The sequence below is a fragment of the Plectropomus leopardus genome, chromosome 13, assembly GCF_008729295.1.
Source record: "Plectropomus leopardus isolate mb chromosome 13, YSFRI_Pleo_2.0, whole genome shotgun sequence".
Taxonomy (NCBI): domain Eukaryota; kingdom Metazoa; phylum Chordata; class Actinopteri; order Perciformes; family Serranidae; genus Plectropomus; species Plectropomus leopardus.
The window spans coordinates 11,324,780-11,395,586 of NC_056475.1; the positions used below are offsets into that span (position 1 = coordinate 11,324,780).

The 70,807-nt window shown below is 38.6% G+C and overlaps 5 protein-coding genes across 5 annotated transcripts; 2 read left to right on the plus strand and 3 right to left on the minus strand.

The window, feature by feature from the left end:
- Positions 1-7,776: 7,776 nt before the first annotated feature.
- Positions 7,777-11,270, minus strand: mrpl22 (mitochondrial ribosomal protein L22). The gene is made up of 7 exons (XM_042499669.1): positions 11,214-11,270; positions 11,076-11,118; positions 9,976-10,111; positions 9,653-9,718; positions 9,311-9,388; positions 8,973-9,042; positions 7,777-8,078 (listed from the first exon to the last, which is right to left on the minus strand). The coding sequence occupies exons 1-7, from the start codon at positions 11,236-11,238 to the stop codon at positions 7,870-7,872; spliced, it is 627 nt and encodes a 208-aa protein (XP_042355603.1). The 5' UTR covers positions 11,239-11,270; the 3' UTR covers positions 7,777-7,869.
- Positions 11,271-11,528: 258 nt separating this feature from the next.
- Positions 11,529-27,693, plus strand: gemin5 (gem (nuclear organelle) associated protein 5). Its single transcript, XM_042498894.1, has 28 exons — positions 11,529-11,757; positions 12,842-12,996; positions 13,840-14,021; positions 14,223-14,374; positions 14,534-14,632; positions 15,010-15,142; positions 15,814-15,979; positions 16,690-16,902; positions 17,560-17,645; positions 17,949-18,031; positions 19,137-19,273; positions 19,929-20,002; positions 20,670-20,851; positions 21,011-21,150; positions 21,314-21,485; positions 21,571-21,783; positions 21,866-21,922; positions 22,019-22,144; positions 22,248-22,343; positions 22,632-22,769; positions 23,235-23,382; positions 23,698-23,817; positions 23,960-24,170; positions 24,575-24,841; positions 25,014-25,176; positions 25,700-26,183; positions 27,080-27,167; positions 27,492-27,693. Exons 1-28 carry the CDS (start codon positions 11,616-11,618, stop codon positions 27,654-27,656), a joined length of 4,392 nt encoding a protein of 1,463 aa, XP_042354828.1. The 5' UTR covers positions 11,529-11,615; the 3' UTR covers positions 27,657-27,693.
- Positions 27,694-33,455: 5,762 nt separating this feature from the next.
- Positions 33,456-39,989, minus strand: cnot8 (CCR4-NOT transcription complex, subunit 8). Its single transcript, XM_042498895.1, has 7 exons — positions 39,903-39,989; positions 37,964-38,175; positions 37,128-37,321; positions 36,850-37,011; positions 36,382-36,526; positions 36,067-36,177; positions 33,456-34,272 (listed from the first exon to the last, which is right to left on the minus strand). Exons 2-7 carry the CDS (start codon positions 38,078-38,080, stop codon positions 34,144-34,146), a joined length of 858 nt encoding a protein of 285 aa, XP_042354829.1. The 5' UTR covers positions 38,081-38,175; positions 39,903-39,989; the 3' UTR covers positions 33,456-34,143.
- A 907-nt stretch (positions 39,990-40,896) lies between these two features.
- On the minus strand, positions 40,897-50,097 carry fam114a2 (family with sequence similarity 114 member A2). The gene is made up of 14 exons (XM_042498967.1): positions 49,864-50,097; positions 48,878-49,116; positions 48,228-48,327; positions 47,838-47,936; positions 47,541-47,644; positions 46,996-47,130; positions 46,558-46,722; positions 46,292-46,415; positions 46,090-46,175; positions 44,998-45,123; positions 44,592-44,716; positions 44,387-44,459; positions 43,641-43,694; positions 40,897-42,512 (listed from the first exon to the last, which is right to left on the minus strand). Exons 2-14 carry the CDS (start codon positions 49,094-49,096, stop codon positions 42,411-42,413), a joined length of 1,512 nt encoding a protein of 503 aa, XP_042354901.1. The 5' UTR covers positions 49,097-49,116; positions 49,864-50,097; the 3' UTR covers positions 40,897-42,410.
- Positions 50,098-51,158: 1,061 nt separating this feature from the next.
- Positions 51,159-55,514, plus strand: LOC121952530 (microfibrillar-associated protein 3-like). The gene is made up of 3 exons (XM_042499275.1): positions 51,159-51,289; positions 51,895-52,189; positions 53,371-55,514. The coding sequence occupies exons 2-3, from the start codon at positions 51,940-51,942 to the stop codon at positions 54,108-54,110; spliced, it is 990 nt and encodes a 329-aa protein (XP_042355209.1). The 5' UTR covers positions 51,159-51,289; positions 51,895-51,939; the 3' UTR covers positions 54,111-55,514.
- Positions 55,515-70,807: the final 15,293 nt, after the last annotated feature.

Here is a 70,807-nt window from a genome sequence, read left to right on the forward strand (position 1 = left end):
GAACATCTTGAAGACGCAGAACGGTTGAGGCGGTTCATCTACCCTGAGGGTGTATTCTGGACAAATTCAACTAGGAGGAGACCACAGGGAAGGGACCCAGAACACACTGAAGAGATTGTATTTGGCCACTGGAGTCCCAAAGTATTACTGCCTGGGCCATTTCTGTCTCTTATCTGACAGAAAGCCCAGATGAGCTATTCCCAGGCAGAGCTCCAGGATGTAGCTGGGAAGAAAGATGTCTTGCTTAAAGCCTCAGTATGCTTTTAAAAAGTGTTTGTTGAAACATCATTTTTAACAACTTTATAAAAACAGTCATTCTGAAATGCAGTGATTGACCATGACTGCTGAGCTGTGAAAGGAGGCCGGGTTTAGATGTCTTTCTCAAGGTCTCTTTTTCCCACTTATTATGTACAACACCATGAAGGCCTTTGAGGAAAAAAACTGTCCAAAAGTGAGTGCTATTATGGTGATTTGTGTGATTCAGTACGTTTCTCTTCTTTGTACTACAGCAGGCTTTTTGGCCCAACTTTGGGTGTGGTCATTCATCACAAGTGTAAATACTACTAAAGTTTGTTTGAAGCATTTTGAAACCTTTGCCAACTGTCAAAGATAAGTGGCAGTAAATGGGCATTGAGAAGTGGACTATGCTGCAGCAGTGGTTTAAGAAGTGTATATATTTCTGCTGTCAAAACCATTGACTTCCATGACCACAGATGCTATAAACAACAGGCAAACTGCAAGCCTTTTACAGCCACCTTTCAAGCCTACAGGGCATGTTCAATGCTCAAAAGATCTAAAAGCATGGATGAATTACTGAATGGACCCAGGGCCCTGAAGTGTGCAGGGACCCCAGTCTTCACCTGCAAAATGTCACTGAAATTAACACATACTGAGAAGGCCAAAAACAACAACAAAGAGTTAAGAAACAACTACAAATAGTCAGGAAATTACTAAAACAGACACAAATGTACCTCAAAGAGGCACTAAATAACCCTTCACGGAGAACAAATGACTACAAGACATGCAAGATAACAACAAAGAGACCCAAGAAGACACAAATATAACTCAAAGAGACACATAATGACTTAAAAGAAGCACAAAATAATTACAAAGAGAAACAAAACAAAACAAAAAAAAGACAGATACACCCCTAGGAAACACAAAATGACCTTAATGAGAAACAAAACATTTATAAAGACACTTAAAACAACCACAAGGACACAATGAATGACACAAACCCTCAAAAATATGCTGTCAACTACAGAGAGACACCAAACAACATCAACAAAAACAGGCAAAGCCAGCACCAAGTCTGTTTTGTTCCTATGTAGGCGAGGTGGTGGGGCCTTTTGCATGTCTGTGTTCAGGGGCCTATTGTCACATAAGATGTCTCAAAGATCAAAAAAGTTTATTGTCATTTAAGTATGTGTCACAGCGTGTGATGAGGCAACTGAATATTAAAAAAGCCTTGCAGTTGTTATTTCCAAAAACAAATCAACTGAAATATTGAACTGCAACAGGAACAGACAGGCGGTTAAGTACTTTTGTTTCTGGTACTTTCCTTCTTTCTTTTAAAAACAGATGCGCCCCTGTCAGGGAGATAAAGACTGTGGAATTTTTTTCAGGGGAAAACAGAGGTGAATGTGGCTTTATTGGAGGCTGTCCAGAGAGCTAACAAAGTGTTTTGTGTCTAGATTTGTTTCTCAAGGGCAAAGCATCCAGCAGCGGCCAGCAGGCAGTCTGCTCTGTGGTGTTTGTGCCGAAGATTTCATTTGGGAGCTAACACCATTTTGCGGCTGTCGTTCTCTGCACACCACCCCAGAGAGACAGGGAGAGTGAGAGGGAAAAAAATGGAAAAGTTAAAAGGAAATGAATAACACCCCGAGGCGCTCCCCACACAACTGGCTTCTGATTTCTATTTGTTTCTCAATCTGAGCCTCTGCTGGGCTGCCCCCGCACGTTGACCGACAACCAACATTAAAAACAAATTAAAGGAAGCATCATGACATCGCAGTCTTTCATCCAGGTGTGTGTATGTGTGTAAGTTTGCAGTGGCCCGGCAGTGGAGCGCAGACGCTTGTATACAGAATGTTTTCACTGCACAATTTCACCCGTCATGAATAATAAAGTCCAGACTATTTGAATCTTTCCTCCAGTTAATTCCCAAAGCTGGTAGCACGTTTTCTTGTCTTGCTGCTTGATGAGCTCATGCTTGGAATGAGATGATACATAATTCACTTCATGTAACCACTGAACTCCACCATGGCTCCCTTGCGGAGTGGCGGTGGAGGGCAGTAGAGAGGATAGAAGCTCAGTTTCTCATTTTTGATCAATTATTTATGTGACTTCTCATGAAATCCACAATAAGGAAAATAAATGTTTCACTACTCAGGTGACTCTTGACAAAGGAGATTTGGATTTAGGAAACAGTGTGCATGTACTTGCAGTGTAGGTTATGTGTTTGTGGGGGTTATACAAGTTTTTTGTTTTGTTTTTTTTCTGTTCTATTGTCTTTTTGCTATTTTAGTATTCATCTTAGTATTGATTGTGGAGAGACAGGCAGGATGCAGGGACAACAAAGGTCCCCAGGCAGAACTGAACCAGGATGTTGCTGCTATTTGGTATACATTGTAACCAAGAAACTCTGGGGCAAAGAAAAGTCAAAAACTGCAGTTCCTTGAATGGCCACTTGAGGCTGGCTCCAAAAGTGAGTCAGTCGTTATAGATCTCCATGTTAAAAAAATGCCCAACTTTGCAGCCGAAATAAAATGCTTAGTACAAAAGAACTTTTTTGGTTTCTATAACTACAAACCCATACTCTCAGTCTGCATGCACCGTGTTCCTCCGTCAATTGTTGTACTTTCCAAACATCTGACTCGCTTCCAATGTCATAATGCTACTGACTTATATATCCCCATGTTCTGGTCATGTTAACCATCCCATGACTAAAATGCCAGTGAGATTGTGAGTTTTTGCTCCTAAAGCACAAACCATAGAGGCCTAATATACATTTATGCTGTCCATTTGCAAATGCATTCTGTGCACATTTGATTTTTTAAAGTATTTTTCCTACCATTCCTGAGCAATCTCTAAGTAGACGTGAAACTTTCTAGATTTGTGCAATTCACCAAGGTGGTTTCATGAAGTCACCAATAAACTATAGGGCATGAGCTGAGCGATAACCTACACATCCTCTCAAGGGGTTGTTCACCCTCTCAGGCACACAGACACACACACCACTCTATATCCACACATCCATTAATCAGCAGTATTGCCGCTTCACCGGCACGATTCACAGAAACATGCTCTTATCTGACGGAAAGCCCAGATGGACCACGAGCCTCTCAGGTTTATTGGCCGAAGCTTTGCCAAACATTTTTCACTTCAATCCCAGCGTGTATCTGTGCATCTATACCCGCCGGGCGGAGGCAGTCATCTGTACAATGCCGACTAATTGGTATGGACATTACACAAGACGAAAATGTGTGTGTCTGTGTGTGTGTGTGTGTTTTTGCAGTCTGTCTTTGCATGATTACAATTAGAGCAAGGGAAAGTGGTTTCTAGAAAACAAAAGTCAAACTTGTTTCCTGTGGTAAGAGCACTTTTCTGAAGGCCATTGAATGCATCAGTGTTCAATTTACTTTCCTCATGGATTCATTCAATCAACCAATTAGTCTTAATGTATTTAAAGGGACATTGTCCGGTATCAGTGGATTTTTGTTGGAGGTTCTTCCTCCAGCCCAACATGAGCTGCACGCTTTGACTGTACTTTTGACTTTAATTATTAATAATTTTGTTTGTTTTAAATAATTTATTTTGCTTTTTGACTATCTAAATGTGGAAATAGTTTTATTTGTTTGTTTGTGTAGAGTTTTGCCCCTGTTTTTGGCAAGAGCGACTTCACCCTCACTGGTTTCCCACTCTGAAATTGGCAGTTTTGTTTGTGAAAACACAAAACCAAAGGCAGCGCTGCTGAGAATTGAACTTAAACTTCTCTTTTGTGGTGTTGGGTAGAGCCCAAATAATCAGCATGGCCAATATCAATAGAAATATATTTGCTCATCAAAAAGGTATTGATATAGGTGTATATTTCAACTGACAAAAACACATTTCAGTACAGAAATGTGACAAGACTGAACTAGGAGCTGAACCCAAATGCACGACACAAGAGATCAAAAGTATCAAAATATAAATTTTATTAAAGGCAAAAGAAAATAGTCTTAGTCAAAGGCAAAATCAAAATCACTCCGAAGAGGCTGCAAAAGTAACAACAAAAAATCACTCTGACGAGGAAGCAAAAGTAACAACAAAAAAATCACTCTGACGAGGTATAAAGAAGACAAGAGTCCAACAAAGTATCAAACAAAACTAGGTACCTGACCTAAACAATACGAAGGAGCGTGCAACAAACAAAACTTGGCTTGAGCATGGATATGGTGCTGGTTCTCTGACTGACAAGACAAGACGAATTGGCACAGCACAAAGGGAGACGCTGACTATATATACACAAGGTAAGGGGAAACAGGTGGAGACAATCAGGGCGGGGCCGACAATCACACTGGCAGGAAAACACACAAAGGGAGGAAGTAAGTGACCTGAAACGAGAGGAAAGTTAGGATTTCAAAATAAAACAGGAAATCACAAGACAACATAGACACAAGACAAAAGGCAAATCAACACAACTTCCTTGTCATGAAAATATGCTAAATATATGCTTTAGATGGTTGACAATGTGTCTACAGAAAGCAATGAAAGTTTTTTTTATTCTATTTTTAATTTTTTTTTGTAATTTAAAAAACAATAATTATGTTGAAATAATAATAAGAATAAGAATAAGAATATTTTATTTGCCTTTAAATTATCAACTTTGGCATCAGCCTTAAAATTTCAGTATCAGTCAGGCTCCAGTGGAGGGCAATAATTTGTGCAGGGAAAGACATTATTTTAATAAACAGTACATAAAAAAATTCTACCAAATGTTTTTTTGTTTGTTTGTATTTGTGTTCAGAGAGGTTTTCGGGAGTTTGGGACTAAAAAGAGACAGTCAGGCAGTGAAGGTTTAGGCAAGAGAAAGAAGATGAAGCTTTTTGCTCTTTTCAAAAGTCACTGCTGCTTTGTGCTGTGGGACCGATCCGGCCTCTAACCTGAGATTGAGGGCACTTGTCTGCTGAAATTGGGGCCAACAGATGGCATTTTATTTGGAAATACACTCAAAGCATCTCAGAGCTGACAAGGGCTTTGGAGAGACGTGGTGACAGGCAAATACTGGCAGGATCACTCACATCAGGAACAGGAAACTAAAGGCCAATTAGGAACAGCAGAAACCAAAAATCTGGGCCTCAACAGCACTGAGACACTGTGACCTTTAGAAAATACAAATTCAGAGTACATTTTTTTCATACCACTGTTGCCTCTGAATATAATTTAGAATTACAGACAATAATAAGGAATTCAAAAGAGAATGCAAATAAAGAGATGAGGACATGAAAGACAGCACATTTAGCAGACATAATTACATCCAGCAGGAGTTTTAGAAAAGAAAGCATGGACAACAAAAAGGCATAGGACAAAAACAACAAACTAAATGACTAAATGTCTATCAAACCTTGACAAACATTAAAAGGTTATGTGATGCGTAGTTAAAAAGTTTACTTTCACATACACAAAAAACGTGTTTTTTAAAAAGCCTGCTGTTGCTGATAAAATCTCATTTTAAAAACATAACGTTCTCCCTTTTTTTGTCTGACTGAAGCCTTCTAGCAAAGCCAGTCACTTCCAGCTTATCGTTTTTGTGTTTTGTAAAGGCACTGAGGCAGTTCTGAAGACGTCTGCAGGCCAAGTCCTCACAAAGCAGTGGATGAAGTGAAGACCCATCAGAGTGGAGCTGTGGCAGTGTGGCAGACACACACTTAAGGGTCTATATTTGTGGCACAAAAACACAGATATTTTCCTGAGGTGCATTGGGATGTTTTGCTCGCCTGGGCCTGCTCGGTGTTTTAATGGCTTGCTGTGTGTTGCCATGGGAAGAGGAAGCCAGTGGCAAACTCCAATTTATATGTCAGATTTTACAGTGGTTTGCACCAACCATCACTCATCTAACTGCTAAAAAAGAAATCTTGGAATAAAAATAACGACTTCTTTTTTTTTTTTTTTTTTTTTTTTTTAATCTCCCCCCTCCTCAGAGCTACAAATGTTTTTCACTGGGCCTCCCTGAGTGACTGGGGGGACTTTTTTTTTTTTTTTTTTTTGGTGAAATTTTAAATAAGACGTGAAATGAAGCAAATTAAATGAAGTATTATTATTTTAAGCTTAGATTTGGTTATGCTTTCCAGACAGAAGCAATGATCTGTTCAAAGACTGTTGGAAATTTTAAAATCTAACGATAATTTCTGCTTTACAGTTTCTTGGTATGGTAAAGAGTGTAATATTAGCAATTAAAAAACAAAACAACACAACATCAAAAACCTTATTAAGTTATATGTTCCTCTTTGGAGCCAACATAAAAACCATAAGTGCCTCCCCAGGGCTTACAAATATTTGATATTTTTACCCCATTTTGCACCACCTCCTCCCTTTCATAAATTAACAGCCTCTAAGAGTGCTGCAGAGCTGGTTATAAGCAGCCTGCTGGGGTCCTGCCATATAGAAGCAGCGGTGAGCACACACAATTTAAGACATATTCAGGAGTGACTGCAAATACATTTGTCCTTACAACCAATATATTATCTGAGGCAATATAATTCAGAATTGGGGAGGTTTAGCTCACCATTCACAGCTTTATTCTAAGCTGTTATCTCCAAATGCAGATTGGCAGTGGTGCAAAAAAAAGAATAAAGCTGGCATTGATTGTCTGCACTCATCGATGTGGTATTAAACTCCCCTTATTATCCATTTTCTGTCATGTACTGTACCTATCTACCAGCAGCAGGCTTTCCTCCCTGCTCTAGCTTGCATGGTTTTCATTTTGTTTCAGCCAATTTTCTCATATTTTGCCCCCAATCTTTATATATTTGAATATATAATTGAATAATTAATTGCTATGCGATATTTACAGTTATTACTTTATAAAAGTCATATTAAGTAATGCATGCCTTTGCTTAATACATTGACACTTTTTGGCCCCTGGGCCAAACCCCCATTAGCCTATTTACACTCTTCAGATTGATACTGGTGACCAGATTTTAGCATTGATATATTTTGGATTTGCACATTACTGCTAAGCCTTTTTACTTTTACATTTGCACTCTTCTCATTTCATTTTGTGACTGCTGCAAAGCAATTTCCCTCAGGATAAATAAAGTTTTTTCTGATCTAGTTGATCAAAGATAAATAAAACTGTGTTTGGATGAATTTATAATTGTTCTCCTTTTTTTAATTTAGCCTTCAGGTTATTTTTCTTTACATTCTTTAATATTTAAATACCATATTTCAGAATCCATTCAACTTCAGAGAACCAGCACAGACAGACCTATCCTTCTGTTGCTGACCAAGACAAGGAAAAAAAACCTATTAACCTGATTAGACAAGATTCTGTTAAATGTTTCCCAGGTCTTGAAAAACTAAAGAATTGAAGCTGCATATTTTATTAGCATTTTATTAAATTTGAAAATTTGAAAATCTTCCAATGACTGTGCTGAACACATTGTGGACATGAGGCTAAAGCCAACTGTGTTACTGAATGTGGAGCATAGATTTTACTTGTTAAAAACCAGCGGAGGTTAATTTTGATTCAATGTTATTTCAAAATAAAATAATTGACAATGACATTACCCTATCTCATTGGCAAGTTGTCTTTTTTTTATTTACAAATGTCAATACACAGAGACAAATAGTAGAAGGTACATGTGAAACATTGTCCTATCAGATGGTCTACAGACTGTGGATGATAGTTCGGTTCTTGAGGCTCTGGACATACTCTTTGGCCTGATCAAAGCTCGTCTTCTCCTCTGTTTTGGGCGGCGAGCCCTCAACCAGCTTGACAAAGTAGTGACAGTAGACTTTGTCCATGATGCCAAACATCCCTCGGCCATGGTAACGGATCCGCTTCAAGTACTTCCCTTTGCCCGAGTAGGACTCAGCTGCAGGAGGGAAGCAGGAGGGGACGGTGTGTGATTAAAGAGCGGGTGAGATAAACAGAGAGAGAAAGATAAGGTACATAGTAACTCATTCAATTTGTAGAGGTGCCTTTGAGTGAAAACAGGTCAAAATAACAGCAATTGTCCTGAGTTTAGGCTTATCTGTAATAACGTCTGTAACTCCACATAATTTACTCACTCTGCATTTGACCTCAAAACAAATCCACTGCTTTTTTAAAGTATTCATTACTGGTTCCCCCTCCTACTGAAGGTCATTTTCCCCACTCTTGGATTAATGTTTTTTTTTGAAAATTGCTTTTGGCAGCATGCGATGACAGCATGTGACAACTAATGAGATTTTTGGGAAGTTTGGGAAGCAAAAGCATTTAATTTGCAAGGCTAAATCTTTGGCCTGCACTAGAGTGGCGTTGCTGCTGGCCAGTCTTATCTTTCTACACTGAGTTTTCCTTTAATAATGGCCATCAATGTTTACATTAAAATCCTTGTGTTAAAGGGATTTTGTCCACAGAAACCAAAGAGGGCTTTGAATTTGAAACAAAATACAAATATTGAGTTGTGAATAAATACGTATATATTTTACAAGATATTGACTGTTGTAAAACTGTCATGAAAGGTATAATACTGCTAATTGCTCATTTGATGTCAGTATGACTATCAACAGATCATCATTTTCACTGTCTCTGTTGCATGCGTCCTGCTGAAAAAAAATGCAAGCTGTGTGGCTGCTAACACGATAGCTGAAATGAAAAGCAAGAGGTTCTGAGACACACAGTCATTGTGGTCCGGCCGTTAGCCATTCAGCTACCTGAGGTTATGTTTTGTTAATAACGTGAGATAGTGCACACGGTGAAACCCATCAGTGCTGCACACACTTACCTACATACAAGTTGGATTTGTACTCTACATTGTAAATTTTGACCGCCATATCCTGAGCTTCCTCTAGAACCTGAACAAACAAACAAACAAAGAGATGTAACCATATCCATCAATAAATGCACTTCTAGTGCACATGTGTGATGTCAAAACAATGCATGAATATACAACAACTCAGTGAACAAAACATAAACAGTGATGAAAACATTTAAATTACACAGGAATTTAATAACATTTATTTGTGACTGCTGTGTCTAATTAATTAAACACACACACACAGACACATAGAGACACACACACACAGGCCAACAGTAAGGATGGGTGAACATGCAGCTTCAAACCTCTTTCATGATCTTCGCCCCTTTCTTGTCACTGAACTCCAGCTGTGCAATGGCCTGATCAATGCTCATCCCTCGGATCTATGAAGAAAAACAAACAGTGAGATGAAACAACACAATCAACGTTTCTTCTACGGCAGTGGAAGAGCAGCAGGACAGGAGGGTGTTGCAGTGCTGCTGCACTAATCTTGAAATTTTCTCTCAGTTGACTGTCATCAACAGGCACCTCTGTCAATGCCTGTTTGAAACGACTGGTCAACTGGTGCACAATAACAAAAAAAGGAAAGTTAATATTTACTTTACTTGAAGATGCAATATTGCAATATTTCTTGCTATGGGTCTCACCATTTTGGCCAGGTACCACATCTTGTCTTTGCTGTATTTAATCTGCCTTCTGCTGTGGTGGATCTCCTGAAGAAAAAACAAACAAAAAAAACACAACAAAGTATTTGGATATTAGTAGAGACAAGAGCGAACTTTTGTACTCTTTAAGGGATATGGAAATGATCGCTCAGTTTACTCAAACATATATATATATATATAACTCTGAGAACAGCAATCTAAAGAAACTCCATAACTGTTCATTTATTTTATAGACTCGGCTTCCTGCAGGTGACAACTGACTGGGAAATCCCCTTAGTCTGCACTTCATTGACATAAAGACTTACTGCTGGTCTGCGAGGCTCATCTGGGAGCTGAGGTGGAAACATCCTCTTGTTCCTTCTCTCCCAGTCCTGTGCTTCCAGTGCACTGCTGGTGTGGAGACATGAGAGCTGCTGAGGACCGCCACCCAAAACCTGTAACCTTGGGAGACAATTAGAAAAGGGGAAAATCATTCTTAATTGCATGTGTGTGCTGCAGAAACGACACACACACTCAAACAAAAAAACTAGGCTTACTGTCGACAGATCATCCAAAATAGACATTCCCTTCCATCATATGATCAGCAGGTACAATACTGGACCCATCTCTCCTCGCTCATTATCCGTTCTAATTTCTGCCCTGTGGGGTGATGCTACAGGTTTTTGTCTACTAAAACATTCTGCTTTAAGAACATAATCCTCCTTTGAAATAAGGGCTCTGAACTCTGCCTCCTGGTTTACAATATACATCCGCATTTATGCATCATGCAGTGAACATTCAGCTAAAATACGAAATCTATCATTAATTCCCCATTGATAAGGCTTTTATTGTATTACATATTTGCCCAATAACAGCATATCACTTGCCACTTTTTGTGAATTTCAAATTCAACTTAAAATAGTGTGTATGCACACTTAAAATTAACAACACACCCACACACACAAACATATATATGTATATATATTATTACAATTTATGAAATAATCAGTTAAAAAAGACCCACCTGGAAGATATCATTGCATCATCGTTACTTGTTATATTACCAGACAGCAAAATGTATTACATAATAAGTGAAGTTGGGTTTGGGTTTATTACATTTTTGATCGTCTTAAGTGCTAGTTTAATTGCTTTTTGGGTGTTATCGCATTTTCAGACAATTATTACATTACTGAGAGCTACATGAGTAAAATAAAATAGTCATCACTTTCATGTCCAAAACACAACACTCCGAAAGTGACTCTCATAACGTCACTTGCCAAAAAATATGTTATTTCAGCGTATTCATAAATTGACGTGGGCGGTTTTCACGGTGACAGAGTAACTATTGAAATATTTGTCCTTCTGCATTGACAGTCGCAGCTAAGCGACGTTAGCCATGATGCTCTGCTAATGTCGATGTTCTTACCTTGATTGTAGCACCCCAGATATATTCCTGATAAAAGCCATACCTGAAAACAAGCATGATTCGGTTACAACGTCGTCAGCAGACACAATAAATGCCAGAACATGAAATCTGTTGACAGTTTATCTGCAATTCTCTTACCACGTCCTGTCATTGCAGTCGCCATGTTGCATTTTCACGACGCTACTGTGTCCGCTTTACGGTAGTAATGTTTACAGTGTTGACAGCGAAGCTTGTTTTGCTATTGACGTCTTCACTGCATATGGTACCCATAAAATTTGCTTAATTGTGATCATTTTAAATTGTCTAAGCAGTCATTTCCAAAAAAGAAGTGTTGAAAAAAGCTGACCTTTGATAAAGCAAAGTCAACATGATTTGACCTAGATAGGTTGCCGTACTCGGCACCGGCAGTCTTTACGACACCACGCTAGCCGTACGGCCGGTAGTGTAGTCGCTACGACAGTGCAGGTAACGTGATTAGTTTGCCTTTGCTTTATCAGACTTTATTAGAGAATCAGTTAGTTTTAAAGTGTGCGAGGCATCATGCACGAGAGGTCGCTCCCCGCCTCTCCCAACTGGTACTGCTCCCGCTGCAGTGACGTCAACAGCAGCGGTTTACTGGGAGTCGGAGCCAAAAACATCATCTATTTGATTGACGTGTCTGCATCCTCGTGCAGGGTCGTAGGTGAGTCTGCTGTCACCACTGGACATCACCAACACAGGGGACACTCAGGCACTTACCCTTCAGCCTCTGTAGGGCCAAAAGTTATATCACATGCACGTTTTTTTGTCAAAATCAAGGTGATCAGATCACCTCAGGTGTGATGATTGCAGCATGATTTGACTGAAATGTATAGTTAAAGGTTAAGTTAAAGTATCACGTTTGAACTGATTTATTGAGCATTTGCTGAAATTATCAGACGATTATTGGTATGACCATTTTGTAATTGAGGATGTTTAACCAGTATTGTAGTGTACCAGTATTGTATTCTCAGGTATTTGTACTTTGTGTTAGTCGTTACTTCTACTTTACTACTATATCCTGGTGAAAAAAACAAAACAAACTTTTTACTTCTACATTTATCTGACAACTTTAGTTACTAGTTGTTCACAAATAAAGATTTTGCATAATAATCAAGATGTTATTATGTATGAAGTAAGTCTTTCTACAGTTCATACAAGTACAAGCTAAAAACATACTCTAAAACATCCCATAATGCAGCTCAATAGCATATTTTCTTAGAATCACCCAGTTCCACACAACTCCAGTTTGAAATATAGGCTTTTTGTTATAAATTTGAGTTCACAATGTCAGACCCACGTAACCCTGATGACATCACAATGACATCTCAGGCTTTAGACTTAGAAAAGCTCTTTCAGAGCCAAAGAGCTGAGCAGTTTTCCATGTAATTTGTGGGCACAATTAGTGTAATGCTCTTTTATTGAAAAATCACAGGTTAATTGATAGTGGAAATAATCTTAATTTGCAGCTAAAGCCGCTGGTTACTTTCATGATTGATTATCTATTTATCTATCTATCATTTGTCAACATATTGATCAGTCATGTAACTGTTGCAGCACCTAAAATGTTTTTAGTTCTGCTGTGTGAATCAAATTCAAACCAAACATTCAGACCATCACTCCAAACGTCTTTTTGCCATTTAATCAAGCAGAGACATCACAGTCTTGTTCCTCGGTTTTGGCATTGTATGGCCTTGTCTGTCTTTGCTTCATGATAACAAGCTGATGTCCAGCCCTGTGTTTTGCAGGTGAGCTTGTCGGCCATAAAGACTTGGTGTCGGGCTTTTCGTTCTGTCAGCATGCGGGGCAGAGCCACATCTGTGTCAGCTCCTCCACTGATGGGAGTGTTCGCTTCTGGGATTCAGACAACAAGGTTCTCATAAGAGAGCATGCAGCTCATCAGGTGAGTGTCGACATTTCTGTTCTGTTGTGTCTTTGCAACAGAAACGTTGCGTTTTCATGACATGCTGGTGCCCCCTGCTGGCTGCAGTCAGCTCTGCCACAGCAGAAATAACCAGGAGTCAGAGTTCCCAGTTCTGATGCTGAGGTTTTTAGAACTGTTGAAGCAGATAGATGATCCCGTCAGTTATGCCGTCACACATTTTGGTTTCACATTTCTGTGTTGTCATGGTGAGAGTGTACTCCTGAGCTGGTCTGAAGATGGAAAACTAACCATCTGAGCTCGACAGAATGTGGAGGACAGTTTTTACTCTGCGGGAGGACAAATGGCAACAATTCCTACAGTTGCCTTCCAAACGTCTCCTCTGTAGCAATACAATGACTCTCTCGAGGGTATTTTTGCAACAGTTGTCAAGGTTAGGTAGGGTATTGCTGATTTAGTTACCATTATTTGCTTCAAATTATGCCCTTAAGGGATAATTTGTCTGTGGTTTGATCCAAAAAATAAAAGTCACAGGCTGAAAGGACAGTTAGGCTTCAATCTTTGAGAACGGATCCAGGCCCGCAATAGGTCTGAATTTATGATCATAAATAAACCCAACAATGTAAGTAGATTGTTTGTTTGTTTTTTTGTGTAAATTTATCATGTCCTCTTTCAGTTAATGTTCAGCTAGAACTGATAACAAAATTGTCCCGCTGTTTCTAATATTAGTTTTAAGAATAATATTAAGGCATTTATAAATGTTACAATTTTCATGCCAAAAATGGAAAAGATTTAAAAAAAACTGACAGTATAAAAGCCATGAATCAATAGGATGTCACTACAGCTGTTCTTCCATACACACAGAGCCCTGTCGCAGCAGTGCACTGGTCTCCAGTGGATAAAAACCTGGTGGTGTCGGGAGATGAGAAGGGCATTGTGGTCTGTCACTGGAACAACACAGGAGACACCGCCAGCTTTTTCCCAGAGCCTAGGACAATCTTCTGTCTCACCTGCTCTCCCCACACCTGGAGCTCCGTGGCTGTGGGGTAAGAAGACCAGAGAGAGCACAATTCACTCTGTTGGATCTCAGCTCTCCAAATGGTTTATTGAAGAAATTCGAAACTGGCCCAAAAATAGTGGAGCTCAGTTTGGTTATCAACCTAGATAGAAATATTTACTTACTCTCAAAAAGTCTACCAAATTCTACCTAAAGTGGCTGAGACAGTACTGTCATCATTCTGTCTAAGGTACAAAGATGGGATGATCGTGCTGATTGATGTGAGTAAGAAAGGCGAGGTGATGCACCGTCTCCGTGGACACGATGATGAGATACACTCGCTGGCGTGGTCGCCGGTGGCCAGTGAGGATGCCCTCTACAGCAGACCTGAAGACAGTGAAGGTAGCAGTATGCTCCTACATTGATTTGGTCCAAGCAACAGTTATTTGAATGCAGTATTGTATTTTTTTCAATTCTACAATAATAACTACATTTTGGTTGAAAAATGCTATACAAAATTTTCATGTAAAAAGTGTACACATGAATTTTTTCATCCTCTAGCAATCAGCAGCGTGTGTATAGGAGACACAAAGGGCTGCTATCTTGCATCTGGAAGCAAAGACCAGACAATAAGGATATGGAGTACAGCGAGAGGAAAAGGTAAAAGTTTCAGCTGAAGTTTGACCAGCATCCTTGTCTTAATGCAGATGTTGGGGCTGCAGCTGCAAACAGCTAAAATGTTGTGTTATTCATTATTGTGTCCCAACGACCAACGAAGTGAAAAGGCCATGACAGTGTATCTGTAGGTTGTTAACAAACCCCAAGTATATTGTTACAGTATTTAATTGTTTATAAAAAAGAAAGAAATAATTTTCACCATGACCATGTTCAGGAAAAAAGTGCAGAAAGTCTGAATATATTTTAGGCTTAAACCTGAATTTTATTGCATAAGATTGATATGAAAAAAGCTAAATGTAGCTTTATTTTTCCCAATTCATTTACTCCATTTTCTTGTGTAATCCTCTCACCTCTGGCAGGTGTGATGACTCTGAAGCTGCCTTATCTGAAGAAAAGAGGCTTTGCAGTCGACCCCGGGGTCAAAGAGAGACTTTGGCTCCACGTCCACTGGCCGAAGGGACGACCAACACATCTTGTGTCCAGCTGCTTTAGGTACACAGCACAGCAACAGCAGAGCTCAGTAATCAGTCAGTAGTCTTTAACAGTGTTGGATTTGACACATATATATGATCCACTGTTTTGAATTCATAAACCATTTTCTGCTCAACAGCAGCCTCTGGTTTTAGTTTTTATCAGTAGGGTACAAAAAATCCATTACAGCGACTTTGAAACTGGGAAGTCAGTTTTTTAATTTCTCACAGTATTTTGTCTTCATGAGTCATGATATTCTGCAGTTGCAAGCAAGGGCTCATCAATTATTCTCAAGTTGTAGTTTGTCAGCCAACTTGCCAGCAAGTTTGGTTTAAGAACCTTTTTACTGCGTGTTAATTTAACCTTTGTGTTAGCTGGGACGTCTGCTACAATCACAATGCCTCTTTGCAGAGTACACTGACTAACATGACAGCAATAAACAGCGGATGATTCATAATTTTTTAATTGGCTTTTTCATTTGCTGTGCACTGGGATTTTCAGATATAATTTCTCACAAGGGGCAATAAACTCAGTAACAGTTCAGTAAAAAGGGGCCATGTGAGAAACAAAAACATCCATACTGTACAGAGACACTAGTTATCTTAAAACGCTTCAAGTAGCCATAAGCAAACTTGACTTACTTGTATATATTGTGTGTGTGTGTGTGTGTGCGCGCGCGCGCGCGTTTTCAGTGGTGAGTTGGTGATGTGGGACTTGACCAGGACAGGGAAGCAGAGATGGACTCTGTTTGGGACATCCTCAGAGGGTCAAAACCACAGCAGAATCATCTTCAACGTGAGTTCATTTCACCTGCAGGACGACAGAGAGCTGCTCTTCAGCACCTCCATGGACAGAGAGGTAGGTTGCCCGTTGTGGTCTTGCACATAACGGAAAAGTTAACTTTTGTATTTCATGTTTATTTGTATAGGGAAAAGTTAGACTTAAAACTGATGTCACACACTACAGCATTAGTAGCTAATTTGCAATGCCCGTCCCTAGATGGGCCTTTAAAAATAAATACATGACTTAACAACTACATAAAATACTGTACAGACATGATTTGACACAATTTAAAGCACAAACTATGACACAAAACAATAAACATCATCAACACAAATCTTTTTTGGGACTGATACTAAATCACAAGTCAGGCCTTGACAAAGAAAGTCTACGATTTTAGAAAGTAGGGAAGATATTAAATTTCAAAGTCAGGTTTTGATAAAAAAAAAAAAAAGGAATGTAAGAAGCTAGGATAAAATGTTCTTGTGTATGAAAACAGAAGATTTGTTTTTTTCTTTAATTTAATGTATTCATTTACATATTCAAAGAACACATTATTCTGCGAAAGATTTGTGAATATGCTCATATCTGCTGGTGCTAGCTGGAAACTTAAAAATAATACTCTGGAGTGGAAAGTGTTCATGTAAAGTTTACCTCTAAATTATTGTCTCCAAAATTTGATTGAAAGCTGGTTCATGGTGTTGCAGGGATGCTTTTAGCTAACTGACGTATCAGAGGAGTGGTGTATTGCAAAGAGCCTTGACTTGACTTGACTTTTTATTTTCCAGATTAAATGTTGGGACCTGACCTCTCTGGACTGCTGCTGGACTCTGCCCACCCTGGGAGGTTTTGTCTACGCCCTGACCTTCTCCCCTGTGGGTGCAGGGTGTCTGGCACTGGGTGTCGGTGACAGCATGATCCGGGTGTGGAACACACTGACCACCCAGAACCAGTACGACACCAGGTCCTTCTGGCAGGGCATCAAGTCCAAGGTCACAGCGGTAAGATGTTTTTTGTTGAACAAAGCATTTAATCTCATTGTTTTATCTTTTATATGTATGAAATATACAGAAGAATAATCTCCTGTACGTAGCAGCCCTAAAAAAGTTGACAGAATAGTTGTATTTCTATCTGTATGCTGTAATTTATTAGGAGATGTCAGAGCAGCGAGAAAAACACACAAAGAAAACAGTGAAATTTTTCTTCTATCTAAATGTCTTCTTTTGAATAAAATGCTTCACTGAGCTGCTGATAAGACCACACTCACTCTTATCAGCTGCCCGCAGCTGTAAAATTCAAAAGGACATTTGTAAACTTGCTGTGATTTAGACTTTAAGTTATCATTTTGAACATCCTTTAATTTTTCACAGGAATCTTTAAACCCTCATCACATCTGAGGTTGATGACAGTGGCTGAATGATATTGGGCATCTAATGAAAAGCTAATATCAACCTGACACACCTATTTCACTTTGTCGCTTAGAGCATACAGAGCGTCTATGACGACTTTGTTGAGAGGATTAATATGATTATGTTAGATTTCAATATTTTGTTTTGCATGAAGTGCCTTCCATTATCAACAGCCGTTACTCATTTTAGAAACTTAGATGGCTCAAATATAAGATTAAGTATATTAACAATTTTTTTTATTCACTGCAGCTGGCGTGGCACCCCAAAAAAGAAGGATCTTTGTCTTTTGGAACAGACGATGGTAAAGTTGGTATCTACGATGTCTTCTCAAACAAGTAAGATTCAGTATTTTAGATATGTTTTTTCTTTTTTATATGGTTGTTTACCATCAAACTAAACAGGACATCTTTAAAACTGATTATGGGCATCATTTTTAACTTTAAAAAGAAATAAGTGTTGTGATTAAAGGACTTTCCTGAAAGTTGCGAAGTTTAACCACACATGGACCCCCAGCAAAAACAAAGAGGGCCTTTTGGATTCTTCCCAGAACCCCTCAAGGCCCATGACTCCCATTTCCTTGCTGCTATCTATGTCATGTATTCCTGACTGGGCATTTGTTCTGCTTCATCTCCTCCCAGGCCTCCTCAGATATCGAGTTCCTATCACAAAAAAACAGTGTACACGCTGGCCTGGGGACCCCCACTACCCCCAATGTCATTTGGTAAGTTCCTAATGAACTTTTAGCAACTGCTGCTGTTTCCTCTGAACGCTCTGACCCAGCAAAAACACTTGGCGGTGGGACGCCAAAAAGCATCGAGTCAGCGAAAAAGCCCAAACATCTCTGCACGCCCTTCTGTAATCGACTCTGTAATTGAATGAGCTGAGAAAACACTTACTGCTCACCTCCCCCCTCTTCAGCCGCTCCTTGGGAAATCAAGACGTAGGAAGTCAATTTTACCAGCTGTCGGCAGATGACATTTTGATTAGCGTATCAGTTGCACGGCTTCGAAGCCATAAACGTGATTGTTGCTGTGCCAACATTCTGCTGATAGCTCTTAAACGAACAAAAGCAGGCGCTTCTTTTGTTCACCCGCAGCCCTGACACCAGCTCAGCTCGCTTCATGTTTCTGGTGGAGTTCCATGATCTCTTTGGATCAGACTGTCAGGTTGACTTTCTTACTTTTAGTGTGCAGAAGAAACTTTTAGCTACTTCCTTCATCTCTGGATACCTAGAGACTGTCTCACTCCTTTTTGTTCTTTACATTTAAATAGTAAGTGCTTCTTGTAATAAGTTTGTTGTCAACTTATACAAGAACCAGGCTAAAACACATTGAACAGCATGGTTAAAACTAGATGAAACTTTTTTCTTTTTTTTTAAATAAACCATTTACTGTGTTTGACAGTGTTAACAATGCGGGTAGTTTCCAGTATTCTGTAATTGGCCGCTGTAATGCAAAACTGCACAAACACAAAGCTGAACCAGGATTTAGTTCTGCAGTAAAATGAATAGTAGCAGCACAGCCCTGTGTTTCTGTAGTGATGCTGGAGGTTAAAAAGGTTGCAATAACATTTGAAAAAGCTTTTATGCTATAGCGGGACACCAGCTGAAAGTGAAATGCAGTGTAATGAACTTCTTACTGAGTTAGCAGCACTTAAAAACAGTTTGACCTTCACAATGTTTAATTAGTTTAATTAACAAAATGCTCAACTCAGTTACTGAACCAAAAGGTTTTTAAAACACATTGTCTGTATTCTGTAGTAGATAATTAACCTGTAGCCCCGAAACCATCTTTAGTTCTGTCTTTGTTTTTGTGTATGATGTTCAGGTGCAGCAGGAGGAAAGACGCCCTACAGTCTGTACAGCTGCGCCGGCGAAGGAATCATCCTGCAGCACGATCCGTCTAAGCTGAGTGGAGAGGCGACGGACATTGACAAGCTGATCAGAGACACCAACAACATCAAGGTAGGAGGGAGGCTGATGTGATGATGATATTATTCTCGGGGGGCCATTTAACCTGCAATCTGTTGTCATGTGGTTACGTTTTTAAGAATGGGCTTTTAAATCGTTATTGCCATAATCTGCTCACTGAATAAGATAACATATTAGATGCTCTCATCTGATAACGTCATGCAACAGCAAAGTCAGTTTTACCTGCATGCAGCCATTGGGCCAGTTGTTGATTGATTGTTCCAGGTTTGTTCAAAATCCTGAATGGTTTAGTTCTTAAGTAGGTTAAATTGGTAAGACTTCATGCACACACTATGATGAGCAATACAATGATTATTACAGATTCAGAGAAATTAATTGACGTCAGTGTTCCTGCTATCCTTTCCTTGGGTATCTTTTACTTCTTTTAATGTCCTTTTATGTCCATGCACAGACTTCATAAACCCTTAATTGAACCAGAAGCACTTATCAGTGAAAACTGACATAACTTACAAACTCAGGGAACTTCACATAATACATTCACATATTTCATGTTCTCAGTGTCAAAACATTAATCGAGCAGATACCATGTCTGGTGCTCCGGGCTGAGACAGTTTGTTCCATGTTTTCTGCAGATTGTAAATGGAGGTGATTTGAATATGTTATGAAGGTGAACTCTGTTTCCCAACAGCACAAGCTGTCTCCACATACCGACCTCAGCTGGAAGCCAGATGGGAAAGTGGTTGCCATTGGTAACGAGGACGGGTGAGTGAACGGCTGGGCCTGACCCATCTCATAATAGACCATCAGCCTTTGGGGTCCTGCGAGGGACCAACTGTCTACTGACAGCGTGTAGTCTTTAGGCTACAGAATAATGGATTTGTTTGTGTGTGAACTGTTGTACTCAGCTAACTAGGTCACACTGAGTTACTACTGGATGACACAATGACTCATTTTAACACTTGAATATCCCAAACCAGAGAGATTCTTAGTAAATACTGAAGGACACAGCTGACTGTTACAGTGATTAAATGGACACAATACCATTAGTGTGTGATTTTTGATCTATGAGCGCTGGAGGATATCATCAAGTGTTATAGTTTGAATTTCTTCTTTTACTGACTCAGCACCTTACATGTTTTTTTCTGATTCTGTTTCCAAAAATACAGCTAATTTAATTGGTATTAAATTCACAATGCCAATTTTGTAATGAGGAGAAAATCAGTCGAACGAGACCAATCAAGTCCCTCATAATATGTCAAGTTTGTTAAGCTGTTTTTGCCTTTGTGTTTATGCTGCTGTCCCTTATAAACCAATTTTCAAGTTTGTCAAATAATCATATTTTGTCTTGGAAATACAATTACATTTGATTCCAATTTGAATTTCTTTTGTTTCATTTTTTCTACATCTGACCACATGCTCTCTGCTACAGGTGTATTGATGTGTATGAGGCTCCCAATCTGAAGCTGCTGTGCAGCATCCAGCAGCACCACAAGATCATCAACACGTTACGGTGGCATCACGACCACAGCTCCCCATCAGAGCTGCACTGCCTCCTGGCATCGGGCTCCAGCAATGCCATCGTCTACGTGCACGATCTCCGCTCCATCATAGGTGGGAGGACACCTCAGACATTGTATTTATCAGTTCGCCCTACGTTATTTTCTGAGAGCTTCCATTTTTCTACAAAGCCGAGTATTAATTAACATCAAATCTTGGATTTGTAACATTTTAAAAGCTCGGCAGGTATTGACACGTTTTCCTGTTGCACAGAGAATTCTCCAGAAAGCCCTGTGGTGTTGACAGAACCGTATCGCAGGCTGTGTGGTCACACTGGTAAAATCACCGGCATGGCCTGGAGTCCACACCATGAAGCCCGACTGGTCACCGTCTCATATGATGGCACAGCCCAGGTCAGTATCAGGCCAGTGGGATGCGTATACACCCATAATAATGTTCCTGTCAGATGCACCACTCTCCTTTTTGAGGAATTTGGATTTGGGGTTACTTTCCCTCTAATCAATGGATCTTTCTCTTTTTCTGATTTTTGATGTTGAATGTATTTGTTCTGTTCAGGTGTGGGATGTGCTGCAGGAGGCGGCTGTATCTAACTACAGGGGTCACGTTGGTTATCTTCTGTGCGTTGACTGGTCGCCTGTCGATCCGGATGTGATCTGGACTGGAGGGAAGGACTTTACCCTGCAGGAGTGGAGAGTCTCTAAACAAGAATTCACAAAGCCACCTAAAGGTGAACAATTGCTTAAAGTTATGTCTCTCTTCTTGACTTGTAGTGTAACCAGCACACTGTCTCATTAACATGCTTATCCTCTCAGGGAAAAAGATGGTCGAACTGAAGGAGAAGATGAAGGTTAATCCCAAGCAGAAAAGGAAGAACAAGAAGGCATCAGGGACCGGAGGAGCTGCGACACCGGAGATGAACGGAGAGTCCCTTACAGGAGGAGAGAAGGCAGCGACAGGAAAGGAGCTGTCTGGTGAAGATGAGGAAGATGAAGTCAGCTCAACAAACAGTTCTGTACCTCCATCAGGTAAGAGCAGTTGCAGATTTGAGAATTGAGATCGTTTGGCCTTTAGTGTATAGCCAACTAAAAAAATGAAATTTTGTTTCAGCCGCTTTTGAGATGCAAAGAAAATCCTCGACTGCCGTAAAGGGCAAAGAAAAAACAGGTCTGTACTTCTATAAAACAGCTTCAACTGAGTGTAATTTATGTTTTGGTGTATATATGGGTTTGTATGTAAATGTATGCATGTGTTTGTCTCCAGACTTAAACTTGCTAAAGAAGAAGAAGCCTCGTTCCATGCTACCCATCAGTACCTCCATGGACCATCGGCCCAAAGAGGATCTGCTGCAAGACTGCATCACTCTTGCTTCTGTCAAACACAGCAGTGGTGAGACTGAGTCTGCTTTGGAGTTTGGCGCAGTTTATTGGGTTGTCGAGTGATTATAAGACAGTTTAGAACAGCAATTTACCGATGTTTTTGTGGTTTCCAGTGCCCCCTGCAGGCTGTGTCCCAGGTCAGGGAGAGCACATCCATCTGGGCTTGTTCTCTGACAGACAGGCTCTGTACCGCATGTTTGAGGCAGAAGGTATGTTATTTTTCTTATCCTGGTGTAAGGCTTCCATCTTCATGTCCTTCAGGGATTCATTAACTTTTTTTAATCTGTCCATTTATACTTTCCTGAGTTTAATAATCACACCTGACACCTTTTAGGTACCGTGAACATGAGCATAATGCACACAGTCAGTGCTAAATCAAAACGCTTTGTGTGCTCCTGATAGAGTTCCTAGTATTAAATCATGTCAGGAATATTAATATCCACTTCAGTTTTCAGATGTATCAGTGAAGTCATTGGGTCTAATGTCTTGTTCTTCAGAGGAGGGTCATTTGGAGGCGGGTCACTACGACTCAGTAGTGTACCTGCGGCTGTGGAGTGGAGACCTGGACGGGGCACTGCAGCTTGCAACAGAGAAAGGAGAACTGAATGACCACCTGCTCTCCATCGCTCCTATGGGTAAAGACCTGTCATGTTGATTTAAAGGGGATGTTATGCTCATTTTTAGGTTCATACTTGTATTTTGGGTTTCTGCTAGAACATGTTTACTTGCTTTATTCTTCAAAAAAACAATTTATTTTCCTCATACTGTCTGTGCTTAAACACTTGTATTCACTTGCTCCCAAAAAAAGTCCAGTCTGCTCTCATTGGTCAGTGTTTTTGGGTCTACCATATCTCTACACCATCACTGCAACCAGGAAATTAGTGTAACAGAATATAAGCACTTTCTACTGTGTAAAATCACTAATGAAAGCTTCAAAACACAAACAGACATGTTTGAGCAGGAATGTGATCCTAAATCAGGGATAAAGTACCCCTGTTAAAAATCAGTGCAATCTGACAAGTTCCAGCAGGAACATAATCTGAAATCAAGGAGAAGCCTTTCAGATATTGCAGAAAATTAATGTGTGTTTTCTCCTCCAGCTGGTTATGAGGTGTGGAGCAGGACAGTAGAGGCCTTCGTCAAGCAGCTGTGTCTGCAGGAGCAGTATCTGAAGGCAGCGTCCCACTTGCTGTCAGTCAACAAGGTGTATGAGGCCGTCGACCTGCTCCGTTCTCACAGGCTCTACAGGTTCACTTTTTTCATCTTTTAATTTTTAATGAGCATTTTTAAATATTTGCTTCCCGCTGTCATTTACTTTTACTCGTATACCTACACCCTATTCTGCAAAGTCTATTTGCTTCTCACCATTGGTTATGTTGCAAAAACGATTGGAAAATGAAATTACTTTTCTATTTCAACTTTGTTGTGATTCCAATGAATTGATAAGACGATGCTTTTGGTTTTTGTCATGCTGATCTTGGCAGGCCTCTTGTTTTCAGTGCTGTCTGCAGGTGGTGTTTGTTTATATGCGAACAAAACAGATCTGTGTGTGTTTTCTGTCAGGGAGGCCATAGCTCTGGTCAAAGCCAGGCTGCCAGCAGATGAGCCTGTCCTGAAGGAGCTGTACACCTGCTGGGCCGCTGTGCTGGAAAAGGATGGACATTTCTCTGCAGCTGCTAAATGGTGAGAACTTGAGGGATTTGTGGAATTATGTCCTCTTATCCTTTTTTATGGTTAAATAGGCATTGTAAAATAATTATATCAAATGATATTCAAACACATTATTTAAACTTATCTTTTATATTTGTTTTACTTTGTCTGATAGTTACCTGGCTGCAGGGGCCAGTTTCGATGCTGCAAAAGTCATTGCCAGAAAGAATGACATCTCTTCGCTAAGTACAGCGGCTAGTCTTGCGCGAGTCTCAGGAGAGGTCGCTCTGGCTCAGTCACTGGCACTGCGGTGCGCTAAAGACCTTGCTGATGGTCAAGACTGGATTGGAGCCCAAGAGGTCCTGAGCTCACAGGAGAGCCTGCTGGTCAGTGGCAAAAACTGCATGAAACAGAAAAAAAAAACATTTCTGCAGCAGAAAATCATTTGGATTTTTAGTGCATTTTGTCAATTTGAGAAGGAAAAAACAGTCTTTGTTTGAAATCCTCAGAATTCATAAACCAATGCAAACAAAGACAAACCAAAAAGAGTTGGAACCACTGCACTATTCCTTTGAAATATTACATTTATTAGCCTTGACTTCATAATATGGCACACAAATCAGTTTTCTTCCCAAATTGCGATAAAAAGAACAGAAAATAATAACATTAAAATAAATAAATAAAAAAGGCAGTTTGTTTCCTTTTTTTTGATTGAAAGTCTGAACATCTTTTTTATATTTGTGAAAATGTAATCATCGTTGACACAAAGAATTGTTTCAATACTCTGCAGGCCTACCGGCTGCATCTCTGTGTCGCTGAGCTGCTGGCTGCGACATTGGCAGACTCTCAAATTGTAACACAGCCCTGCGTCTCCGGTCACCCGTGGGCCTCTCCGAGTGAGCATCACATCAGCATCTTGGACCAAGTTAGAGATGTGTGGGAGGAGCATTTTGGTGTTTCGCAAAAGTCAGTGGGACACTGCAGCGTTGCAGCTCTCCTGCAGGAGCTGAAGTCTGTGGAGAGTCCATCACCCACCTCCAACATTCCACTCAGACAGGTACAGAGTACTCAAACTGCTTAATTGATTTTATGCAGCATTTTTCAGATGTACATTAGTTAAAAAGGGCAATCAACCAAATAAATTGACCTCATCACAGTTCTAACTGTTTTTTTTTTTATCTGACTTTCTTTATGTGCTCGTTTGGTGCTTGTGTTTCAATCATCTTCAGGTTCAGCTGTATGCATCCCTCCATCTGACCCGTGCTCTGTTGAACTGGTTATTAGACGATGATGGACAACTGATAAAGGAGTTGTGGCAGGCGGTGGCTTGGCTCAGGGATGCCGGACACTTCTCTGTCTCTGCAAAGCTCTGCAGGCTGCTGTTCCCTGATGGTACATCTGTCTGTCTAATGAAACAATAATTTCTGAACGTGGTGCAGCACAAATGTTTCAATATTTAAATCAGATATTGGCTTATCATATCATATCATAACATATCAGCAATGTCATTTAAATGTAAATTATTAAAGTGTAAATTAAACAGTGTATTTAGAGTCATCAAGCCTCAAGCTTTAATCTGAAAGATTTCTGTTTTGGTTGATTTGGAGAGACCCTGTGGTGACTAGTCACAACATGATTTAGATCCAAATGTCAAAATAGAAATCAGAAAAAAATGCTTTTTGAGTATTTATCAGATTAAACAGGGCATTTGAAAATGTCACATTTAAGCTCTGGGAAATTGTGAGGGGACTCTTCACTATTTTTGCCATTTTTAAGACAAAGCAATTATTTGATCAGTTAGTAGATTAACAGAAATGTGTATTAGTTGCAGCCATAATGCATTAATTTGATTTCTAATCTGAAACTAGAGCTGTCAATCTAACACCAATGTTTTTTTCTCTTTCTCTCTTATTAGGTGAAGTTAGTGTTTGTTCCAGGATACATCCCAAAATACTTCATCACACAGAAGAGGAACCCAAAGCTGCTTCCAACAGTCTACAGGCTTTTGTCTGTTACTATCGTCTCTACCAACAATGGTGGAGCAACTCTGTCCAGACGAAGAGCAGATCTTCCCTCTCCACAGCTGATGGAGATGAGGTGAAGGATTTAGTCGTGAATGGAGTAGCAGCATGTGAAGGAGGTGTCTGCTCAGCGACCAGGAGGTTTGATAAACTGGACTTTGATGCATCTCTCCTCCTGTCTGAGCCTCACGCTGCCTTTCAGGCCATTCAGAGGTCAATGAGAGAGATTCAGGAGCGGCTGGCAGCCATGGTGCTGAAACATGGCAGAGCCCAGGGAGGGCAGATTGAATCTGGGGAGAAAGAGGCAGATCGGCCCACACAGATGTCCAATACCAGAAGGTCATCAGACAGCCAGGGGTCCACTGATGCAGGCCAGTGGTAAGGGCTCTGTTGTAGGTTACAATGATAGGCTCATTTGTTTTCTTTTTCAGTTTGAAATGTTTGTAAGATTGTCACCTGAGTCTATCAATAGCTGTGCCCACCCCAACACTCATTAGACTAGTCAGTGAAAAGAACAGCAACTAACAAATGCATTTCACAAGCTGTGTCGCATTATAAAGGTTTTCTAACAGCACCGCAAGAGCTGTCAATGTGTACAACTGCTATCCATGGCTAGTATGTCATCCAAAATAGCATAAAAAACACTTTATAGTATGCTGTCAAAAATAGCATAAAAAACGTAGTATAATATGCCATCCAAAATTGCAAAGGGAAAGTCATAGTGTAGTATGTTGTCCAAAATAGCATGTCATTAGTATAGTATGTTATTTAAAATTGTATAAAAAGTCATAGAACAGCATGCACAATGGCATTCAAAAGTCATAGTGTAATATGACTTTCAAGATAGCATGAAAAGGTCACAGTGCAGTATGTTATTCAAAGTACATGAACATTTGCAACTCAGACTCACTCTCCTCGTTTAAAAATGAACTCATGATCCACCTTTTCAAAAAAGCCTACATTGCCTGTCTCCTACTGCGTCCCCAAATCTGAACGTTCATATCCTCTCAATTTTGCTTTGATATTCTGTTCTTGTATCTGTTCTGTTCATGGAAGCATTTTTCATTATTTTGAATTATCTTTTTTGCTTCTGTATTTGTTTTTTCTTTTTGCAAAATAGCATGAAAAAGTCATAGTATAGCATGTCGTCCAAAATGACAAAAAAAGTTATAGTATTGCATGTTGTCCAAAATAGCACATAAAATAGTCATAGGATAGTATGTTGTAGAATTTCATGATTGTCATATCAACCATCTGCATTTTCTTTCACTCAGGCCTGAGGACCAGGACACTCTACTCTATTTGTCTACCAAGATGTCTGAACACCAGAAACAGCTGGCTGATCTGCCAGATACAATCAAGGTACAACTTCCTTCACAAACCTAGTATGAGGTTAGAAAGGGCCAGCATCCTCTGTATTTAACCTTTGGCTACTTTTGGCTACTACTTTGGCTTCTCTGGAAACAAAAGTCTCCCTGTTAGATGTACCTGAAAATTGTGGTGTAACAGTGGTGTAATACAGAGAAGACTTGAATACTCAAGCAGGGGTTAGATTTGGGCTGAAAATTAACTCCTGAAGCATTAAAGCCTCTGTGAAGTAAATCTTTGATGAAGATGTGCCATTCACATGTTTCAGATTTCACCAAATCACTGCTGGTGAACATGTTTTTCTGTGTTCCCTGTCAGATATATCCTCATCCAGACGTTCTTGAATGCTGCCTGGTTCTCCTGCACCTGAGAAATTCTTCACAGTCTGTCAGTGAATCCCTCCAACAAAAGGCCAAAGATCTGCTCCAACAATATGGCACAACTCCCTCTCTCCTCAAAGCCTCTCAGCGATTCCTCACCTAAATTTTTCATTAATATACTGACAGAAGCACTTCTACTGTACAGCATTTTGTTGAATAAAAAATAATCTTTAAAAACAAAATGATGTTCAAACATCATGGTTTTGTTTGACTCTATTTTCAGAAAGTCTTAAGGAAAGATATTTGTCAATGCTGTGTGCCTTGGGGCTGGAAGACTTGAAATTTGACAGTATTTTGCAGTTTTTGTGTTACTTCAAAGGACATTTTCCATCCATTCCATTCAAAAAGGTTTAACTGATCGTATATAAAGCAAATACAAACATCATCAAAAACGTCATAGTATAGTATGTTGTCAAAAAATCATCAAAAACATCATAGTATAGTATGCTGTCCAAAAATGATAGAAAATGTCATAGTATAGTATGTTGCTCAAAAATCATCAAAACCATCATAGTTTAGTTTTTGCTCAAAAATACTAACTATTATGTTTTTTGGGCCATTTTTGTAACATTATATGCTATGGCATGTTTCAGCATGCAATGTTTGGTAGTTTTTAGTTGTTTAATACTGTTTTTAGTATGACTTTTTTGCCATAGTATAGCCTTGCCTTTTTTTCCACATGCCATATTACAGTGTTTTTGGCCATTTTTGCAGCATTCTATTTTATAGCCTGTTTCAGCATGCGATGTGTTGTTGTTTTCAAGTGTTTGAAGTTTTTTTGGGACGACATCTTTTGACATTTTTGTCATACTAAAGCCTTGCTTGTTTGGTCATTTATTTAACATGCTATATTATGGTGTTTTTGACATTTTTGCAAGTTTTATTGTCATGGCGTTTCTCAGTATGCTATTTTATGTTGTTTTAAGGTCTTTAAAGCTCTTTTTGGGACATGTCATTTTTGCCATACTATAGCCTTGCGTTTGGTCATTTTTTCGTCAGGTATATAATGGTGTGTTTGGCCATTTTTGCAAGTTTTATTTCTATGGTGTTTCTCAGCACCATATTTTATGCTGTTTTGAGTTGTTTTCAGCTGTTTTTGGGAAACGTCATTTTTTGACATTTTTGGCATGCTAATAGCCTTGCTTTTTTGATCATTTTTTTCACCATGTTATATTTTTGTGTTTTTGGCCATTTTTGCAACTTTTATTGCTATGGCCTGTCCCAGCACGCTATTATATGCTGTTTGTTGTGTTTTCAGCTGGTTTTGGGACGTAATTTTTTGACATTTTTGCCATACTGTCACGGCTGGTTACTGGACCCAAATGCAAAACACGAACCGATCTCAGTCTTTCAGAGGCTTTATTTACAAAAGCAGGATTAATCACAATCTCAACAAAGTCCAAGGAGAAGAATGTCCAATTCGGTGATCCATCGGGTCGACCCCCGGAACGAGTCGAACCGACGACGAGGCTCTGACAGGGAAACCACCGGGAGAGCAGAGCAGGTGAGTCGAGGAGACCAGCCGATCTCACTCCAGCGATTGCGGGTCTCTCAGATGAGCAGGCTCGCTGAGTGCCACCTCCTCTCGGGGAACAGGGATGAGGAAGGCACAGGTCGAACTCAGAGTCAAGATACAGAAGGCAGGTCGGATCACCGGGACGGAGACAGAGCGGGTTGGTCAGAGACGAGCAATTCGGCAACAGGCAGACAAACAGACAGACAGGAACAGAATGCTGGAAAGTCTCGCATGGCAAAGAACAAACTGGAAGTAAGGATGAGACACAGGACAGGTTATATGCAGGAGCAGGGATGAGCAACAGGTGGATGTGGTTACCGCTGATGAGGGTGCAGCCAGGCGGAGGGGGAGAGGGAAACACCGCAGGTGGAGGAAATCAACATGATTAGGGGAGAGGTGAGAGAGGTGAAGCAGCGGTGGAGCAGACGTGACACATACCATAGCATTGATTTTTTTTTTTTTTTTTTTTTTTTGGTCATTTTTAAAAAAATGCTATATTATGGTGGTTCTGGCCGTTTTGTCACGTTTTAATGCCATGGCGTGTCCCAGCAGGCTATTTTATGCTGTTTTGAGTTGTTTTCAGCTGTCATTTTGTGACATTTTTGCCATACTATAGTCTTGCCTTTTTGGTCATTTTTACAACATGCTACATTATGATGTTTTTGGACATTTTTGCAAGTTTTATTGCTATGGCGTTTCCGAGTACGCTATTTTATATTGTTCTGAGGTGTTTTCAGCTGATTTTGGGACATGTCATTTTTTGGAAAATTTTTGGCATACTATAGCCTTGCCTTTTTTGGTCATTTTTTGACATGCTGTATTATGGTGTTTTTGGCCATATTTGCAAGTTTTATTTCTATGATTTTTCTCAGCACCATATTTCATGCTGTCCTGACTTGTTTTTCAGCTGGGAAATGTATGTTTTTTTGAAATCCCATATTATGGTGTTTGTGGCCTTTTTTGCAACATTCTATGCTTTGGCATGTTTCAGCATGCGGTGTTATGTAGTTTTTAGTTGTTTAAAGCTGTTTTTGGGACATCTCATTTTTTGACATTTTTGCCATACTATATCCTTGCTTTTTGGGTCGTTTTTTCGACATGCCATATAATGGTGTTTTTGGACGTGTCTTGGCATGCTATTTTTTGTTGTGTCATGTGTTTTCAGCTGTTTTTTGGACATGTCATATTTTGACATTTTTTGCCATACTATAGTATGGCATTTGTGGTCATTTTTATGACTTGTAGTTTTTAGTTGTTTAATACTGTTTTTAGTATGACTTTTTTGCCATACTATAGCCTTGTCTTTTTTTCCACATGCCATATTACAGTGTTTTTGGCCATTTTTGCAGCATTCTATTTTATAGCCTGTTTCAGCATGCAATGTGTTGTCGTTTTCAAGTGTTTGAAGTTTTTTTGGGACGACATCTTTTGACATTTTTGCCATACTAAAGCCTTGCTTGTTTGGTCATTTATTTAACATGCTATATTATGGTGTTTTTGACATTTTTGCAAGTTTTATTGTCATGGCGTTTTAAGGTCTTTAAAGCTTTTTTTGGGACATGTCATTTTTGCCATACTATAGCCTTACGTTTGGTCATTTTTTCATCATGGTATATAATGGTGTGTTTGGCCATTTTTGCAAGCTCAAGTTATGAGAAAGATTAAACTGATATCTGATGTTTGATTCCTTCCAACTCCCAACAAGTAGAACAATACGTAAATATGCAGAGATCACAACGGAGCCATTAGGCCTACTTAAGGACTATTCTGTACCTGTGGTGATTCCTGACATTTTGGGGAATGTTCAAACAGAATACTCCTCCACCCTCCTTTGTCCCCACTGAGAGGGTTTTTAGCACATTGGGGAACATTTATAAGGACAAGAGGAGCTCCCTGGCAGGTATAAATGCAGAGAAGCTATGCTTCGTGTTCTAAAACCTGCCCCTAATTGACTGGCAGTATTAAAACAGTCAGCAATTGACTGATACTGAACAGTGCTGATGTTTATTTAACTCCTTATTTTATTTTATTTATTCGATATTTAAATGGTCAGCAAAGACCATACAGCACCGATGTGTATTTTATTTTCATATTCTTCATTTGAATGGTCAGCAAAGACTGGTGCTGAACACATACAGTACAGATGTTTATTTTTATTTTTCTTTGTGTGTAATGTTCAATAAGTAAATTGTTAAATAAAAGTTGTTTGTTTAAGAAAGCTGCCTTCTGACTGCTTTATCATATCGGTGCAAAATCAGTGCACAATCAGCATAGAAATGATCTATTTTCATTCCAGCTCAAAAAATCACTAAATCGGTCAACATAATGTGAATTTTTTTAATTGGTATCAGTCTCAAACATCCCATGATTTTTTGGTGACATACTATACTATGACGTCTTTGATGATTTTTGAGGGATTTACTACACTATGACATTTTTGATGGTTTTTAGCGACATACTATAGCATGATGTTTTTGATGATTTTCGAGCGGCATACCTTAGTGTGACGTTTTTGAGGATTTTTGAGCGACACGATACACTGAAATTTTTGATGATTTTTGAGCGACATACTATACTATGATGTTTTTGATCAACATGCTTTACTATGTGTTTGAGCGACATATTATAATATGACATTTTTACTACAGTATAGTGTGTCACTCATAAATCATCAAAATCATCAGTGTGGCTCCAAAATGGCATAAAAACGTCATAGTGTAGCATGTTGTCCAAAATGGCATAAAAAAGCATCATGCTATAGTATGTTGTCTAAAATGGCATAAAAACATCATCATATAGTAAGTGCTCAAAAAGTGGCATGAATATGTCATAGTGTAGGATATCATCAAAGTAGCATAAAAACATCATGCTATAGTGTGTTGTTCAAAATGACATCAATTCCTCATAGTAAGTCGTCTTAAAGGGCATAAAAAATGTCACAGTGAAGTTTGTCGTTCTAAATGGCATGAAAACATTTTACCATAGCATGTTGTCCAAAATAGCAAAAAATCATCATAGTATAGTATGTCGTCAAAGTAGCATAAAAACAACATGGTATAATGTGTCGTTCAAAATGGCATCAATACGTCATAGTATGCCGTCTTAAAGGGCATGAAAATGTCACAGTGAAGTTTGTCGTCCTAAATGGCATAAAAAGATTTTAGTATACTATGTCGTCCAAAATAGCATAAAAAAGTCATAGAACAGTATGTCATCCAAAATGGCATAAGAAAGTCATAGAACATTAGATCTTCCAAAACGACAGAAAAACGTCACAGTGTAACATGTTGTCCAAAATTAAATAGAAAACAGTCATAGTCTAGTATGTGGTCCAAAATGGCACTAAATCATTAAAGCATGGTATGTCGTCAGAGATGGCATGAAAATGTCAAAGTGTAGTATGTCATCAAAATAATATAAAAACATCATGGTATAATGTGTCGTTCAAAATGGCTTCAATACGTCAACACATGTCATCTTAGAGTATGAAAATGTCGTCCAAAATGGTATAAAAAATTCATTGCACGTGTTGTCCAAAATGCCATAAAAATGTCCTAGTACAGTGTCTTTAGAGATGGCAGGAAAAGTCATAGTATAGTATGTCATCAAAATAGCATAGAGAACATCATAGAGTAGTTTGTTGTCCAAAATGGCAGAAATAATGTCATATTATGGTATGTCGTCCAAAATGGCATAAAGCATCGTAGCAGTATGTCATCCAAGATGGCATTAAAAAACTTTATAGTATAGTATTTCTTCAAAATAGCATAAAAGAATTATAGAATAAAAAAAGTTTAATTCATCATTTATCAAGCAAAAAAATGCAAAATATTCTCTGCTTTCAGCATCTCACATGTGAAGTCTTGCCACTTTTCAGTTTTTAGATAATTTCAATTAGAATATCTTTGGGTTGGTCAGAGAAAAATGACATAGCATTCAGATTTTCCAGAATCCAAGGTTATGTCTTAAAATATTTTGGTTTGTCAGGCCAACATTTCACAATAGATTGACATCAAAATGTTAAAAGAAAGACAATAGAAAACCCTAACATCTAAAAAGCTGGATGCAGACTATTTTGCATGTTTGTTTGATAGATATGTAATTATGTCAATTAACTGACTTATATATTACTCTAATCAATGCTGCTCAAGTTGCAGCCCTACTTTTGATTATTTTTTATTTTAGTTTAGTTTTTTTACATAAAAAAATTGTAGACAATATTCCAGATTGGAAAAAAAGTTTGGGTCAAGTCTTTAAGTCACAGATTCTAGGCAAGAGTTTCCAATGACCTGAAATGAACCCTTTTAAATGTAAATTTTGAGCAAGCTGTGTCAGTGTATGGCTGATTATGGTAAAAAAAAAAAAAAAAAGATGAAATACTTAACATTTACATTCAAAATACAAAACAATTTAATATACAACTGTTTAAAACAATGTAGAATGTAAAAACAACAGTGACCACAACATCTGTAAACCTGACGGTGGACAGTTTGGTTTGGTGGGTGAATGTACAGAACGACAGTAGTTTGCCCATTGAAACACATGCATAACCAAGCACAGTTATACACTTTGACGCCCACTGTTAAAAGTTTGTGAAAGTGGAAAAGAGCTAAAACATTTTTATTTTCATCAAAATTATACATTTTAATTTACAGGCCCTTCCAACATTAACTTAAAAAATGAAATCCCTGCAACAAGAGATGAGTCCCACTGATGAGAAGGATTGACTGAACTAAAGAATCTGGCTGTTTTTGGCAAAGTTTGGTCTGAAATCATGGTATCATACAGGAGCTGGTCCCATGCTGTTAAAGAAGGGGGTCACTATAGTGCTGTAAAAAAACAGTTTTGAATGTATGGCCATATACTCAGTAAAAGTGACTTAAAGGAAACAAATGAGCCAGTGAGTGATCCAATGTCACTGTGAGTCCATTTTGCAGTCACTCAGGAAGAAAATTTAAAGAAACTTTTAGTTTGTCTCATTCAGGGAGCATGTGTTGAGGGAGATCAGGGAAGAAAACTGCTGGTCGGGTTTTAAAACAAGTGCGTGTTCCACTTGAATATTTTGAGCGCTGAGTCAGTGCTTGTTGTTCGTCTCCTCCTGGCCTGAGCTGGAGATGCCATTCTGGGGTTGGGTGGAGCCTGAGCCCAGGCCATACAATCTCCCACAATACTTTGCATCATCGATATTGTCTTCGAAGAAAAGCTAAACAAGACAAAACACATTTCAATTACATGAAACCTGAAACCCATTGCTAAAACACACCTTATATTCTTACATGCTGGATATGTACAAGTCCTATGAGCGGAATTAAATGATTTGTTTGTAGTTTTGTTTAGTTTTGTTTGTTAATATATACTCATTATGAATTTGATGCCTGCAAAATGTTTTAAAAAAGTTGGGACAGGGGCAACAAAAGACAAAAGACTCAAAAAAAAACCAAACAAAATACCTGAAAACACCCACAGAGCGAAGAGGTTAAATGGTGAAAGTTGTTAGTATCATTATGGAGTATGAAAAGGAGAATCTCAAAAGGCTTAAGCCTGGTAAACACTGCAATTTTGGGCTGTCTTAGATGAAAGATGACCATCGTAACAGAAACGTGGCAATATCTTTAGTCGTGGCTCTAAAACGGTGGTCCCATGTTGCACAGTGAGAGAGGTTCAAGGATGGCTGTTGTCTCTGTCATACGATCAAAGACAGCCTGGGACAAAATTCTGATGGTGTCAAAAATTTGGGATGACAATCGTACTGCGACTTGCTGTTACAACCTACGTCTACTGAGCAACCAATAGAAATGCAGCATGAAATGATGCACTCATTAGCATGACTCTGCTAGTGCATGCTAAATGCTAGTAGATGCTAATACTTACTCCGAGTTCTTATTGCAAAATTGCCATGTCACATTGGCCTCTTTTCACCAGCCACGACCGCATCCACATTCTCCTCCTCCTCAGACTTTTTCCGACACACATAACTATAGTGAGGGCTCTGTTTGTTTGTTTGTTTACATTTTTTTCATACCACTAGGGCAGCGTAGATGGATGACGCTTGCTGATTACGTTTTGTTCATGCGCACTGATGTCGATGGATGTATGTCGTAGCCTACAATTCAGTTGATGATGTCACTGTACAATCTGCATACATCAAACTTGATATTGTACCGAAGTTTATTCAGATCCATGTCGCACAGTGTCGCTTGCATTAAAGTTATAAGATTGCAAAAATGTCTTCAGGAGGCTTTACTTATTCACAAGCAAGGACAGTGCATGGTTTGCTTCTTTGTGGAAAGAAAATATGGGCAAATAGTCCAACAGTGAAACAACATTTGTTAACCTACAACTGCAAAATTTTAAGGATTTCACCATCTAACAATCCACAATATCATCAGAAGATTTTGAGGATTCTGAAAAATCGTTGCATGCAAGGGGCAAGGTCAAAAACCAACACTGAATGCGACCTTCAATCAGACATGTGACAATACATTAGAAACTGACATGACTGTATGAACATATCCACAGATCAATTATCCATCCCACTAATGACATTAATCCACGAAGGAGATAAAAAGAACTCTGCCTGCTACATTCATGGATCTGCAACCCCCCCTTTAACAGAGACCCTCAACTGTTGAGCAATATCAAGCAAGAACAGGGTAGAAAAGAAAAGGGGAAGTCGCACAGTGGAAAAAATGCCCCTGTCCAAACTTTTTTGACACATATTGCAGGCATCAACCTGTGTCAAAAACACAAATCATTGCATTCTGTTTTTATTTACATTTCATACGTTGTCCCAATTTTTTTTTTTTTTAAAACAGGAACGTATATAAATACTTCCACAGGTTATCTGTCAACACACCACCTACAGTAAACAAAGTTTTTTGCTAGTAAGGGCACCTAATATATTTTTGATAATCAACAGTTTTGTGAGAAGTCCTAAAACACACAGAAGTGGCTCATCCTGCAGATCAGCGAGGCTAATAATTAAAAGAAACTGTACCTCTTTCATCCTGAAGAAAGCCATGCCTGTGAGAAGCGAGTCTGATCCCGCCTGATGCTGCCGCCCGATCCTCTTCAGCTCCAGCTGGTCTGCCACTTCCTGTAGCCCTCCCTGCACAAACGCACATAGGTCAAGACTTGTTCTGACATTATCTGACAGTTAGTGTCCTATGTAGACCTGTTGGACATAAGACCATGAGCCCCATCACCAGCTACAGTCGCCAACTGTTGAGCTGAATCAACACCTCTGATACAGTTTCTATGAAATGACTTTGTCCACCCTGTGTACTGTATATAGATATTCAGTCTAGAATACCTTTAAGTTCTTGCAGCTCTTCATCAAGTACTTGACGTCATAAATGGCGGGAAAGAAAAGGTTGAGGATCTGGAAGAAGTCATGTTCCTCCTCAGGGAGCCGCGCGTCTGTCAGCAGTTTCACCAGGTAGCCAAAGTCGTAGCCACTGAGAAATACAGAACAGTGGGATCCGGGTCAGGATAACACTGGATTACACTGATGTTCTGATATTCTTACCATAACTGTAGTCTTCAGAGTAAGAGAATGGATTTGAATTTGAAACCATCGGTTGATAAATACAGACAGGAGTGATATTTCTTTTTACCAAACCAAACTAAATTTGTTACTAGAAAGGGAAGAACTCATGCTGTAAATAAAACCCAAATCTTACTTTTATAACATTCAAGAAACTGTAAGACTGACAGTCAAACTGGACTAAACTAAACTGGATCTGCAAATACAAAAGCTGGATCAGAATAAACAACAGACCTGTGGAAGGAGAGCCACTTGACGTTTTCACACAGCACCAGACCAGACGTCATGAGGAGCTCTGCAAAGTAGAGTGTGTCGATTCCCTCTTCTTCGTGTTTTTTAAACTGGAGGCCGGAGTTCTGGAGGAGGTCTATGGAGTCCTGTGAGTACATGTCTTCTCTGTGAAAAGAAAAAAAAAGATATTCCTAAGGTGATAACCAAACTAACCACTGACAGAGAAATCATTCAAGTAAGGACAAATTAAATTAGAAAGGGCAGGAAGACAATGTGCCTACGTGAGGTTGAATTTGAAGTTGAACTGCCACGTCGTTGTGCCAGGAGGATAGTCCCCATCCTCATTCATGAATGTGAGGCCGAGCTGGATGATTTTCAGGAGGTCAACGTTACACCTCAGCAGCTGGTACTGGTAGTCTACTGTGCTTCGAAACTCTCCGATTGGTCGAACAACCACTCCAGGGAATTCTGTGTCCTAATGAAAAAAATAAATTAATTAACAGAAAACTTCACCCTTCAATATTTCTGCACTCTTATTCCACTGGAGTCGATTGCAGTTTGGCAACGTGAATTTTTTTGTTCCCACTTTGGCTTAACAGGCCTGACCAATGTTATATTTTGGTAGATACAGTTTATCTGAAACATACCTTGAGGTTTAAAAACAAATGTTTAGCCAGTTTGCAGAAAAAAAGTCTTGCTGTAATCAAAAAATACAAACAAATGAGCTGCTGATTTAGAACCAAAGTCCCTCAAATGCAGCTGTTTCTACTTCAAAATGTCATTTCTTTTAAATTGCTACTGAGCTTCTACCCGGTCACTATTCAAAATAAATTGACAAGAATTTCTAGGATATAAAAAAATAAAATTAATGAATAAAAGATGCAACCTACAAACAACATGTTTCCCAGATTGTGTTCAAATGTGCCAGGGTTTATCTCTACCCAGTCATGTATCACTTGTGCAAAATGAACCCTAAAGGTTTCTTATTCTATGTCTCTGAGTCAGAAAAAAATGCTACTCCTTTTTCCTCTCATATTTTACTCAACGTTATACAGAATTATTTTTTAAAAAAAAGCATTTTTTTCCAGCGACTATGCATCAAAAACTCCTCTCTTACCATGGCAATATAATTGTAGCTTTGAATAATCTGTCGGATCTTCCTCATTTCTTCCTCCACATTGCTCGCCCAGACTTCACAGATTATCTGACTGGAATCTGTAAGTGCAGCTGGCATGTTGGCAGGTGGGGAAGAGAGCTAAAACCCAACAATCCTGCAGCAGCGCTTGTGAGGGGGGTGAAGGGGAGACGGTGTGCAGAAGAAAGACAACTCTGAAAGAGGACAAAAAGAAGGGGTTGGTGAATGCATTTAAATCTCTCTGCAGCACTGGTACAAGGATAACTTCAGCTAAACAAGAACAAAGATGAATGTTAGTACCACTACATCAGTTATCACTAAGAGTAATGCACACACAAACTATGGATTGAAGCACGTGACAAAAGATGCAAGTCCACACAGTTTACATCCTTTAAAATTGATAGTGTTTTAAAAGACTCAGACCTTTATTGAAAGCTCTTTTATTAAAGCTCTATTATGCAAAATGCATTTTTTTTATTGTACATACGTAAAACCACACTTGTGAAGATTATGCAGGGTTTGTGGGTGAAAACTTATACTTTGTAAAACCTAAAGGAGCTATTTCTATCTAATACTTTTTTAAAGTTACTAAGTACTTGCTGTATAAGATGTTGAAAGTTTCTATTTTAATTTAACATTTAATTTGCTAAATGCATTTTAACCAAGTTTATTTTTGTAGTTTGTTATACATTCTTAATACTGACAAAGATTTTCAGTTTTATTGTAAATACATACTGGTTCCACATATCAATTATTGCTCTCATTGACTACTAACAATCAGTATCGGCCCTGAAAAAACAATATTGGTCGACCCCTATTACAGACTCAGCACATTATACATATTTATATGTTCAAATATTCACATACTATAGCTAATTGTTTTTATTGACTGTGTTAGTATTTTATTTTATATTTTTACATACTTGGTGCTTGTATTTATTTTTTCTTTCTATAATTCTCTTTTATTGGCATCCGAGCCAACGAACTACACTAAACTAAACCGAATATCAATAAAGTATTTCTGATTAAATTATTGGGTCAGCCACGGTGGCAGGTGGACTCCAAAATCAACCAGCCACTCAGTGAATTACAATTGTTTTGTGGCTGGTGAGCGAAGCAAATCTAGCAGACACTTGCCTATTTTAACAGCATTTGGCCGACCCTGCATGTACTGCCAGTTGCATGGCTGCATTGTTTTTACTGTCGCTCTACACTTTGGCTACCTTGTTAAAATGCATGTTCAAAACACTGTAATACAACCTAACGTCTCCTTGATGAAGGCTAAAATGTTACTTTTTTTTGTTGAAACTGCACTAGAAATGTGTTGATTCAACCTTTTAGTGATTGTGAAGACTGGAGTACGTGCGAGGTGTATTAAGTTGTACTAAGAGGGTTAGCAACTAAAGTTATTTGATTTAAGTGACATTCTCCTTCTTACTGAACTGCAAAAACAATATGATGAGGATACAACTTCTTGAAAATAGGCGTAAAAGATGAATACTGCCTTTGCGTTACCATGACATCAAGCTGAAGTTAGCTAGTTGTTTATATTGTCGGGCTAAGTAAGCTAACAGATATCTAACACAATAACACCAAGTCTGACATCCCTGTGAACTAATAGTCTATGGAAAGTGATAAGTGTGTTGAACAACTCGAGAGGCATTATTAACAGCACCGTTTGGAGTAACAGTGACACTGACTGACGATGTTACAGCGCAGGGACGAGCTGGGTGCTAAGCATGAGCGGCTAACGTTTACAAGCTAATCCTCGCGTTACCAAAAAAGCTAACAACACCAGAGCAAAGGATAAATGAAACGGCTTTGCTTTTTCACTTAATTGTATGCCAGAACAGCTATGCACACTGTAGACATCTCAGTGTGTAACTGTGGAAAGTATAAAAAGTGTAAATATTAGGTTTACCTCTGAATTTCCTCGACGTAGCCTGACAAGCTAGTTGTTAGCGCCGCTGTTGTTCTTCTTCTTTTTCGGTTTCTCCTTCCTTCTTTCTTCTTCTTCTTTGTGTATATTGCCGGATCGTAATTACACGGTAGAGCTCTACACCGCCACGTACTGTCCTGAATGTGTAAAGACGTGAGATAAACTGCTCAACACATAGAAAAATACAAATGAAAACTCAGCAGTATTGCATATAAAATCCAAAACAAAACACAAACATATATACGAAATAAATGGACATCTACTCAAGTAAGTTATTTGAACTTAACTATTGAATTTCTTACATCGTGATACTTCCACTTGAAATACAATAGAATAAGTATTGTGGTTTTTTTTTCATTTCATTCTAATACATTTATTTTGAGAATTATGGATATATATATATTCAAAACATATGATGACAATAAAACATAATGCATTTTTTTTCAGATTTAACTATCCAACAGTTGGCCTATATATTTTCTCCACTTTGACCAACTACAACTGGTAAATCTGATGTATCATTGTAATAATAATTTAATATTATAAATGTATAATCATCTCAGTGTTATTTTTCATCATACTTAGTACTATTACTTTTAATTTTAGTGCAATTCGCAAATAATACTTTAGTATTTTAATAAAGCTTTTTAATACACCGCTTTTTATTATAATGGAGTGTTTTCACATTGCGATATTTCAATGTTTTATTTGCAATACCAAGTATTTATTTCCTTAAATTATTATGGAATTATTATTATTATTGTTAAATTCCCTCCCTTCATTGGAACCTATATGGGTCCAAACCAGCAAAACCACACTTAGACCAAAAGTATAAAAATATATCTGTCCCCATAACCTTCACAAATCAAAACAGAATTTTCATGCCCTAACTTCCAAATTGACTGACATGTCTATTATTAATATACACTAAAACTTGTCTACTAGATATTAAATAAAAACTCACATACACAAATCACAGATTGGACCTATATGAAAGCGCATTTATTTGAAAACCATCTCAAATATCTGATAAACAATACAGTATATTTCTCAAAAAATATCACTTTACATGCCCACAACACACAGCTGTTAGCAGTTCAACATCATAAAACTAAAGGTCATTGGCTCAAAGAAGACAATCACAACTTTAATGGCAGATAGAAGCTCCTTTGTTGATTAATGAACACCTGAAGTTACAATGAAGTTTCATGAATATTGAATTTGGTGACAATAAAGAGGGGGCTTAAAATGGTGTTTTTGCATATTTCTCTAACTGGACATTGAAGATTTCCGAGAGTGGTCAATAGAGAAAAAACAGAGCTGTACGTTTTGTCAGATACATCAGGGATTATGAGAATGCTGAAAATCATTTAGGCCTAGATATTGAAAAAAGAAAATAATTAAAAAATAGAAATTGGTTATTTTTTGTGTTCTCAGATTACACAAGGTCAAAACTTTAAAGTTGAGTCTCAGCATTAAAAACAGTAATTTAGTTTTTTGACTCAAGACCAACTCGAATCCAAGCCTTTCATTCAACACTGTGGCTGGCATAAGAGAAAAAAATAGTCATTTAAAGCTGACATTGTTTTACACCCAGTTGGAGGTAAAACAAAGCACCAGGGTCAAATTGCAAGCATGATAATAAACTTATGTCCCTCTACAAACAGGCATCATTAGATTTAGAGTTACGTAAACAAATTACAGCAAATCTGATGATGATTTGAACATGATACCAAGGTTACCAATAACTAAGAAAACAATCTGTGCGTTGGAGATTTAAAGAGGTAATACAAGGCCTCTTGAGTCATATTGCCAGATTAACAGTGGCATGCTAGCTACAGAGACTGGCAAAAGTGACACGTTTAAGTCCCATCACTTTTGGTTAAAAACTTGTCAGTGTCCAAAAACACTTGGCCCAACTGCTCATTGAACCAGTGTTTTAGAGAGATATGCACAGAAAAGAATTTCCCAGCTATTCTCTGTGCAGTACAGAGAAAAAATACATTCTGAATAAATCACCTTTTTTTGTTTTTTTTAAAAAAGTATCATGGGTGTTTCCATTCTGTATGTCATTTTTTTAAGTGTTCTCTGAGGCAGAATTTAGAGGCAAGAGGACAAGTGCTGTCAGAAAAAAATAGTGTACTTGTTAGTGTAAAAGAAAAAATAATGAGTTGCTTTCTGTTTAACACAAATGTATTTGTTTCCCTTAGTTGGTACAGCCAGACCTCATCAACACTGTACTTCAATGAGTCCATCTACTGCGTTTAACAATTAAACCAGCAAATCAAAAGAAAGTTAACACTGTTTCACAAAAACACACTTTTCCCTCCAGGTGTGAAATTGATTTTGTCCTGAGCTGAAAACCAGACATCGTAAGAGCTGACACAGGTTATTTTTTTAAAGGAAAAGTTCTGAAGATGTGTCAGTTCTCTGCTGTGACAGAGTCCCAGCGTCATGGCAGCGATGGAGGTCAGAGGTGACATCAGTTGGTCACTGCTCTGTGGATTCAGCTTTCCTCTGAATGTGGGAGATTTCCAGTATGGGCATCAGCAGCTGGAAAGCATCTTGAATGTAAGACGCACTGTTGGACGCCTGCGAGGAAAAAGGATTCATAACATGAGACATACTGTATTTAACATAATTCTGAAATGTTCATATTTGGGCCTGTAAAGCCCCATGACACAAATACAGACAATCCAACTGCAAAACATCTTCTTTAACATGTTTTTTGGCTCTTTTGTAGCCTTTACAACCATTTCTACTTTAAGGAAATATCCCAACCAATGACAAGAGGTAATTTCACTTGTTCCCAGCACAATTTCCCCTAATTATTCGAGGACCTTTGTAGGATTAAAAGTGTTATTATGTATTAAAATTAAGACAGCAGAACAAAGATTGCTGCACTTGTATCATGAAAATGACACATCATTTTAGGAAAATGATTTCAATCTGTTCATTTGTACTAGAAACAGGAAGGATAAGCTTAGCCCTTTTGTTTTTAACAAGATTTTATAACTCAATAATTGCTTGACTACAAATGATTACATTAACTGAGTTTTTATTAGAGTTTTTAGATGTTTTTTTATAATGGACTGATTCTGCATCAATTATGTCTCCAAAAGGTTTTTAGTTTTTGGAATCAAAATAGTAGCATATTAGCTTACCCTGGACCTTTGCACCCGATGCTGTAATTTTTTTTTGTTCACCTACTGTGAGTTTTGAGATATTTGTCTTTTTTAACCAGGAGATAATGACAATGAAATATAGCACTGTGTGCAATCTGTAGAGCAACAATAACTGATCTTGTGTTTGTTAGCATATAACAATAAAAGGTCAAAGAGTTAACCTTTGGTGAAATTCAAGATAGCATGTCAAATCAACTAGGGGTGAAATCACAAACACTGTGCAACTGTGGAGCAATCCTCACATGTCCTACGGGAACACATGAAATAAACAACTAAAAAAAGTGGTCTTGTGTGTTTGCATTTCAAAGTCAAATCAAATTTTGTTTTTTGATTTTTTTTCTTTTACACATTTAAATATGATACAGTGACCTAAAAGGGTCTTAAAAGGACAAAAGTGATTTTTTTAAAGGAGGACCTGAGGGTTAAGGATTTAAGGGTTATACAAGCAATAAAATGGATGATAAAGATAGAACTGCAATAGTGTGACTTAATTACACAGTGTGTGTTGATAGTGCTTTAGTGCCTTGACACAAACCTCTAAAAAGACTCCTGTTATCAGCGGGTTGAGGACATCCCCCTTCTCGTTTGACTGTAAAACAGAACGTTTAGATCAAATTATAACCAGCTCTCTGATGAACAAACAGCAGCAGTGTTAATGTGTCAAAACAGAGAAAAGCAGAGTAGAAAATGAAATGTTGAAGGTACAAAGAGCAGCACGTAATAGAGTTTTACAGTTCAGGGTTTGACATTTAAGTAGATCAGACAAACGTGGGTGGAAACAAAACAGAGGGATGAAGTGAGTTAAAGATGATAAAACGCATCTCTTTGAACTCTAAATCAAACTAATTTACATGATGTAAGTGGTTGTAACTCGATACTGTCATACTGCCTCACACTCACTGACTCAACTGCAGACATCTGCTCTATTGAGTGTTTACAGGATGTTTATTCTGAGAAGTTTTAAATAATAACGTAACACCAGGCCGGAAAACAGTAGTTGTGTACTGTAAAGTGTGGAGATTTGTGGGATACAGACTAAAGAAAATGATTTTTCAAAAATGAAGTTGCAGAGGCTGAGATAAACAGACTTTAATCCCCAGTACGGGCCAAACTCCTACACCACTGAATTCCACACTTCCTAGATTGTAACTCCATATTAACCATAAAAACAAAAACAACATTTATTATTTTAACTGTTCAACATCACGACTATGAAAACACTCAATGATCCCAAACTCTGTGATACACAGAGTTAGTTTAAGTTAAAATCTTCGCACTTACCCCTGCTGTTGTTAAGCAGGATGTGAACTTCTTGGAAAGCAGTGAGATTTCTTTACACAGGACAACAGTTAATCTGAGGATGGACCACATGGAAAATACAATTCAATTCAATTCAATTCAATTCAATTAAAGTACAGATGGAACAGTGATTTTCTCCAGTATAGCTCCTGCGGTGTCTCAAAACTGAAAATCCACATCATCTTACTGTGACAGGACGCTGGCCTCTGCGCTGCCGTTGGAGAAGAGGATCATCTCAGCCAGTTTGTGGAATAGCTCGATGGATCGAGCCGTCAGCTCTGCCAGACTCCTGATGGCTGCAGCATGAACCTCCTGAAAATATTCGATATGCACATGCACACATATACACAAAAATACTGTTGAATGAGCCAGAAGTCACATGCAGGAGAAACTGTGAGGACTGAAACATATTATAAAAACATCCTCGTGCACATCAAAATGTTAATGTTTCATGAAACAATTGGACTCTCTCCAAACAGAATCAGCACACTCCTGAGACATGCAATAAAGATATGCTCTTAACCTGTAAGTCTGACAGCAACCTCAAATGATTTCTCTCTTTTCAATGTTAAATCCTGAAGACATCTGCATACCTCTACAGAAAGTGTTTCCTGTACATCCTTCTCACATTCTTCCTCTTCTGTCTTCACATCCGCTTCGTCCGCCTTCTTCCCTGGTTTGGTCATGTCAGTGATCTGGCTGCAGGTGCTCTTACAGGCCTGTTGGAGGTTATTAACATATAAACCATATTATTGACGTAACCACCACTCTGTTCACATCGCTCAGTTTTTAACTGCCAGTTGACGACAGGAACCACAGGAAATGTACAATCTAATGTCATCTAATTTCGTCTAGATTATGTAATTTATTTTGATTTTATTCATTTTTTTTGTGGCTGCAAGGTACGATGATACCAGAGGTGGGACCATATCATTCTTTTACAAGTCACAAGTAAGTTGCAAGTCTTTGCAAACAAGACCCAAGTCAAGTCCCAAGTCCTAAACTTTTTTTAAAAAAGATTTATTTATTTTTTTGGCTTTATTAGAATAGGACAGCTTAGGTGTGGAAAGGGGAGAAAGAGGGGACAATCTGCAGCAAAGGGCCACAGGCTGGACTCAAACCCGTACATGGGTCACCCACTCTCACCCACCAGGTGAGCTAATGGGCACCACACAAGTCCCAAAGTTTAAATTTTGAGTCCCAAACAAGTCATAATACCCTCTTAAGTAAAAGTAATGCCAATATTACATTTACAAAAATCATAAATGCTTTTTAAAATTTGCATTTATTTGCTAAAACAAGTGGCTGAAAAAAGCTACCGTTGCTTAATATTAGCTCACTGCTTGATGTTAATATTAGCTTCAACTGTTCTTTGTGCAACTTCAAATGTAGAACAAAGTTGTAAGTTGTGTTCCGTTGTCTGTTATTTTCAATCTTCACATTTTGCATACGCCATTGTGTTTTTTGTAGATTTATTATATCTAAAAAAGACTGAAGTCCAAGTGAAGTCATAAGTCATTGTTGTTAGAGTAAATTGCAAGTCTTTTTTAATTTTGTCACGTCAAGTCTAAAGTCATCAAATTTGTCTTCACCTCTGGATGATACACAGTTACAGCCTAAAAAGTATTTATCTCAACAAAAGCTGAGCAGGAATCTGATCCAAACACAAAAATGTGTCGTTGTACCTTGCTGAGTTTGTCCACTGTGCCACTGACACTGAGACCCTCCAAAGCCTCTGTTAACTCCTTCTCGAACTCTGAGCCGTCTTCATCTGGAAATAGCAATGTAAAATTATTTACTTGATGTGTTAATCACATCAGGTATATATTTTGCCGAATTTGTTTTGCAGTGCTGGGATTTTTACTAACTCTTTTACAGATATGTTACCTTTCTTCTCATCCACTTCCTCATCATCAAACTCAACCAGAGAGAAAGAATCCTTAATGAGTTCGAGTTCTTGTCTGAGCTGAACCAGCTCATCTCCTGATAGTGTGGTCAGCACTGACTTCACCTGCAGCACACGCACAAGACAAACAGTCATTTGAGGCTTTTTACCAGATTCCTTTCCTTCAGATTTACCAGAATCATGAGACATAAAACAGTGTTTTTAGCCACAGTAGGTGTCGTACTTAGGAATGAAACTCCCATCATACCTTAGACTCACTCTCTCGAGACAGAATCTCCAGCGCCTCAAGGTGTGACAGACCTTGAAATTCATCAAACAGCATCCCGTAGTGAGCCACCACCTTCTTCTCAGAATCTGAAAACTCTTTTTCTGCCGTCTGCAGCTCCTCTCGCTCCTTCGCCTCCCTCAGCACCTGAGAGACAGAGAGAGATGACAATTTGTAAGAGAGGCGACAAAACATCAGACAACCGGGAGTAAATCAAGTATAAGTCAGCTGAAGTTTACTTTATTAAAAGACATAAAGAAGTAAAAGAGTGTGTTTTCTCGTCTCTATCTCCATCTTGACTTTTAGAGATGTTGAAGGTTAAATTTATTTATTCTAATATTTCAGACCCTAATTAAAAATAAATGTTAAACACTATGAAAATGAGCTACTCGTTAACATATTTGATCACGGTCTGCCAACCTGAGAGAGAGTTGAGTTCCTGTTCATCAGTCCTTTAGTCTTCTTAAAGCCGGGATCGCCCTCTGCTATCACATCCATCGTCTTCTTCCCGATGAACTCCAGAGCATCCAGACCGCCTGTTATCACCGTTTTTCCCTGTAAGGAGAAGGACATATGAATTGTCTGAAAGATTTGAAAAGGGTTTTATAGACCAAACAGCCCAGGAACATGTAATCCTTTGCAAAACAAAGAAATCACAAATACTGGACATAATAGCACAAAGTCATACTCACATTTAATATCTTGGAATGATTTTAAAAGATGAATGAAAAGGTGAATTGACTTGAAAGTATGCAAAATACTACAGAATTACTAGAATGCATGCCATTGCAATTCTACCATTTATCAAGAGCTGTACATTTTTAGTATCAGTGCTCCACATAAGATGACTTCTACTCTTTGAACAACATAATCGTGAGAACTGAATATACTTAATGATAAATGTAAACTTCTTTTTCCTCCGTCTAAAAAAACAGAAACAAAACACAGAGAACGTTTCTGCTTACTGTGCTTTGGACGACGCTGGTGAGCGACGACAGCATTCCCATTGCACTTCCCACCGCCACCGATGCATCGCCGGTCGCCTTGTCCGTCTCACTGCTAGATTCACCTGCAGAAGAGAAACAAACGCAATACAAACTGTTACACAAAGCGTGAACAATATTGAGATAAAAATATGCAACGTGTGATAAATTCACTCATATTCATACATCTCTGTGTATAAGAAGGTAAGATCCATGGTGACTGTGACCGTTAACCCACTGTTATTCATTTTTTAGACACAACATTAAGTAATGACTTACCTTGTTTCTGCTCTTCCTCAACTTGCGTTGAGAGTTCAGTCGGACTGGGGATTCCCAGAGATGTCTCCGCCTTCTCTATCACCTGAGTGAGCCCTTGGCCTGGACAGAGACAAGAGACATGCAACATGAATAATACAGAGGATGTCTGAACAGTAATAGGCGGAAAGACAGTGAGCTGGGACAGAGTATTATAACAAGTAATAAAGAGGTTGGAGTAATTTCTAACTACTTCTTGGACTATTCTGGCATCACATAAATTCAAGTACAATTAACCGTATAAACCCATATACACACATGCATATACACAACTACATTTACCTCTCCAAGTAGATGACTTAAAAAAAATGTTGTAAACATACAGAACGGGTTAGGTAGGTGGTTTATACTCACCAACAGTGGCCACGGTAGCTGTTGCTGTGGATAAGATGGATTTTCCCCAGCTGCCCCAGTATCCCCAACCACCCTGAGACACAGTGGACTCCACAGGTGTCTGACAGAGAATACATGATAAAAAATTGAAAGGAAAAAAGAGAGAAAGCAAGAAACAGAGGTTGTGAATGAGTGAAAGATAAAAAAAAAATTTAATTAGTTTTGTACACACAGAGTCGGTGTGTCCCCGTGGTTAACAGGAAATTCAACTGACGCAAGGCGAGGGTAATAACTTGTGTAAACACACACAATAATATTTAGTGTTAGGCCAAGAGGTCACAAGATGACCACAGTGATATTTTTTTAATTACAGTAGCATTTTTTGCTAACTTTGGAGTCTGTGGCTTCCTGAGTGGCCATACCTGACTGTTCTTAATGAAGTGAGCATACTTTAAATGATAGCTTTACAAAGCCTTTGTCAAAAGTGGAAAAGTGACGTGTATTCTTACCAACGCAAGAAGAAAACTGACAGCCAGAGTAAATTGAGTAAATTGTATCCAGTGTTTGTCTTGACACAGTCATATGCATTTAAGCAACTGGTGAAGCTGAAATTATGTTTCCTTTTTACCATTATTTGTAGTTTTTTGTCTAATATGAACTAACTATCTCACCGGTGCCTTTGCTGGCTGCTCCTCTACTTTTGGTTTCTCCTCAACTTCAGCTGCAGGTTTGACATCTGGTCTCCTCCTGGCTTTCCTTGTGGGAGCCACATCTGTCGATATGTCAGGTGTGCTTGGGGAGGAGCTGTCAGGCGTTTCTGCAGGAGAGGCATCCTGAATCTCTGGTACCACCTCTGGATTCTCCGCTGCTGTAGCTTCACTGTCTGACATCTTTATGTCTTAGTTCATGCCTTCAAAGTAAAAATATAACTATTAACCAGGTAAGTATACAATTAAACAACTGCATACTGTGTGGTGTTTTGATATTGAGAGCATTGAATTCTGACAGGCTGAGCAGGGTACAACAGCAAAAGTTAGTGCAGCGCTAGTATCACACTGTGATATTTAATGCCTTTGTCCCAGGAGTTAATTTCTAATAATATAACGTAAATCACTGTTTTGGTAAAACCAGTGGTTTCCTACAGTTCCCAGGATGCATTTCAATAACATCCAGGGAACAGCAGACAGTTATCCAGCTGTTGGTTATCTGTGCAGCTGGAGACTGTGCTAGTTTAAAGTCCAGTATAGGTTTTCTTAAACTTATACTGTTACCAATGGGGATTTACAAAAAAAATAAATAAATAACATCTTATATTGTGTATACTGTTCATTCATATCCAGCCATTTTTGCGCATGAAAGTACACATTCCTGAAGCGAAAACCTAACACATGCAGCAGGAAGAGGGTTTTAAATTATGAAAGGCACAACATAAACCTTATAACTAGATCTGTAAATCACATATAGCATCAAAAACTGGCATAGCGTTGGTATTATTGTTGTATTAAATTGCTAAACGTGCCTTAACTGTGAGTAAAAGAGCATTAGCTTTTTTTGTTATTTTTGTTTATCGATATAACGTGACGCTTTTTTATGATTCCCTAAGGATAACTAAATCGGAAAAACAACATACACTGTTATACTTCTGCAACAATCTCACCTTTCTCCTGTCAGTCTTGATGCTAGCAGTTAACGTTACCCCAACCTGCCAACAGTTTCCGTCTTAGATTCAACAACACGAAAGGTTTAGCTTCTTTGTTCCAGTTTGCATGTATCTTTCTAAAAGTTATCCGCCTTTTAGTTTTCCAATAAACAGTTTAATGATTCGGGTTTTCTTGTTCTTTTTGTCTACAGGATTAGCCACGTCACATTTTGTTTTCACTAGTCAGCTCGAGTCAGCTCCACAAGTTAGCCACACTGTGAAATAAAGGTTCCGGTAAGCATCTTCAAAATAAAAGTAGGAGAATATGTATATTTTAAAAATTCAGTAAAATAAAGTGCACGTTCACAGTGTTGATCTGTATCACGGTAAATATTACAACTGATCTATATATTAATTATTTTTTTAACAATAATCGACGACTAAAAAGTTTGACTTCCTCGGGGTTGACGGCATGGATGTGTTATAGTGGTTGACGGGCGTTACAATTTTATTTTAAAGGGAGGCTCGCCATACTACCGGTCTCTCTGCAGCTCTCGCGAGGGAGTTTAACGCAAGAATTCATTACGTCACAATTTCCGGAACCGTCAAAATAAAATGATTTACATTTTCTCAAAAAACATTCTCATTTAACAACATAAAAGACATTTATGCTTATTTGTTGTTTGTCCTCCATGTCTGTGTTTAAAAAAGGTAATCATTAATTCAGTCAGTATCGTGAGTAAATAGGCAACTTAAACTTAATCAAAATTAACCCTGTAAAAATGTAATTAATTACTTAATTAATTAATTAATGGATGAATGAATGAATAAATAAATAAATAATAAATGAAAATATGACATTGGCCTACCATACTACCATATTTTACAGCTTTTCCAACATGTTCTCCATCAATCATTGCTTAGCAAGTCCAGGGTTGTCCTTTTTGTCTTGTGAATATTATTAATAACAATATTTAGGCCTACAAAATAATTTTTTTTTTTTCCATTTTACAGCCTGTTAAATAAACAGCCTCGACACTGGCTTTGTGCTTGATAAAATGTCAAATGTCAAACATCATCATCATTATTATTATTATTATTATTATTATGATTATTATTATTATTATCATCAATGTATTTACCTATAAGTGTAAAACAAACTTTGTTTAATTCAGCATTGATCACAAAGCATGTTGTACTGTTACATAAGTGAAATCATCTGTCTGTATGGGAGGGTTTCGAACAAACCACGCCCATTGACTCACACCTGAACCAGGAAGTTAACTGATTGGACTGATGTTTTGCTGAAACACTTGTGCACGAAAGCGGACTAACAGACTAAATAGGACTAAAAGGAATATCTTCAGACATACATTAAGCTACAGATGTTTTGACGTTCCTGTCGTTTGTGGATTTGTTGATTTGGTCGCTGTCCGAGCAGCAGGTAGGAATCACTGTTTGAGATTTGTGTGAATTCGGCGTTTTATGCGCGTCCTCTGGTAAAATGTCAACCTGATTAGGACCGGTATTTAAAGGCTATAACATAGTACTGAGTTAATGACACACGATGTATTTTTTAAATCTTCTATAGTATCACTATATAACAAAAGACAGACACAGGTTGTAAATAAATGACACAACTGACCACTGACCAGTAATTTTGCATTGAAAGGTCAAAAGAACCATTCAAAATCACATTATTTCATATATATATATATATATATATCTATATATTATTGTAGTAAAGATATGTGATGGAGGAAAGTAAGGTAAAATAAACAGAATGCCAAACCACTGCTCAAATATACTAAACATAGTTTTGGCCTTTAAATTCCAGTTTGAGAATGTGGTAAACGTTTAAATTTCTACATTTAATTTAAAAAATAATTACCTAAAATAGTATGTCTTGAGGATTCATGTGTGTTTGTTAAAATACTGAAGATATTTCAAATCCAGACAGGCACTAGATTGTGGGGACACTAAAAAGTATGTTCCGACAATCCTTTGTTGCTGCGTGAAACATAACCGTTGACTCTTCCTGTTTTGCAGGTTTGTCTCGTCTAAATGTAAGCTGCAGCTGTAACTCCTTTCGACATGTTATCATCTCAGAAACTGTCACACCTGCTCCTCACAGTCCTGCTGCTTGGTGGCTTGGCAGCAGAAGGAACTCAGAATGGGTCAGAGACGGAGGCGGTGTCCTCTGTGCGACTGGCAAGTGTCCCCTCCAACAGGGACATTGTGGTGAAGGAAGGATCCAGCATGCTGATTAAGTGTAATGTGACTGGAGTTTACGATAAAGTCAAGTGGTACAACTCTAAAGGACCTTTGCAGGATGAGGACACAGGTAGGAGGAGGCTGTGCTCGAAGAAGTCCATGTACAACTTTGAGGGTTCTACATAGTCTCATTGTTATCAAGACAGTATTTGTCTTGATTAGTGTATTTTTCTAAAACAAACTCATTTAAATCTGGACAGAGTCAAAAACCCATCCAAACACCCAACAATTATAAGTCTAATGAGTGTCGAGTCAAATATATCCTAGTCTAAAGGTTAAACTTAAACTTTAAATGACTGTATTTTCATATGAAGTAATCTATGTCCAAATACCCAGTTATTCAAATCATGTTGAAACAAAAGTCATGTGTAATTAAGTGAAGTTTAAACATTGATGTGTATGTCTTTTTACTGTTGCCTAGTCAGACATCCCTTTGCACCAAGGATCACAATGGCAATAAGTTGGACTGAATTGTTTCATCCTGAATTTGCGGATGTGTGTGATTTAATATAACCATTATTTTACTGTCAAGTGAACCAAACCTAAATTAACCTAAACAACATATTGATGATTGTACAGTGAGATTAGGCTGAAACTTAAAATAATGCTCCAAGCAAATAGAAAAGACAGCAGAAAATAGATTAAATAAGGTTAGAAAGTGCAGGGCAAAACACAAAGACAACATTTGTCATGCAATTTCAATAACATAGTCTTTGCATCAAACAATGCAATCAGACATTCAAGCCAGTTTTCAGGCATCAAAAATGCTGGTATTGCTATCTTCTCTAAATGCATCTAATCCTTTATATTTGTCATTATCCCACTATTTTGTTGGTATCAGTGTCTTTAACCATTATCAGTTGAATACTGTATCGCTCTGAGTTGTGCTATTATGCACGTGTCAGTCAATTTTAACACCACAGTGCAGAGGCAGTTTGTGAGTCAGTGCTACCATTTATTGAATCTGATGTATAAACCAATTTTATCCTATGAGATAGTTTTTAGTGTGCTAATTTGATTGAAATAACATTAAGTAAAACTGAAATTAAATGAGAGAAATTAGAGCTAATTGGGTGTTTTGGCCTGTGTAAATGTTTTTGATGCTGGATGTGAAACAGCTTGACGGAGGAGATAATGACAGTTTTATCAGCTGCTCTTAATGGTTTTCCTGTTTTCCCCGTTCTCAACTCACATCTCTAAAGTTTTTGGGAAAACTGTCTTTTCTTGTTGTCTTATGTGTTCTGACTTCAGGTGGGAAATGGCAGATTCAAGAGGAGGGTGTCCTGAACATCACTGTGGTCTCCTTCGAGGACCGTGGCCGCTACACTTGCGTGGCCTCCAGCGGTGCTGGTGTGACCAAAAACTACACCGTCACTCTCCGTGTAGCCCACACTGACAGTGGCCTGGGCCTTTACTACGTCATCGTTTGCCTGGTGGCCTTCACCATCACCATGATCCTCAATGTGGCGCGGCTCTGCATGGTCAGCAAGCACCTCAAGAAGACTGAGAGAGCCATCAATGAATTCTTCCGCACTGAGGGCGCAGAGAAGCTGCAGAAGGCATTTGAGGTCGCCAAGCGCATTCCCATCATCACGTCAGCCAAGACGCTGGAGCTCGCCAAGGTCACGCAGTACAAGACCATGGAGTTTGCTCGTCACATGGAGGATCTGGCCCGGAGTGTTCCTCTGCCGCCACTTATCCTAAACTGCCGCACGTTTGCAGAGGATGTTGTGAAGACGGGGAACCAGGGGCCTCAGAAGGTTGAGGGGTCAGTGTCCACACACAGACAAGCCGACAAAAATGGAGAGGAGGAAGGAAAAGAGGTGTGTCAGGCGCTTCTGTCAAGTGGTGGGAACAATGAAGGCAGCATTGATGTCAAAGTGTCAGTCCACACAGTTTCTGAGAAGGTGGACAGTGAGGATAATGAGGCTGAGATGTGCCTTCATGTGCCGGGCTCACGAACAAGTGTGTCCTATGAGAGCAACGTGTAGGCTATCTCAGACTGAATCCCATCAGAAGAAACAAGTCTTCTGAAATGAAGACATCTATCTTCAAAACCAGTTAGCTTTCCAGGTACAAGTTTTCCAATTTTGTTTTGTTCTTTTCTTGAGATGGACACCATAGCTTCAACTGATCTTGGACATTTTGACTTATAATACTGCATTCTCGTACGTGCTGAGTCATGTTCTTCCTCCTTCCTGTTTGAAAATATCACAATGCAGTGATTAGATGTTGCTTTTTGTTGTTGTTGTTTGTCTGTTTATGTTTACAGCAGTCTTATTTGTTAGCATTTTTTTCCACATCATTAGCATTGTACACGTGCACTGCCATATGCGTAACTGGTGATATTGAATGAAGTCCAATTGGATATATTTTGCTCTCAGGAGGAACAAATTCCCATTGTTGCCTATAAGGCATTGTTTTATGCCTATAAAATTGCAACAGTACTGCACATTTTGAGCCAAACTACGTCAGCAGAGCTCTAAATTATTATTTAATTTTTCATATTTTTGAGGTGGGATCCCCTTAACATTCTTCTCCATGCATCTCTGCACACAGCTAGTGTAGCAGCAGATATGGAGGCTCATTTTCCTCCTTCAGAAAGCACCGTTTGCTGCCGTTCACACTGACAGACAGTCAGCTTCCAGCGAACAAAATGTTGTAATGAAATATCCTTATTTTATTGTGTCAATTGTTTGCATGTCACTGCTTCCTGTCAATCATCTTACATTCACAGCAAGAAGTGAAAGACTTTGAAATAATGCCTCAAAAGCATGTCACTTCACAGACTTGATTGCCATCTCCATTTCTCTTTATTTGGGTCTTTGCTAGTCAGACGAGCAGCTAATTACGGGGTAGGGTTGGCTTCAGAGTGACTGTTTCAAAGAAAGAAGTAAACATAAAAAAGCGATACATGATGTTTGAAGGATTTTTCAAAAAAATACCTTTCAGAGGCAGCACTGAGGCACAAACATGATTATTTTTACATTTGAGCTCTGAAACATGTCTGCTGTGATGGAAAAAGTCTGAAATTGTGCTCATAAATATGCAGGTGTAATCTATCATATTTTTATGTGTTCATGCTTAGAAAAGTCAGAGGCTTTCATCTTTAATAATGAAAGTGATGCAGCATTTTCTTTCTGTATTTACTGTGACATTTGAATGTGGAAGGTAAATAGTAATTCATTTGTGGCAAAGCTGTAATATTTTTGTTGTCAAGGTTTATATGTACACACAGATTTTCCATATCTGGGGTAAGGTGTCCAATAATAGGAGTGGGTCCTCCCTAACAACAGTTCCTCTATATGGGGTGACGCAGCTTAAAAAGGGAGTTTTTTTGTTGTTGTTGTATTCCAATATTTCATTTTAAATTAATAAAATTAGATGAAATATAAGGATGTTTAAAAATCTTGCTTTTTTCGGAGCTTGTTGGAGCTGCTGGCATAAAAGACAAAGGGTCATTCTCAAAATAACATTAAAACTTGTATCAGTTTTAAGGTGTTTCACAACATAAAGGGCAAAAATGTTAAGGGACCTGCATATGCAGCTCCTTTACTTTGTCTCAGAGGGGTAGTAAAAAATGCATCATGTAAACTGAATCAGTCATGGAAAATGATTACTATGGCTGAACAACACCATCATCTGGTGTTTAGATATTTAAATGTGATGCTGAAGGGGTCACTTTCAGGTACCTAAATCAGTATACATCATGTTATTGACAATAATAATATAAATACAATGAAAACTTACAGGTGGTTAATTCTGCTCCTCAGGTAACACTGTAAATGAACCACTAAGTGGAGCTGTTGGGTAAAACATCACTTCTGTATCGATGCAGTCACCATTTAAAAGACTCCTGAAGAGTTGTTTTGCACATTAACTGCTTTCCATGAACTCTTGATGTGATTGGTAAAGAAACAACCAAGAGCTGAAGTTTCACTGTAAGGCCCAGATTTTAGTGTCCTGCTTTGTTAAAGTACTTAATTAAGTACTTAATAATGTACTTGTGTGCCATTTTTCATTAACTTTAGGTGAACGTCATAATGTGGGTGAATCAAGAAAATGAACTGCAAAAGTCTTAATATGCACAGTAAGTTGTCTGTAGTTGCATATTAGTCACTATCTGCATTTTAAACACAACAGGTTTTTTTTCAGAGAGAAAAACACAAAAAATCAAAATGTAATGGAAATTAAAAATATAAAGGGAATTACAAGTTTATAGATACAAAATGAAAAAGAAACATCCAGCAAGAAAACCCCATATTTATTTTCTTTAAGCTTGTTCCAACACATAATATATGTCATTGCACTTAGCTCAACTTGATGAATATAATATACATGGAGACTTTGCGATGTTACAGAATTTACAATAAACATTTGTGGATTTAAACAGTGTGTGTGTCCACCATGATGAGTATGTGATGTTGACCACCAGCAGAGTCAACGTCACAAGAACTGCGATGCATTAGAGAATTACATATAAATTGCATCATGTTATTACATATCTTTTGGGCTATTTTTCTTCCTACACTTCTATTCCACCATCTAAACATCCAACTCCCCCATTTATACCATATTTGTTTTTGTAAAAAAGTTATTGCATTTTCCACCTTTGTAAGTAAATAATGCACCGACTGACTCATCCTGTACATAGCTGCTGCGTAACTCACAGTGCTTTCCTAGAGGTTAACCTCCTCGAATGCAGCTACCAAAGTGTTACAGTCTTCCCTACCTGAGAAATATCAGGTTGGAGAGCAGCCCAAATAACAATAACCTTGGGCTTCTGCGTTGAATAACTCAAAAAATCCATCCTTCTTTCCGTTCCTGTCCTCTCTAGAGGCAAGCTTATCTAAATAGAATTGATTGGTCTGAGTGATCATTCATCATGCTGAGCCAAAGCAGACGTTTAAGGAGAGGGGGAAGGAAGATTTTAAGGATAGGATATTTCTAGTGGGTTTTCTGTGTCATCAAGGTAAACCAAACAAATTGATCAGGCTAAATAGGACGAACACTGCGTGTGTGTATGTGTGTGTGAGGGAAAATATATACAATATAAGCAGAGATTGATGACCTTAAAGGACACATTTATACGAACATGTGTGTATGTGCAGTGTCTTTACATGCAAGACAGAGCCTTCTGCAGGCTGGAGTGTATGTGTGGATGTGATTATCCATACTTCTATAAATGAATGAAGCCTGTGCGCGCAGTAAATTTGGGCCTCTTGAATTTAAATTGCTCATAAAATCAGGTCAGAGAAAACTGTTGCTAATTGCATTTTATTTCCAATCAGCCTGAAGCAACAAGACAGGAAAAAAAGCAAAGGACAGTAGATGATGAATTAGATGAGAGAAGTGCTCGTCATATCTGTTCATTAGATATCTCGGTGCAGATGCAACAACCATGATTAGCTCTGCTGTTTCGGCTGTGTGTATGTGTGTGTGTGTGTGAGTGTGAGTGTGAATGTGTGCATGTTTACTTTCGTGAATCACTGGCATGATCCCAAACACAGTGCTGTCATCTCAGCTTTGAGCTCAATTGCCTTGTGCACTGAAGGACAAACAAACACTTGGGTTTTTTTTTCTTCTCTGTAAAGACAACAGATGAATTGCTTTACTGTTATTACAGCAGGTTGAATGAAGTTTGTCCTTCCAAATCCTACTTTTTGCAATCCTGCAAAAAGTCCAACTTCACACTAACAGATAGATACCAAACAAGGCTAAAAGTGTGCAGACACCAATCAGCATTCCAGTTCATCCAAAGGTGCTGGCAGAGGTTGAGGTCAGGGCTCTGTGTAGGCCAGTCCTTTCACATCAAACTGGGACAACAAAAAAAGAAAAAATGATCCTGGCAGTAAGTCGGACTCGTTTCCAGTGAGGGTTGGACTCCGCCAGGGCTGCCCTTTGTCACCAATTCTGTTCATAACTTTTATGGACAGAATTTCTAGGCGCAGCAAGCAGGAGATTGACAGGCGGATCGGTGCAGCGTCTGCAGTAATGCGGACTCTGCACCGATCTATCGTGGTTAAGAGGGAGCTGAGCTGAAAGGCAAAGCTCTCGATTTACCGGTTGATCTTTGTTCCTACCCTCACCTATGGTCACAAGCTTTGGGTAGTGACCAAAAGAACAAGATCGCAGGTACAAGCGGCCGAAATGAGCTTCCTCTGGAGGGTGGCTGGGCTCTCCCTTAGAGGTAGGGTGAGAAGCTCGGTCATCCAGGAGCAGCTCAGAGTAGAGCCACTGCTCCTCCGCGTTGAGAAGAGCCAGATGAGGTGGCTTGGGCATCTAATTAGGATGCCTCCCGGACGCCTCCCTGGTGAGGTGTTCAGGGCACGTCCCACTGGTAGGAGGCCCCGGGCAAGATCCAGGACACGCTGGAGAGACTATGTCTCTCAGCTGGCCTGGGAAGGCCTCGGGATCCCCCGGGAAGAGCTGGATGAAGTGGCTTGGGAGAGGGAAGTCTGGGCTTCCCTGCTTAGGCTGCTGTCCCTGTGACCCGACTCCAGATAAGCGGAAGAAAATGTATGGATGGATGGACAACTTACTTTAACATGCACACACCAGGAAAATTCTCAAAATGACCCCAAAGAGATGCAAAAGGAACTTCACAGAGACACATAACAACCAAAAACATACAAAATGACCTACAAATAACAAACAAACAAAGAGAAATCAATGGTGACTGAGATGCAAACAACAGCAAAACCACAAAGTCTGTGTGTTTTGCTACTCTGTAGGTGAGGTGGTGGCATATAATGTGCCTATGGGTCCTCGCATTGCACACAGTGGTATTGACAGGTTAAAACAGGAAAAGGCCAAACTGCTCACACAATGTTGGAGGAACACTATTGTCTAAAAAAATCATTGCATGTTGCAGCATTAGGATTTCCCATTGCTGGAGCTAAGGGGCCCAAACTGTGTGGGCAGGGGAGTCCATATAGTTTTAGTCATGTATTGTCTTCCATTCTGTGGTAGCTGGAAGTGGAACTTTTTTTTTTCTTTTTTTTTTTTTTACTAATCCAATGAAATATGTCACTACCAGATGAACTTATACAAAATTTATTACAGAAATTCAACCCAAATAATGAATCCCAGTGACTTTGGTGACCCCCTGATCTTCCATCCAATTCCATCATAACATAAACTTTTAATTTGTCCAATACTTTGATTTTTGATCAATTACTTGCCATCAACCTCAAAGTCCTTTTCCATCAACCAGATTTTGTATAGTACCTTTAGAGCTGGTACATAAGCCATATGAGCATGTAGCACACTAGACCTGTCTGCCCTCAGCGCAGACAGTAGCCTACTGATAAATGTAGGCCAATGAATAGCACTTAGTGTTAAATAAATGAAGTTTACATTCTTACTTAATGTTTGGTTTTACATTAAGATTCAACTGTACTCTGTAGTTGGCATTCAGTCAAAGCAACCTATTTACATCAAGCTTGTTCATCCTTATTTTCAGATAACCTCCAACAAAGGTCTGTACCTGCGAATGGTCCATGCGAGGTCGAACAGCACATGTGCCAACAACGGGACAGGGCCACTGTGGCTGACCTGATTCTTTGCAGGGTCTCGCTGCTACAAACGGTCCGCTGTCAAGCACTAATGGGAAATAATGGTTGCAGCAGCATCGCAGCGGCGGGCTGGGCTCGCTGGGGACCGGGGTGAAGGTATTGGGGTCACATCTTCCAACGGCGCCTTGCATCCTCGGACAGATTGCTACATGCTGCATGGAGGGAAAACATCTGGGGGAAGGTGGCTAGTAATGACGTCGGCCAAATGAGGTTGTATGGAAAATCTGTGACTATGAGGAAGTCAGTGGGGCTGATTGTGTGAAGCATCAAAAGACATTGTAGGTCAGTCTCCAGGGGGGCTTTGGACCACTGCACCATGGGATTGTTTAACTGGGAAATATCATCATCATTGTGCACATATAGCTTCTGGGGAGGTCTGGGTGCTTATTTGCCAACCATTTTTCCTTTCTTGATTTATGTGAAGGGAAACATTGTAATGCTTTATTTTCCAGGTCTGATATGATGAAAGGACTTTTTTTAATTAAAGCTTCAATTCAACTCAAGTAATTATTCATACATTATGCTCCATATATTCTGAATTGTGCACTAGTCTGTCAACACATTTTGCATTAGCTGACTGCAAAAAGATACTAGCTTTTTATAGGAATCAGTGAACTGAAGGTGTACCAATTACTTGGTCTATATTCGCTCTATCATTAGTACAAAACAATATCTGGTGGGTCATAGCAAAATGAAATCACACTAAAGAAAGTGCTGAATTTCCACACACTAGACATTGGTCATGAACATTTGTCTGACTTCTCACTACAAAATGTTCTTTTTAAATTATATCATTATATATTTGTATTTCATTTCATTTCATTTCATTTCTCCTTAAACCATGTTTAAGAAAAATGACAAATAAATATACCTTCTACCTGGTAACTGGTTAGTATTCTACTAACGTAGAATAAAGTGTGACATGTGGAAATGTTTAAGTCATCAACATCCGGTGAAAATAATTCAATTATAGTTGTTGTTAAATAGCTATAATAACATAATAGCGAATTGATTGATCCAGAGAGATAAATACATTTCTAATGATATCGCAAACATAATTCTTGCATCAGTAGCTCCGCAATAACATCCAACCAGCAGATTTTTCCAATTTTTCACTGAATAATATATTATTAAGAGCAAGAGGTTTTTATGTCTCCATGTGAAGTTAGTAGAAAACAGAGTTTAGAATATGCTGCATTTAATGGAAAGTGAAGAAAAAAATATGGAGAAAATACAAATGAGCCACTGACTAAGCAGCAGAGTTTCTCAAAGTGATTTTGCATATGTTATAATAGGATTTTATTTTTCCCTGAGAAAAAAAAATGAAGTGTTTTAAATATTAAACAAAAACAAAACTAATGAGCCCTCTTCATGACATGCATATAACCCTGTTAGGAACACTCACATTGTGGATCTATTGTGGAAGCAATGAATTTGGGGAAGGCATTGCTATGAAGGATGGTGCTGTGTAGTCCAAGGTTAGAGAGGCAGAAGTTGTTATTATGGCTGCTACAGAAACTTTCAGGTCAATTTTCATTCAGTTTGAAACATCAGAGAATCACATTTATGAAACATCAGAGAATCACATTTTGGAACCCCCCCCCCCGAAAAACTGATAGCTTTATTTCCTGAGCAGGTGTTTGTTTGTTTGTTTGTTTGTTTGAAGTCACAATCAAAACTTTTCAGATGTTATTTATAACCCTGCCTTCATCTTTAGAAAGGGTAAGAAATGTCAAATCTGGAGTACGAAATTGCCTCTATTCTAGAGTCCAGGTTTGTTCTTTGCACTGACAGCAATTTCCGTCACAAAAGAACAAAATGAACCTGTTATAAGTTAGAATTTGTTGCATACTGTGAATCTGATTCAGACCATGATTAAGGGTGTGGGTTCAGCAGAAATTTGCCACAGAGGTGCCTTCATTTCCATTATCACTCTTCAAACCAACAAAGGCAATAATGGTTCCTATGAAGTCAGTCCTCTGCTCCAGCTCGCAATTTAAAATGTTCAAACTGAGTTAGTAATGCCATGTGGCTATTTTCTTATTTTCCATTCATCTAGTCAACACCCTTTATTGTGTGGCTCTTTTCATATTAAAACAGCTCTGATTATTAAGAGTTCAGTGTCCTTATTTTTATTTTCTTTCTTTAAAGCTACAGGCTTCACATCTGCTTACCTCCAGCCTCCCTACATTATAAGTCATTCTATTGTTAAAATTATTCAGATTTTATCTTCATTTGACTTCAGCAGTCTCTGTCAACTTTTTCATCCACATGTTTTACGCTTATTTGGGATTTAAAAAAAAAAACAGAATGATATTCAAGAAAACTGAAGTTATTACTGGGGCCATTTCTTTGGTAGAAAATTGTTCCACTGAAAATTTAATAGAATCACATGTGCAAAACAGAGTTACCAGGATATTGTTTCTAGTTTCTTTTTCTTGTTTTTTTTTCTTGTATCTTCTTCTTCTCCTTTCTCTCTAGTACCATGGTGTCCATATCACCAAGGGCCTAACCTGGGTGCTGCAGACTGAATCTGTGGAGAGAATCAAGACTGTAGCACCACGCCTGAGGAAATTCTGGGTATCCCCTGAGGTACAGAGAAATTCCTACTCCTGTACCATCAAGATTGTCCTGACGGGGAACATTACTGCATGACACAGAAATAGCACCGGAAAGGATTGCAGGACCTGATGAAAGTGGTTTGTTAGACTTAACATATCTGCTGTTTTACCCTGTGTAAAGGATATTAACATCAGGCGTTACAAGGATAAAGCCTGGTGAATCACTGAGGACCCCTCCACCTGGCTAATGGCCTTTTCTCCCTGCTGAGGTCGGGAAGAGGCTAATAAATACACCAGAGCGGCAGTGAGAAGCTCAGGATGAGCTTCTACCCTCAGACCACCAATGGAGACACTGCTGTAATCTTCAGAGTAAGGGCTCATTTATGCTCAATGTTAGACACAGACAGAGCCCTCTGCCAGTACTCTGTGGTCATTTTGTCCGTATTTGTGCATGTTTTCTGAAAGCTCATGGTTATAGATGGAATGCAGCAGTACCACTGGAGATCACGGGGGCAGTGTGGTTTAGTTCAAGCGAGATACGACCGTGGGCGAAAATGAACACATTTAAAAAATGGCTGACTGGAAAGATTCAAAAGTGTGATGAAAAGCATTCCCCATCCATATGTCACGATGTATCTAACAATTTGAAACCTGGATCAGCATCAGTTTTTGCACTGCGTTCAGGTGCCTTTTACTAGCATTTAAACCCTTGAAACCTGAGCAAATTTGTCTGATACCTTTTGAAAATGAAAAAAAAATGAAAATGAGCAACAGATTGGTTAAAGGTGACATGAGCAACTTGAAAATACGTTTTTAAAAAGAGAAAATATATATATATTACAAAATTGAAAAAAAAATTATTGAATAAAATTAGGAAAAGAAAACTATAACAAATTTTTAAGCATTTTTTCCAGGTCATTTCCTTGTTTATTGTTGCTTTTTACTTTTCTTTGCTTGTAAATTTTCAGCTAATTTTCTTGCAAACTTTTTACTCTTTCTTTCTTAACTTTCGGGTCATCTTGTTAAGTTACTTATTGTCTTCTTTCCATGTTTTTTTAAAAAAAAATCAAGCCAATTTACTCAGGTTACAAAGGGTTAATGGCCTCACTACCACCGCAGTCTACAACACTGCCACCATTAACAGGTACATCGTAACAGATCACAATAGCCCTTTGCACTAATATTTAATCAACACTTTCATATTTCCATATGATTTAGACACTTAAAGCAGCTACACAGATAAAGCCCAAACTCATTGGGATTTACAAGTTCATTCCACTCATCTGCTCTTTATTTTTGGGTTGGACACATGTGTCCCAATGCTTTCAAAGACAAACTTCACACTGCACTAGATCAGCTAACAAGATTCTGCCCTTGTTTTCATTTCGCCGGCGGTAACAGCTCTGCTGGCTTCACTTGGCAGGATGGTTAAATTAGATGACTCGGTCTCGGCTGTACTGCACGGCTCGACTTTGTGGCTGTTGGGTTAAAGATTGTTTCACGGCACGGACTCAGACAGATTTACTGAGTGGCAGACACACTATAAATATGCAGTAATGAAACTCATGAAATATTTATTGTCCAGCCTCTTCCTCTATCTTTTCAGAGACAGGTGGGATGTGCTCCTCTGTGAAATAAGACTGCAAGTTACTGGATAACATTACTGTAATGACTGCAAGTTACTATTCAAGCCACTATTCAAATAGATGGTTTTAGCTCTGGTTATATTAACATGAATTAGTCTAAGACAAGCTGTCACGGGTAGTCCCAGGCTGCACAGCATTATTTTAGGACTTGCCAACATCCGATACGGGCTTCATACAAGCTTCATGGCAATAACATTCTGTCTTATGTAGGTCATGGCAACTGGCAAGTCAATTATAAAGACAGTGCTCAATCTCACACTGCAAACAAGTTTGATATGTGTGAATGTGTGTGTTGGCATTGTAGAAATATACAAATCATTGTTTGCTTTTATGTCGTTGTTCCAAGATTTAGGGAAGCTGTAGTGCAGCGAAGTCAGTAAAGTTTTATGACTGTGATAGTTTTTTTATCGTTTTGTCTCTGTTTTGCAGCAAGTCAGGTTAAAGATTAAACAATTGCTGCGGGGTGAAAGTGCTGCCTTTAAGTTGAGGTTATTCACATCTTTATTGGATACAAGGTGTATAACTTATGGCTGTTTTTATGCACAGTGCCTTGATTGTAGGGCATTGCAGCAGGATAATGATCCTAAACACACAGACAAGGCAAACAGTGAACAGTGATTGTGTTTCACTGCTGACGACAAGACTGAAGACAAAAAACCCAGAAACAAATGGGAGGTGAGAATGGCTGCAGAATATACGTGACTGAGCAAAAGCAAGGAAGATACATCAAGGAATTGTCTGTTTATGTCTGTGAGACTGTAAAGGATCTGAAACATATATTTAAAATGACAACTTTATTTAAGTTTATTTTAATTTGTCCAATACATTTTGGCCACCCTGAAGTTTCCCTTTGCTTTGTGGACTTCTGTTTAAAAGCCTGAAGTTGACATTTTTAACATCATCATCTTGGATTTTTGGAGCCAGAGTGACTTGAAGTGACCATTTTTTTTTATAAAAGGGGAGTTCTATTAAAATTTCCCTCCATACACTTGTCATGAATGGGGAAATCAGAGACCAAAAAAATATTTTCTACCACTCTGTAGACATGTTTTTTTTTCTGCTGGTCGATGGGGATTGACTTGCTTTTGAATCCAGCCTCAAATGGCAATTAGAGGAACTGCAGTTTCTGGCACTTTGCTTTGGCTTCATTTTTTGGCCCCAGAGCTTGAAATCCTGTTTTAACGTAATACATTGATGTAGTAAACTACTTCTAGGGCAAGTTGTCACTACCACTTTTTACTGTTACTCAAGAAGTTGTCTCTATGTGCACAGTTACTCCTACTTAAATCATTAAAAAGTAACAATACTTCTACTTGAATACATTTTTTTTTACCACAACTGAACAGCACTCTCCATGATCAAAATACCAAATAGTGGAATATATTTTTTGGAAGAGTTCTTGTTATATCTCTGCCAAGAGGCGGTAAAGCTGTATGAGGGCCTGGGGTGGGCCAACAACTTACTAACACACAATGTTTTTTTTTGTTTAATCACCGATCAAACACCATCGAAAACTGAATTCAAACTGTTCTGCTTTGGAAAATGATTGGCTGTGTATTATACCATTAGGTGATTTATAATTAATAGACTAAAACACTCCCTCATCTCCTGTGAAACACATGAGTCCAACTTCAAATTCTATTAAAGTTTGATCTAAAGAAAAAAAAAAAATAAATAAATAAATTAAAAAAAGGAGCTGGATGCTCTCTCCAACATGGCAGGCCTATACGAGGGGACTCATGCAGGGATGATGGCTGCAGATAAGAAGGATACGAAGCCTGGGTTTTAAGATTAAAGGAGAGTGTCCTTGTTTTACTCAGAGAGCTGAAAGAAACTTGTCTTTTCCCCTCCTCACCCATGAGACATCCTAACATTTTAATGCATCATTTCTCCACCGTCTACAGCCTTGGGTTCATTTCTCTGATGTTCTCATTAAGCTCCCTTGAGTGTCTGCTCTTGTATGACATTGACAATCTATATAACGTCTTATTCATGTCAAACTGTACTGCAAACCTGGGAGGCCTCTCTCTGTTAGTGTCAATTAATTTACATGCCAATAGCCTGAATGAAAAAGAACAACACCATTCGCTCAAACACCGGTCCATTTTTCTCCCAGATTACATGTTGGATTTCTTATTCATTATTTTTACTCTAGGTTTTCATCTGCCTCAGAGCTCCAGTGACTCCCTGAATGAGAAAAATCACGCCCTCAAAACTCAAATGGATCTAGACGAGGATGAGGCGACCATCTCATCTGCCGTAACAGCTTTGTTTTATCGTTTTGAGTCCTGCAGCTGAATGGCACTAAAGACAAACGCTGTCGGTGTGTGTTTGCTCATTTGGCAGCACTTTTAACACATTGAGTTTTTTCAGAAAGCTCTCACACAAGGAGAAACGCCACATGGGAGCAACAGCTTGTGTAAACAAAATCTTAAGCAAAACAACCCATCCATAAACAGCAGTCAGCCTCGCACTCACACACATGTACTCAAAACACAAACACATTTACTTTGCCCTCCACCACCTACAGTGCATTATAAGAACAGCACTTCTCTTCATAAAGACACTCATATGCCAGGAGCTCTCTGATGTCTTCACACTGCAGGTTTGGGGTGTCATTAACAGACTACTGAGCTGCTGAGATAGTAAAACCAATTAGGAGTCTGAGTATGCTTCTCTAATGGAGAGACGGGACATGGAGGCTCAAGCTGTGGAGGCCTGTCGACTGGTGATTGAGGAGTTCAGCTAATTCAACAAAAACATGTATCCAGATCATGATTTCTTAAGGCTTTTTTTTTAAATTATTTTTTTAAAAAGAAATCTGCCATCATTAAATGCAAAAATTAAATTACATCTAGATTTTTTGGCAGATTCAATATATGGTTTCTGTCATTTAAGATATTTCTTATGATGCTGCATTTTAATTAAGTGTTGATTTCTCTCTCCGGCTTGCAATTGGTCAGATGGGTTTATTGTGCCCATATCAGGGATATTTTGGCTTCCTATTTGTGCAGTGGCAGTACATGGAGACATATTGTCCATATTTATGTAAAGTATATGGTCTGACTCCACATGAATAAGGTAGTCTGAAACTGACAGCAATCAATATAAAAGTATCATCAGCATATCGTGATACTGCTGTAAATGTCTTCCTTGCATTGTTAGGAGTGTATAGTCTATAGTGTCAAGGGGTTGTGGCTTAGCTTAAGAGTCTATACCATAGCTGATGCACACCTCAAAAATGTAACCACAAGTCTGGGCTACAATGGCTACAGAAATACCACATGAAGATGACAACCGGCCAGTGGTAACCAATCAAGGTTCTGATGCTGATGGAGATTGTTAGTGAAAATAGGTGAAGACAATATTATGGAAGTTTAAGATTTGCGAAGTGTTTCCTTTTCAGTGACAAAGTTAGAGCAAAACCATCTTCAATGCTCCCGTCACCATGATCATCGCTCTCCACCATAAAGTAAATAAAAGAACTTCAACACGGCAATAGCACAGGTGCAGTTTCAGTAATACATTGACATAGAAGTTACTTGGATGCTACTCTGTAGCATCCCGTGATGCTGTCACTCTCATAAAGTCAGTAAAAGAATGGAAGCACGTTACTGCAAATGAGAATATATTTAAAGCACAACCACACCTGATCATGTATGATACACGCATCTATTGTTGTAGCTTCCTTGATTGCTATAGGCTAAATTTGTAAAAAAGCCCATAGCTAGCCTATAACATTGTTAACCAAACATTAACAAATACTTGCTTTTCAGGTATTTGTCATTTTATTTTACTGTTATTTATCGATTTAAATGTTCTTGCAATATCCAAAATGTAAGTGCAGAGCCTCTAAATCATAGAAAAACTGACTGAGATGGTATAATCCGCACTGATAGAACTGCAGGCATAAAGAATACAGCCAGTCTGTTCGACTGCAGTATGGAAGGTCCTGTTCTCTTTGCACCCTGTGTCAGCATGCACAGTCAAACTTGTTTAGTACAAGCATCTACAAGATCATTCCTGTGTGTTTATTGCACTCTGTGTTAAAGTGATCCTGATATGGCAAACATCATCCTCCCCCTCTCTCACTGACTCACATACTGATGTGCTCTATATTGATTTCTTGACCGGCCGGGCTTCCTTCCCTTCCCAGTCTGCGAGCATCCTGAGGAGTCAGTTAATGGTGCGTTACTAACTCCAGCCCAGTCATCCTTTACATGCTGCACTCACAAGAGCCCCTTCACCCTGAATATCCATTACTGCCGGACTGTATAGTAACGGCAGGCCGTGCTCATAACATATTTATGAATGCGGCCTGAGGGAGGCTCGCGCTCTGAATGCTGATGTGAAATTCAGGCGTCACAGTTTTATCACTTTATCACTTTTTCCTCCTCTGCTTTTTTAGCCACAACAGTGATATTGCTGGGTTGAAATGTCAGTCGCACGGATGCACCATCCTGAAACTGAATTACCAGGATTTTTTTTAAACAAGTTACTAGCTAGAGTGGCATCTTGGAGCAGTGGTTAGCACTGTTGTCTCACAGCAACAGGGGTCTGGAGTTGAATATGATGCTGGGCTTGGGCATGTTAAATTCTATTCAGCACTCAACTCACTAGTGTTACTCAAAGTATTTTTAACAACGTTCTGTTGTCAGAATTTAAAAGAAAAGAATGATTAAAAGTACTGATTTTCTAAAGTTTTTTTTTGTTTATAAGGTGCCCAAAAATCCAAAGTATGTAAGAGGTTTGCATTTTACATGGTAAAATTAAATTGGAAATTAAAATTAAATATGGAATATACTGTATGACATGATTTTTTTGGGAAATAATTTTTTCCATGTTTGTGATTGTTTGTATGTTCCAAAAAGTTTACAAGCAATATGATTTTAATATATGACTTAATCCATGCTATATACAGTATGTGACAGGTCACCCCAGGCTAATGGGAATATTACATATAAACATGTGCATGTCTTTATTGTTTGGCAGGTTGGCCTTTGATTAAAGAGTAAAGCAGAAAATACACAGGTTTGAGACCTGTATCTCCCAGGATGTTCAACCATTCTCACATGTCCATGAGAAACACATCTGTATGCCATCTCTCACTCATCATGAGTCACTCTGTGTCAGAGCGTCAGCTAAATGTGTGCAATGTAAATGTAAATCGGATTGTAAATATAAATGTCTCTCTAAGTCATGATCCCTCAGTGAAAGCCTCTGTCTAAGCCGAAAAATGGAAAATGCTGTGTTGTAAATCAGCCCGGCAGGATGCAGATGAGTAAGGCTTGGAGGAACGTTACAAAAGTAGTACAGGTGTTGAATTTCGAGGGATATGGTGAAGCTGCGGAGGGATTAGGGACTGTTAACACTCAAGTACAGTATATAGTCATCACAGCTGAGGCCCTTTAAAAAGAATGCCATTTCCAGGGCCTCCCTGTTCAAATCATTTAGAAACTGAGTGTATACACATACAAAGTAACATTTTGCTCTGCTGAAATACAGCATTTATCTAATATATTCAAAAGTTGATTTTTTTTTTTTACTGTTTTCACCTGCAATGAGAAAGGACCATCAAATCACAACAAAGAACTCATGGCAACAGCTACAAGGTGACATGGTGTATTTCTCCTTCTTTAAACAGTGGCACTCTTGACCAAAAAATGGTCAAGAGTGAAAAAATGGTTTAAAAATGCATACTGAGTCCACAAAGGTGCATGAGCACTTGCAACTATAGGTGGTGACAGTGGTGGTGAGGTATTTTTATTTACAAGATTATTTACTCAGAAGCTGTTTGTTTGCCTTGGTCTCTGTGGATTTTGTGATTGTAGTCTGGATTCACCAGGCTAAGCCAGGCTTGTCTACCTCCAATACCAGACCCAACTGATATCAGCCCGGCACTTCTCAAATGCAAGGCCTGCATGCCTAGACGGTATAAGATCCTCACAGTCATCTTGTCCTTTTGTGGTGCAAAATGTAACTGAAATAACTAGTGTGTTTGTTAATACCACATCAGTGGATTGTTCCAACAGACTCAAAAACACACAACTTAAAGGCATCAGTAGCTTAGCTTCAACTTAAGGATTTGCATAACAAATCCATTGAAATCTCCATGAGTTGCCATACAAAAGGAACAGGGGATTTCAACTGATAGAGATGATACAGCAGCGGCATGAGTCATACAGCAGGGAGTGTTTGTTAAATAATAAATAACAAATGATGATCACAAAATAAGGGCTTAGATGTTTTTTTTATTTTTTTATTTATAAATCCTAACTCCACAAATGATGTTCATTATGCTGATATTGCTTTGTTTTATGTCACATTCCATGAAAGTTTTACTTTGTCTTGTAAAATTATTCTGTTTGCTTCCTGGTATAAATTTTGATAACAAGACGTCTTGTTATTATAATTAATAAGTATAATAATAATCTCCGGGCAACAGTGTTTTTATGACCTGAGGAACTTCAAAACCAAACATACTGTTCATCTGTCATACAATGCAAAATATATGGAATCTCCCTCAGTTTGGATTGGTCCTCTAAAAAGAGAGCTTGACTTGTACACAAGCCAGAAACTGAATCTACCAATGAAAGCACTGTGGAGAGCAGTTTTCTTTATTATTTAGTAGATCATATCCAGGTTTGTGTTGAATTACCTCCCTCTTCATGAAAGTGTATTTATTCACTGTTACGTCAGAATAACATTGCTCCTCGGGAGCCTTTACCTTTACACTCGGATGTCAGCACTAATAAAAATGGCACTAATTAAGTTCTGTGACCTACATAGATTTTGCATAATTGCAAGATATGTAAACTGAAGCTCTTAATAAATCAAGGTCCCCTACAAAGTGAGTGTTTCAAAAGGCTGCCATTAAGCCACTGGTGAAAGGACTGTCGGTCTA

What these genes read in the sequence shown, in the direction of transcription:
- mrpl22 (XM_042499669.1), bottom strand. Translation starts at nt 11,238, where the DNA reads ATGGCGACTGCAATGACAGGACGTG. An exon ending in ATGAGCCTCGCAGACCAGCA is followed by an intron (nt 9,719 to 9,975) that starts GTAAGTCTTTAT and finishes TTTTTTCTTCAG; the next exon opens with GAGATCCACCACAGCAGAAG. An exon ending in GGGCGAAGATCATGAAAGAG is followed by an intron (nt 9,043 to 9,310) that starts GTTTGAAGCTGC and finishes TTGTTTGTTCAG; the next exon opens with GTTCTAGAGGAAGCTCAGGA.
- gemin5 (XM_042498894.1), top strand. Translation starts at nt 11,616, where the DNA reads ATGCACGAGAGGTCGCTCCCCGCCTCTCCCAACTGGTACTGCTCCCGC. An exon ending in ATTCACAAAGCCACCTAAAG is followed by an intron (nt 21,486 to 21,570) that starts GTGAACAATTGC and finishes TTATCCTCTCAG; the next exon opens with GGAAAAAGATGGTCGAACTG. An exon ending in GCTCTCCATCGCTCCTATGG is followed by an intron (nt 22,770 to 23,234) that starts GTAAAGACCTGT and finishes TTTCTCCTCCAG; the next exon opens with CTGGTTATGAGGTGTGGAGC.
- cnot8 (XM_042498895.1), bottom strand. Translation starts at nt 38,080, where the DNA reads ATGCCAGCTGCACTTACAGATTCCAGTCAGATAATCTGTGAAGTCTGG. An exon ending in AACTTCAAATTCAACCTCAC is followed by an intron (nt 37,012 to 37,127) that starts GTAGGCACATTG and finishes TTCTTTTCACAG; the next exon opens with AGAAGACATGTACTCACAGG. An exon ending in AAGTGGCTCTCCTTCCACAG is followed by an intron (nt 36,527 to 36,849) that starts GTCTGTTGTTTA and finishes TGTATTTCTCAG; the next exon opens with TGGCTACGACTTTGGCTACC.
- fam114a2 (XM_042498967.1), bottom strand. Translation starts at nt 49,096, where the DNA reads ATGTCAGACAGTGAAGCTACAGCAGCGGAGAATCCAGAGGTGGTACCA. An exon ending in AGGAAACACTTTCTGTAGAG is followed by an intron (nt 44,717 to 44,997) that starts GTATGCAGATGT and finishes GAATATTTTCAG; the next exon opens with GAGGTTCATGCTGCAGCCAT. An exon ending in TAACAGGAGTCTTTTTAGAG is followed by an intron (nt 42,513 to 43,640) that starts GTTTGTGTCAAG and finishes TTTTCCTCGCAG; the next exon opens with GCGTCCAACAGTGCGTCTTA.
- LOC121952530 (XM_042499275.1), top strand. Translation starts at nt 51,940, where the DNA reads ATGTTATCATCTCAGAAACTGTCACACCTGCTCCTCACAGTCCTGCTG. An exon ending in TTTGCAGGATGAGGACACAG is followed by an intron (nt 52,190 to 53,370) that starts GTAGGAGGAGGC and finishes TTCTGACTTCAG; the next exon opens with GTGGGAAATGGCAGATTCAA.